This window comes from Euprymna scolopes, chromosome 12, assembly GCF_053919585.1.
Source record: "Euprymna scolopes isolate OS-2025 chromosome 12, ASM5391958v1, whole genome shotgun sequence".
Lineage (NCBI taxonomy): Eukaryota > Metazoa > Mollusca > Cephalopoda > Sepiida > Sepiolidae > Euprymna > Euprymna scolopes.
This window is the reverse complement of record NC_136493.1, coordinates 144,879,484-144,951,572: the sequence shown is the minus strand read 5'-3', so window position 1 is coordinate 144,951,572 and position 72,089 is coordinate 144,879,484.

Genomic DNA, 72,089 nt, shown 5'->3' with positions numbered 1-72,089 from the left:
TAAGATGTGATCCTCTTATGTCGGACATTTTTTTGTTCAAAATAACACTCGACATTACTTCTTTTTTTTTAACTAAATAAACTCTTTTTCAAAGCTAGGTGGAAAACGAAAGCTTAGAAAAATTAATTTAATTTTTTTTAAACCACAGTGAACAAATAAAAATATTTTAAAAAATATTATGGGATGTGCATTCTCTTTAAGGCAATATTTTCAAAAACGGTCATAAAATGTGTTTTCAATCGATATTTATTCAATAAGGGACCAGTTTTCCAACCTAGCAAAAGAGGTCGAGTTTTCCGGGTACAAGTTTTCCGGGTACGAGTTTTCTGGAGACGAGTTTTCTGGAGACGAGTTTTCTGGAGACGAGTTTTCTGGGGACGAGTTTTCTGAGGACGAGTTTTCCTAAATTCAATTTTCAGGTTACCAGTTGTTGAATTTCTATTTTTTAGCTCCTACTTTGTATTTTGTTATTTTTAGTATTTTAGTACTAAGTGTTTTTAATAGCATCTATTATTAATTTGTTAGGTGAAAGTATCCAGTAGTTGCAAATAATTATCTCCTCTTTAACTTTTGTAATGGGTTTTTAAATAATCACATGATTATTTCAGTGCGCTTCAGTAAATGCATAAGTCCAAAAAGAATATAATGAATTTCCAAAAAGGTAAAGTATGAGTATATAAACTTAAAAAATAAACGAACATTATTCATCAAATCGTGGCATATTGTACAAGCATCGCCCTCCGTTTGTTGGCGGTCAGAATGAGAAAAGAAAGTTTTATCCTAATAAATTAGTTAATGGATACTTCTACAGTTTAAATCCCGTTTTTTCATGAGTCTAGTTCGACAACGCCCGGTAAACGACAAAAACCGCCGGATTATAAAGAGTGAGCAAAAAGAAACGGCCGAAAATTGGAAGAAGAAAAAAAGAAGAAAAGGGGGTATTTTTTACGACCTAACCCAGCGTAGTATAAACACCATAAACCTCCCCATGTTAAGAACGGCTTTCGGAATAACCTCGAAGGCTGATCTTAACACGGGGAAGTTGGGGGTGTTTATTTCGAAGGCCGTTCAGAACATGGGAAGGCTGGGAGTGTTTATACTACGCTGGGTTTAGTCGTAAAAATACCTTTTTAAAGGTCATTTAAACGTATTAGGTACACAAAAAAGTAGATTATCATTTTTAGGGGTAAAACGACGCTGTGTTACGTTGTTAAAAATACCAAAATAACTTTCCATACACAAACAAACAAAAAACTATATATGTTCACTAATTCAAAAAAACAAAACTTTTATAACAAAAAAAAAACAAATAATAATTTAAAAAAAACGGGGAAAAACAGTTGTCAATAAAAAAAATAAAAACAGTAAAATTTATGAATTTATTACGGTAGGTTGTTTGTTTTATTTTCTTTGTTTTTTGTTCGTTTTTTATTGACTTCCGTTCGCTCGGTAAAATCCGTCGTTTGCCGAGCGAGACTCACGGACAAACGAGATTTATATTGTATGAGGACCAGTTAACGTGTAAAATAAGATGTGTAAAGGGGGAAAAAGCAAATATTATTCATTAAACTCTGACTGATAACATATGGGTTAACAACTACTCTAAAAAGTTTCAGCAAAAACCTAACAGCCAGCCATGGTTCTCTCCAGAATGTGCTGCTGCCATTGCGCACAGAAATCACTTTTTCCACTGCTTCAAACGTAATAGATGTATGGAAACTAAAGCCGTTTTCAGGACTGCCAGCAACCATTGTAAGAAAGTAATAAGGAACGCAAGAGAGTTGTATGCTCAATCTGTTAAGTCCAAAGTAGCTGAGCAGCGGCTTGGTTCCCACCAGTTTTGGCAAATAGCAAACAGAATCCTGAACAGAAGCGTGTGCTCCATCCCAACTATTATCAATGGACCTGAGGTAATCTCGTCAGCATCAGACAAAGCCAAACTCTTTGTCAAGAACTTTGCAGCTAATTCTACCCTTTGCGACCAAGACCGCCAACCCCCAATATTTCCTCCTGTATCAGAAAACACGCTATGTGATATACGTATATCTGTACGTGATGTTGCGAAGCTAATCAAAAACCTTGATTCGAGTAAAGCAACTGGCCCTGATGGTATTCCAATTATAGTACTCAAAAAACTTCAACCTGAATTAGCGCCCATACTTACAAAACTGTTTAAACGTTGTCTTAAGGAGAATAGTTTCCCATCTCCCTGGAAAATCTCATCAGTATGCCCTGTATTTAAGAATTCAGGTGATCGCTCATCCCCCTCTCAGTACAGGCCAATAAGTCTCCTGTGCGTCATGAGTAAGTTGCTAGAATCTGTGTTAAATACAGAAGTAATCAAACATCTCAACAAAAATAACCTTCTTAGTGACACTCAATATGGTTTCCGTTCTGCTAGATCTACAGCAGATGTCCTTACAGTTATATCGCATAGGATTAGCAAATCTCTCGACGGTGGCAATCTTTCTAGGGCAATTGCTCTTGACATATCTAAAGCCTTTGATAGGGTATGGCATAAAGGTTTACTTCATAAGATCGCTAGCTATGGTATAGCTGGAAAAGTCTTCTCAATTATTAAATCATTTCTTTCTGATAGGTTCATAAGAGTAGTAGTTGAGGGGCAAAAATCAGAAGCTCACAGTATTAATGCCGGTGTCCCTCAGGGATCCATCCTGGGCCCAACTCTTTTCCTGATCTACATTAATGATCTTCCAAATCATATCCTTACATCATTTGTAGACATTTATGCTGACGACACTACCATTTATGGTACCACATCTAAGACAGTAAACGACCAAGTTCTCTCCAATTCTCTCTCCTCTGATCTTGAGCACGTAGTACAATGGGGAAAGGAGTGGCTGGTTACTTTTAATGCATCTAAAACCAAGCTCCTCAACATTCTAATTCACATTTGTCATCAATTGAAATGAATGGCTCTCGTCTTCAGGAGGCCTCAAGTTTTGACAAGCTTCTGGGCTTGACCATTACTCCTGATCTTAAATGGAACGCGTACATCAAATCTGTTGCCAAGGCCGCTGGAAAAATGGTGGGATATTTCTATCGATCCAGTAGATATCTCACTGCTGATGCTATTCTCTACCTATATAAGAGCCAGGTACGTCCAAGGATGGAATACTGTTGCCACATCTGGGCAGGAGCTGCTAGAAAGGACTTGTCCTGCCTTGATAGAGTTCAAAATAGACTTCGTAGCCTCGTAGGAGATGTCCTTTTCTCCTTCTTGCAACCTCTATCTCACAGAAGAGATGTTGCGAGTTTGTCTCTGATGTATCGTTATTTTCATGGAAAGTGTTCAACTGAGCTTCAATCTATGGTCCCCCCTCGCCAAACTTTCACAAGAAACACTCGTCTAGCTGTAAACACTATCAATAATGTCCCCCACTCTTTATCTGTGCCTAAACCTAAACGTAGATTCCATGAACAAAGCTTCTTTCTTAGAACTGCACGCCTGTGGAATTGTCTTCCGTTTTCCTGCTTTCCGGCTGACTACAATATGGTTGTGTTCAAGTCTAAAGTAAATAAGTTCTTGATGAGCCGTTCCATATAAGTTATTAAATTTACCAAATTTTCATTACTAATGATTACTATATTGACCAATTTCTACTGTACACTCTTTAACCCTTATCCTTGAGTGGCCTCTGGGCCTTGATAATGTGGTGATGCCTTTGTAAAAAAAAAATAAAATAAAAAAAGTTGTTTACATTTGACAGTGACGAACACAAAGGAAGAAAAAAATGTAGAAGATACATTTACTACTAGATACCATACGTATGTGTGTGTATGTTTTAGTCTTAGCAGAGAAGCTAAATAGACATTAGTTACGTAAAATGGGTAGAAAATTCGTTAGCTGTTGTTATATGTTGGAAATTAAATGTCTATTAGTTGAAATTGATGCCGTGCGAATCAATATTTGTCGTAGCGACGTCATATTGTAATGTTTTGAAGTGTTCGTTTAGAATGATCTAAATCCCGAATAAGAGAATTACCCTGCAACAAATCAGAGACAGCGGACTTCCCAAGGGAGACATTATTATTTTTTTTTATTTTACTATGGGAAAGTTAATCGTATATCTGTGTATGTATGAGCTAGTACGGGCGGTGTAAGTGTAGAATCCGTGGTGCGTGTAGACTTTCTTCCGGTGTCGAATGGTGGCGGTGGTAGGACTAAATATTTAGAGGAAAAATAGGTAACCTTTCTTCTTACGATGTTGCGATTATGATTGTGTTACTCTTGGTATGTAATGTAGTATTTTATTATGAAGATTGAATGCGTCTGCAAAAGTTATCGAAAGTCACATAAGATAGCGGTTATTAACTTAGCTGCATTGAATTTGTATGTGGCATCTGTTGTTGCAAAGATATGATATATTGGTCCAGGGGAAAATTTCTGCAGTTATTTTATTATATATGGAGATAAAACTTAAATGCAATGTTCTGAAATTACATCGTATTATTGTGGATACAAGAGTTAAGTCCCTTTATTACGAAACTATCTAATGATTTCTAAATAAAAACATCGGATAGTTCTGTGATAAAGGGACGTAACTCTTGCATCCAAAATAATGGAAATTCAAAATTTAAACCAAAACACAGAGTAGACCAATCTACAATGAGGAAAATAACATTTAATCGAGCTTGGTCGGCCAAATGTAAGAGTCAATTGTCGATAGGCATATTGTGTTGTATGTAAATGAAAATGACTTATTGATGTAAAATATTAACTTTTTTGGGTTTATTCATTGTTTTGAAAACTTGAATTTTATATGGAGAAGGCTTTGAAAAACTTTGAAAAGCCTCGAAAAGTCCTTAAACATCGAAAATTTGTACGAACTCTGTAAGAGAATACATTGAAGTTAAAAGTTGGTACGAATTGCGGCATCAGTGAAAAGGTGTACTGTCAGTTATTATTTAGATAACAAAAATAAAAAAAACACTTCTTTCATAAATTCTTTCATAAATTTATTATAAATATGAAACAAAATCTTCTTTATAAAAATTAACACTTTTTCGATACAAATTCATCCGTCTTTTAAATGAAACCGTAGAGAAAGGAAAATAAAGAAGAAACCAATTTGCCTTTGTACTTATAATTTAGAAATCGATAGCAACTTGAGGAAAATGAAGTTCGTTTCTTGACGAAAAAAAGGGGGCGTTTGAACACAAAAGCTAAATAGTTGCACAAGGAATAAAACAATATCCCGAAACAATCGTTAAGTCACCATTTTGAAAAAGATCACGTCGGCGGTCTACCAGTTTGTCGGAGACAGGATGGCATGCTGTGGTGATAGACGACCCCGTCCCCATGTGTTTAATGGTGGATGGATGTATTTGATGGTAGAGGAATTGAAAAGACAAAAGGTCGCATGATGAGGACGAAAATATACCGTTATATATCAGCGAAAGAAATGCAATTTATTTACATAAATATACATGAAGGAGCGATAGAAAGATTGAGAGTTCATTGAGAGATGAGTAACGTTACTTGCGGTTGACTGGCTAGTCAGGAAGGCGGTTGTGGCTCATGGCCCCACCGGAGCGGTGTTTGTCACATATTGACTGCTTGAAAGTCCAGCGCGAAAGAGGAAGAAATATGGGGAACAGGAAGTGACGTAGCTAGGTTGCTCTTCTGAGTTAAATGGCAACAATCGAGTTAGGCTGGGAGTTTTCAACTCCCACAATACTCCCTTCCTAGTTAGCTGGAAGCTAGAGAAAAGAAAATTGGAGGAAAATAGGCATATATATGTGTGCGTGTGTGTCCACTGTATAGAGAACGAGGAAGAATTTCTTTATTTATTAAGTAGCAGGGTGAAAAGATGGTTGCGACGTTAAAGGATATCAGGAAAAAAGTGTTCAAACCTGTACAACTGTGCGATGGTCACAGGAATGACGTAATGAGTTTGAGTGCAAGTGTTGCGGTCATAGACTGTATTGCCATGGAGTCTATGAAACATGCGCAAGGGTCAGCACGGTAGGTTGAAGTTGGTTCGTGTTGGTCGCGAATGTGTCGACTACGCGCTTATGGTTACAAGTGGGCCTGCGAGGAAATTTGTCCGTCCGTAGTGACCGGTATCAACGTTGTTCAGGTGCTCGGGCGTACTCAGTGGGTCAGTACGGTCTGAACATCCAGGATGAGTGTATCAGTGTGCATGATGCAGCTTACTCATGTTAGCTGGAGAACTTCGGTGAGGTGAGGTGAGGTGAGGTGAGGTGAATCGTTGTCAAATCCAGACGTGTACAGTGTTTGATGAACATCTTTATGTTGGTTGTCGCGTTTGTTGCTAAAAAAGGTTGATGTCCTGTAAGGTGTTGCTGGAAAGGGTTGATATGCCGTGGAGAGGCTTGATGCGCGTAACATGATGCTGGTGAGGCTTGTAGTCGCTTTTTCCTTTCCATAATTGTTGAAAACTGGAGTTAAAATAGCGTGAGAGTTGCTATTTGAGTTTTGCGGTGGGCTTGTTGCCACACGTGCTCCATGATGAAAGTGAAAGCTGAAATATTTAATTAATAAAATGTCCTTTTTCAAAATCAATATTCAAATTAGTTAATTGATATCGCATATGCATAATTAGTATATATATATATATATATATATATATATATATATATATATATATATATATATATATATATATATATATATATATATATGAATTTAGAAAAACCCGTCCCCGGAAAACTCCCCTCTTTTTGCTAGGTAGGAAAACTGATCCCTTATTGAATAAATATCGATTGAAAACACATTTTATGACCGTTCTTGAAGAAGATATTGTCTTTAAAAGAGAATACACATCCCATAATATTTATTTTAATATTTTTACTTGTTTACTGTTGTTTTAAAAAATAAAATTAATTTTTCTAAGTTTTCGTTTTCTACCTAGCTTTGAAAGTTTTGGGTGTTTCAACTTATTTTAAAGAGTTTATTTAGTTTTTAAAAAAAAGTAATGTCGAGTGTTACTTTTGAACAAAAAATGTCGGACATAAGAGGATCACGTCTTAGAAATATAATTGCTCAAAAATAGAAAATTAAAGAAAATATTAAGGTAGGTATCGTTTTAAAACGAGCCCCCTCCAAAAGAAAATAAATTTGTATATTTTTAGGTAATAATCCGCATCCCATAATATTTTTAACAATATTTTTACATGTTTATTGTTTTAAAAAAATTAAATTGACTTTTCAAAGTTTTCGTTTTCTAACTAGCTTTGTAAGTTTTTGGTGTTTAAAATTATTTTAAAGAGCTTATTTGGTTAAAAAGAAATAACAAGCAATGTCGCACTTGACATTATTTAGTAAATAATTTTTAACAAAAAAAATGTCCGAAAATTAAAGAAAATACTGAGGTAAATATAGTTTTAAAACGAGCCTCCCCAACCTCCAAAAGAAAATAAATTTGTATATCTTAAGTACTGACTGCACAAGTACCCCTGAAATGACTTTTAAACGATACCCTCCCCTCTCCATGTTAAGAATGGCTTTCGAAATAATAACGTTATTATTTCAGCGCGGTACCAAAATTACATAAGACCATGTTTTCTTTTTTGTTGTTTTGTAATAACACAAGAATTATTTAAACTGAAATTAATACTTCTAAATAAAATAATTGCTTTCTTTGAATACACGTGTTTTCTTTCTTTATTTTTGTTTCGTAATGACACAAAAAGTGTTAAAACTAGAGTATTTTTTAATAAGCATTTGGTTTCGTTTTTCGTATCTTGACTCCGTGATCAATTTTTCTTTTTTAAGCAAGGGTTAAAAATATTTTTTTTAAATATTATGGGATGTGTATTCTCTTTTAAAAACAATATCTTCTTCAAGAACGGTAATAAAATGTGTTTTAAATCGATATTTATTCAATAAAGGAACAGTTTTCCTACCTAGCAAAAAGGGGGGGATTTTCTGGGTACGAGTTTTCCGGGTACGGGTTTTCCCGTGACGAGTTTTCCGGGCACCACACACACACACACACACACACACACACACACACACACACACACACACACACATATATATATATATATATATATATATATATATATATATATATTAGTGTTGTGACGATTAATCGGAATCGGGAATCGGAAGAATCGGAACTTTTAGCGGTATCGGAAACGGTATCGGAATCGGGAAAATTTTAGCCTCATTTTCGATTTCAAACCGATTATTATATTTTTTCCCTGTAAATTATAAAGAAACAAACACAGATGTTTTTTTTTATTTATTTATTTATCAGAAGAATATTTATTTATAACATGAAAGTAAGGGACACATAACGAGGATTTCTGTGTCCAATTTACATATTTTATTGGTAAATTATGCCAACCAAAGTAAATAATAAACAGTTCACTTACTTTTATTTCCTTAGGGAACCCTTTGAAATGCTCACACTTATTTTAGTACCTAGGTAATTAAAGTCGATACGTTTTCCCTCAAAGTTAAATGAAAAGGGTTAAGCCGCTCCTGAAAGCATTATTTTTAATTTTTCTGTCGCCGGACTGGTCTTGTGTTGTCTAATGAGTTAATTAAAACTGGGGATAAGATATGTAAAAGAATGAACGTTTAGTAATTTATCAATTAAAAAAAGATATTTAAAGTCACCTCCTCAATGAGATTTTACTTTTTTAGGCGATTATGTGTGAATACACCGAAAAAGAAAACATAATTATTGTAACTTTTAGGGCAGATAAGCAAATTTTTTACCACTAATCTTAAGTCTGACCGAATATGTCATAAAACCACTCGTAATCGCTTTATTTTTCGCATAACCTCCCAGACTTAGGGTTAGTACTACGAAAAAAAATCCGTATTTTGTATGACTATTCACAATGACATATTTTTACTAAATTTTGATCGGAACAGTAACATGACTAAAATTTTAAAACAAACAAAGTTGACCATATCCTTAAAACGTTGTCTGGTCCGAAAGGACGATCATTTTCCATTTACTTTATGTGCAAAACTAGCAGTGTCAAAAATCGCCATTACAAATGCGTGATAAAAACTTGAATAATTCGACCTCCTATCTTTCAAAGCTTATAGCTACTTGAAAAATGTAATTCATGCCATAATTTTTTTTCAATTAAAGGAGCAAAGGCCAAATTTAAAAAAATAACAGGTTTAATAGCAAATTATGCAATATTTGTTTTTTAAACCGGTTTTCTTTAAAAAAAAAAAAAATTTAAAGAAAATCAACGCATTTTCACTTAATTCGATAATAACATATATATATATATATATATATATATATATATATATATATATATATATTATAGGTAAGTGATTTTTGGGATGTATGTATATATATATATATATATATATATATATATATATATATATATACATCCCAAAAATCACTTACCTATAAAAAATAATAATCAATGGGTACTTCCATTCTTCATTGTTAAGAATTTATCCATATTTATATTTTATATTCCATGTCCTTTTTAAATAAAATACTTTTTAAGCAAGGATAAAAAAAAACGCGACACCATAGTTGAAATAAAGAGAGACAAATGTCTGCTTTTTTTAGTTGACATCTTCGGTAGCTTTAAGCGCCAGAATTAATGTCTCTGCTGTAAACAAAAGCTAGTAAATATGGGCCACCGTACTTGAAAAATGACCTCATTTCACTTATCAGTTTTTGCCGTTAAAAAAAAAACTCTACCGATTTTTTTATTATTTTATTCAAGAAATACATGAGTTTTTGATTTAATATATTTTATTTCTTTTTATGGACTGATTATTATTAATATCTAAAAAAAACACATTGAATGAAATAGAAAAAATTTGTAGTAATTATACGAAATCTTCTGAACACTATAACAAGATTATAAGGTTTCACTTAAAAAAAAACAAAGAAAATTCAACGGGGTTAAAAAAAAAGGTTTAAAACTTTGGACTTTACAGGTAAATTTGCAAATAACTGTTCTTTTCTTTTTATTTTAAATTAGCTCATTTTACTTATTGATCTTTTATCTTCAATTTGTGAAATATAAATTTGAGGAGAGAAAATTAATTATTTTCATTTTAATAGACATTTCAAAATGGGGGGGTTGAATTAAAAAAAAAACGTTTGTCTAAAATATTATATTCAGTTTATTGGAAAGAGCATAAAATTTCACATTGAACCTGAAAATATCTTAAAAATTAAACCAATACAAAAATTTTGATAGATTTTTAAAGTTTAAAAATTGAAAAGGTTTTTCGTAAAATTCAATTGATTTCATTACGTAATAAAAATTACTGCACGAACGCGCGCAGGCACTTTGTAAACATTTTTTTTTTAATAATATTTCTCTTATTTTTTTAAACAACTTTAATAGTTTATTTTGGAAGTATATTTCATAAAGAAAATAAACAACCCACTTTAAAAAGAGAAATTACGAGGGTTTTTTTTAAATTTTATTCGCAGTTTTGTGTTAGGGGTGTCAAAAATTCAAAAAAAATTTCTGATACACTTAAATCAAAACCGACTTTAAATTATTTAGTTTGTTTATTATGTTTTCAACCCGGTTACACCTAATCGCTTTAAAAATAAAGAATCACATTTTTATTTTCGGGTGGATTTAGCATAGGTTGCAGAATTCTAATGAAAACTTTATTTTTTTTCGCAAAAAAAAGTTATAATTGCGAACTGGTAAAAAAAGAAAACATGTCGCGATAGTTTCCAAAGTAATTACCGAAAAATAATTTCACCGTAATCGCCTGAAAAAGTTGTATCTTATTTTTTGCTGATGGTAACTAAAGATCTTAATCTACACATTTGTTGTTGTTGCTGCTGCTGTTATTATTATTATTATCATTATTATTATTATTATTATTATTATTATTATTATTATTATTATTATTATGTTGTTGTTGTTATTGTTATTGTTGCTGTTGTTGTTGGTGGTGGTGGTGGTAGTAGTAGTAGTAGTAGTAGTAGTAGCAGTTCTGCATTATGTTTTTTTCTTTTTACCGTTAAACAAATGAATCTAATAACCGATTCATTTTTTGACAGAGAGAAGTCACAGAATAGCCCCCACCACCACCCCACGAAATTCCCATGTTAAGAATGTTTTTTTAGGAAATTATTTTAATAGGGGAAGAAGGATGTTGTAAACTATTCTCTTTTTACACTGTCCTGTAATTTTGCATACAAATCGTCGACTATTTTGAATTATGAAAAAATTCAAATAACATTAAGAAAAAAAAACTTGTAAACAAACTTTGTTTTAAAACGAAATATAAATCTTTGTGTCTCGTAACTTTCAACTTTCAATCAATTACAAGGAAAACATTTGAGAAAAAATATACCCGGAAATTACCCGGTGGGTTATGTAATAATTTGAAAAGTTTTTAAAAAAATCTCTAATTAAATATTTATAAATATGAAAAGAATCGGAATCAGAATCGGGAATCGAACCGTAATTGGAAATTTAGAACATACCCGGTAATTGGATCGGGATCGGAAAATTTTTTCGAATCGTCCCATGACTACTATATATATACTTTTATGGAAGCTAATAATAACTGGGGATCAGTTACAAGACTCAGCATTGCTATCCTGTCGCAGTTAACTATCTGAAGAAGGCCGGAGGATAATTTGGTCAAAACGTGGTAAAATAACAACTATGAAGATGAGGATAACAGTCCGCAAGAAAAAATGAATAAATAAATTATGAAGACCTCGTCTCAAAGGATTCCAATAAATAAAAAACTTAAAAAATAATAGATAACTATTTTTAAGTACAGATGTCCACTGCTTGGCCCAATTCCTGAAAATGGTGCCGGGAAAACTCGACCCGGGAAAACTCGACCCGGGAAAACTCGTCTCCGGAAAACCCGTACCCGGAAAACTCATACCCAGAAAAATCCCCCCCCCCCGTTTTGCTAGGTAGGAAAACTGTTCCTTTATTGAATAAATATCAATTGAAAACACATTTTATTACCGTTCTTGAAGGAGATATTGTTTTTAAAAGAGGCTATGCACCCACATAATATTTTTTAAAATTATTTTTAACTCTTGCTTAAAAAAAATAAACTTGATCATAGAGTCAAGATACGAAAAACGAAACCAAATATTTATTTTTAAAAAATACTCTAGTTTTAACACTTTTTGTGTCATTACGAAACAACAATAAAGAAAGAAAACACGTGTATTCAAAGAAAGCAATTATTTTATTTAGAAGAATTAATTCAGTTTAAATAATTCTTGTGTTATTACAAAACAACAAAAAAGAAAACACGGTCTTATGTAATTTTGGTACCGCGCTGAAATAATAACGTTATTATTTCGAAAGCCATTCTTAACATGGGGAGGGTATCGTTTAAAAGTCATTTCAGGGGCACTTGTGCAGTACTTAAAATATACAAATTTATTTTCTTTTGGAGGTGGGGGAGGCTCGTTTAAAAACTATATCTTTCGGACATTTTTTTGTTAAAAATTATTTACTAAGTAAAGTAAGTCGAGTGCGACATTACTTGTTATTTCTTTTTAACTAGATAAACTTTTTAAAATAAGTTTAAACACCAAAAACTTACAAACCTAGGTAGAAAACGAAAACTTAGAAAAATCAATTTAATTTTTTTAAACAATAAACATGTAAAAATATTGTTAAAAATATTATGGAATGTGCATTATTACCTAAAAATATACAAATTTATTTTCTTTTGGAGACGGCTCGTTTTAAATCGATATCTACCTTAATATTTTCTTTAATTTTCTATTTTTGAGCAATTATTCTCCTAAGACGTGATCCTCTTATGTCCGACATTTTTTGTTCATAAGTAACACTCGACATTACTTTTTTTTAAAATTAATAAACTCTTTAAAATAAGTTGAAACACCCAAAACTTTCAAAGCTAGGTAGAAAACGAAAACTTAGAAAAATTAATTTAATTTTTTTAAAACAACAGTAAACAAGTAAAAATATTTTAAAAAATATTATGGGATATTTATTCTCTTTTAAAGACAATATCTTCTTGAAGAACGGTCATAAAATGTGTTTTCAATCGATATTTATTAAATAAGGGACCAGTTTTCCTAATTAGCAAAAGGGGACGAGTTTTCCGGGGTCCAGTTTTCCGGAGACGGGTTTCCCGAGCACGAGTTTTCCTAAATTCCCTGAAAATAATACATTTTGAGTTGTCAATTATCGGACATTTAGACTAATGAAGAAAATTGCGTTGCACCATTTTTATTATCTGTAATAAATTAAGCAAATATTAAACCAGAAATGTCCATACGAACAATATTTTATTTACATTTTCGTTTTTAATTTCCTAAAGTAAAAAATCTGTTCGACTAAAATTTTATGACTTTTTTCAAAAAATAAAATATTAAGCGATAAGAAATGATCTTTCATTAATTTACACATGTAAATCGGTGATTCTTTTTTGGGACGACAGGACGCCAGCTCGCCAAAAAATACGCCACGGGCCAAATTTCATTCTGTCATAAAAACAAGTTTCTATAGAAAAAAAAAAACTTATTTTTACACTTTTATCTCGCGGATAAACATGAAATTATATATTGAAAACCGTGTTTATTATTTTTAATATCCAACAACGGAGTTGAAGTCAATGATTTCGATTAAAAAAAACTAATTTTTTTTTTGATAAATCTCTGTTTGGCGTACTCATAAATTATCTTTTTCTAAAGAATAAAATTGAATAAAGTTTATTTTTACCAGAATGTTTAGACATTTACCTAGCGAATAAGCATAAAATTATATAGGAAAAACCGCGTTTATTATTTTTAAAAAATCCAAATTATACATCGGGTATGAAGTTGACTTCCTTTTTTTTTCTTAAACGAAAGTGACTTCGTTTGATAAAATTGTGTTTGGCGTACTCATGAATTATCTTTTATAAATAATAAAATTGAATAAAGTTTATTTTTACCAGAATGTTCAGACATTTACCTAGCAAATAAGAATAAAATTATATAGGAAAAACCGCGTGTATTATTTTTAAAAAATCCAAATTATACATCGAGTATGAAGTTGACTTCTTTTTTTTTCTTAAACGAAAGTGACTTTGTTTGATAAAATTGAGTTTGGCGTACTCATGAATTATATTTTCTAAAGAATAAAATTGAATAAAGTTTATTTTTACAAGAATGTTCAGACATTTACCTAGCAAATAAGCATAAAAATATATGGGAAAAACCGCGTGTATTATTTCTAAAAAATCCAAATTATACATGAGTACGCCAAACAAAATTTATCAAACAAAGTCACTTTCGTTTAAGAAAAAAAAGGAAGTCAACTTCATACACGATGTATAATATTTTCTTTCTTTTTTTTTAGATGAAGGTTAATAATTCGTATTATTTGGATTATTCAGAATATTGTTCTCATCTGGAGTGTTAGTCGCACAACGTTTCAATTGATGTAAACTCTGAGCTTCTACATGTGTATATGTTAAACTTGAAATTCTTTCTATCGAACTCGGAAATCTGCACGGAGTTTCGAAAACAACCCTTTATTTAATCCACAGGTGATCATGCTCTCGTTCTGTCAGCCACGACTGGGTATAAGATGTAAGTAATTCACAGTCGTATTTTCAGTGTCGTCTGCATTGAAGAAGAGTGTAACTACTGAATACCAAGTACTTTATCCATTACGCTATGGGTCTGCATGACTAAAGGAACGCGAGCTCGCTGCCTCCGTTGATTACATAAAGGATCCTGTTCAAAATTCCATGCAGATTCCCGAATTTGAAAAAAATTCTTGAGTTCGATAGAAAGATTCGTTATTTCATCAAGTTACACCTTAAGAAGGTGGAAGGTTATATCGGCCAAAACGTTGTGCGAATGATATTCTGGTTGAGAACAATAGTTCAAATACTGCCAATAATACCGATTATAATTGTGATATTTTTAGTGAATTTTCGAAGAACTCTTTTTTTTTACTCCATTGAAATTGGTTGTTTGTTTTAGTCAAACTCTATCAGGTATTATTATGAATTATACGTTTGCTCAAGTTCTATTTTTTTTTAATTAGACTAAACACTTTTTATATTTAAAAATGAATATTATGGTATTCGTATTAAACAAATTCAGAAACATAATATTTTTGCTATTATTGTATCATTACATATGATGTTAGTTAAGCCAAAAAGAAAAAAAGGTGCTTTTACATTGGGGAGAGGTCGAATACATGTATACAACCGTCAGAACTTCCCGACTAAATGGCGGTTCAACACAAGCATACATCCGGCTACTTTAATTCTGATTTAGGGTTAGTGGTAGGATTAGGAAAGAGATAGAATAAAATTTGAAGTAGGCAGACAGTCTATTTTCATCCGGGCAGGGTTAATGGTAAGGTTAATGGAGTCATCACACAAGATCAGTGAGTCTATTCAAGAGCGCTTCGTTTCTAAGACGATAGCTCTTGATACATCAGTCATTCGATAGGTTTTTGCATAAAGGTATGCTTCACAAACTTGTTAGCTATGGAATATCTGGAAATAGCTTCTCAACTATCAAATCCTTTCTGTTCGATAAATCTATTTGGCTAGGTGTTGACGGGCAGAAGAATGAAGCACACAGTCTCAAGGATCCATTCTGTGTCTATTATGGCTTTCGTAATAATAGGCATCTTCACTAAAAATCACGTGACCTGCTAACGTCACAGGTGAAGTCCTACGTTCACAGACACAGTACTAACTATTACGAAGGATGGTCATTTATTTGTTTCAATTCTCAAAGAAATTACTGAGAGATTCATGAAACTGTTCCAGAAATGACTGTATTTTACTTTCCGGAAGACAACCAATTATTTACACCAGCGGGGTCGCTCAGCCTTGTCTTGTCGTAAAATACGCTTAAATATATTTTAATTCATGCAAATTTCATATTTATTATTACAGAGCCAATTCTCTATTTAATATTATATTGTACCTAATATATGGTACTGATTTCAAAAGATGTTTTTAAAATGACTCAGGTGCCATCAGCTAGAATCGAAATCAAAATGTTTATCGCTCCACCTGCGTTCCCTACCATTTGAGCTATCGACATATAGATAAGAAAGATTTAAAATGAAACCAATTCAAGATAAATTGCACAAAACTAATAGTAATATGTCGCTGTGCCTAAATCAAAACGTAGATTCCATGGACATAGCTTTTTTCTGAGAAGTGTACGCCTGTGGAATTCTCTTCCGTTTGCCTGTTTCCCACCTGATTACAACTTGGACGTCTTCAAGTCCAACATAAACAAATTCCTGATTAATCGCCCCTTAAGTAAGACGCTTTATCAAAGCTCCAATACAAACTATTACTACGATATTATCCCATCGATTATTGTACACAAATAACCCTTATCCCCGAGTAGCTTACGGGCCTTGATAAGTGGTGATCCCCATGTAAAAAAAGAAATGAACATTTTGCATTTGAACTTGCCGACATATTTCTGTGCGTGTTATTCATCCATCCAAACAAAGATTTTACTTGTTATAAACCATCTTTGATGTATGATTATTATTTTAGTGTTATGTGACCAGTAGTTTGAGAGTATATCGGTTAAATATTTTCACACAGACACATGCACAGGCATACATGTACTGTTTTTTTATATAGCTTTGGACACGTGCAAATAAAAGGGGTATTTTTGCTGGGAAAATTCTGTGAAGTTTTACATTCATAGAAAATGTATTTAATTACTAATTCACATATGACTTTTATTTTAAGTTAAAAATGCACCTTTTTTTAATAATTTCGTTTTAATGAGATTTTATACTGTCTGTTTTCTTATAAAGACAGCAAACAATGTTGAATTATTTATCTTTTAACGGTATAACGATCTAAAAAAAAAAAAAGAAAGAAAGAAACCGTTTTGGTCAGAAAGCTCAAAATGTTTTTAGCTTTTAAACCTGAAATTTTTTAGCTTCTAAAATTGTATACTGGCTAGTCAAGTTAAGAAACATTAACTTCACTTATGCAGTGTCGATCCCATTTCCAAAGTCATTCGGCAAGAGGAAACAGACGTCAAGTGCCATGCTTAGTGTTGCCAGTTCCTAGATGTTCTGACTGTTGCACGCAATGGCACCAACGTCCAGGAGAAAGGCTAATTTAAGAGGTCTATAGAGTGACAGATGCACCCCTCCCTTACATTTCGGTAAAAGTTTTTCGAGGGAAGGGTCTTTGTCCTTAAGGACCTCCTTTCAGGCCTCCAGCATCTGCCAGACAGAGTTCTGACTGGAAGCCGTATAAATGTTGTCATGAAAGGTGCATCCAGAAAGTTAGCAGGATCGTCTATGTCTTTTCCCGCTATCTGACGAGATCTGAAAGGGGTTTCAAGTTTCTTCTCTGCCAACAGACAGAAGGCTTATTTTGAAGATGTCCCTCTCCATATTAAAGAGGAGAGTCTTTTCGTTTTGTTTGGTTTTTCGGTGAGAAAGAGAGGCTGATTAGTCTCTCTTCTTTCATGATTCATCAGTATTAGAACAGATTCGTGAGTGTGTGAGTGCGGGTGTCTGCTTTAATGTGTGCGGTGTAAGCGCATGTTTTTCTTTCCGTGTTGATGTGGGACTGATGTTTGCAGAGTGGGGATGGGTGTTTTGTCTGTAGCTGTTCTGCGGTATGATCGTTGCGTACGCGTGTATTTTGCCAGTGTCTGGGGTGGTACATGCTCACTGGGGGACAAGGCAATCTTTTACTCCTCCTTGTCGCGTACACTTATCTTTTGATAAAACAAGGATGGGCGAGTTTATATGAGTTTTCTCGCTGGCCAAAGAATTCTGTTTTCCCCCTGCTTGTTGGATGTGATGATATTTTGTTGTTGCTGCTGCTGTTGCTGCTGTTATTGTTGCTGTTGTCATTGAGCAGTTCTAGGGGTTATGGTTTAAAGGATTTCGTTCTTCCGTTTCCGGTCCACTACCGCACCCTGCTCCTTTCTGGCCTCTTCGTTGAAGTTTTCACAGCCTCGTGGCTGGTGTTGGTCCTGGGGTTGAAAGAGTGGCTGCAGCTTGCTTTGTTCTTGGTGCTGTGCGTAATAGTGTTTAATAGTGAAATTAAACTAATCACCCAATAAGAAAGCGGGGAAAAAACGCTCCAGAAAGGCGATACTAGCCATGTTGGCTTAAAAAGATGTCAACATGGTGGAAGGCCGTTGCTCACACTGCTGGTTCTGTCAGAAACAGGGCCACATGGTGAAAACAGTCCCAAAAGGACAGCATCACAGACTGTCCCAGCTCCAAGGACAAAGCAAGCTTCAGCCACTGTTTCAACCTCAGATGCGTTAGTGTGTGACTGCGGGTGTCTGCTTTAGTGTGTGCGATGTAAAGGCATGCTTTTCTTCTCGTGTTTATGTAGGACTGGTGTTTGCAGAATGCGGATTGGAGTGGGGATGGGTATTTTGCCAGTAGCTCTTCTGCCGTATGAGTTAGTTGCATGCGCGTGTATTTTGCTAGTGTCTGGGGTTGTGCATGCTCACTGGGGGACAAAGCTACCTTTTCTTCCCTCTTGTCCCGTAATTTTTCTTGTCTTTTATTGAAACAAGGATGGGCGAGTTTATATGAGTCTTCTCTTTGACCAAAGAATTCTCAGATTTTTGTTTTTTCCCCTGCTTGTTCAATGTGGTGATATTTTGCTGTTGTTGGTGGTGTTGTTGCTAGTTTTGTTGTTGTTGCTGTTGATGTTGTTGCTGTTGCTGCTGTTATTTATTAGGTCTAGGGGCCATGATTTAAGGGGGTTTTTTACTTTCGTTTCCGGTCCACTACCGTACTCTGCTACTCTAACCTCTTCCTTGAGGTTTTCACAACCTCGGTGCTGGTGATGGTCCTGAGGTTGAAATAGTGGCTGCAACTTGCTTTGTTATTGGAGCTGGGACAGCCTGTGGTGCTGTCCTATTGGGACTGTTTTTCGCCATGTTGCCCTGCTTCTGACAAAACCAGCAGTATGGGCGACGGTCTTCCACCATGAACGTCATGTTAGCGTCTTTGTAAGCCAACACTGTTAGTATCGCCTTTCTGGCGCGTTTTTTTCCTGTTTTCTTTTGGGTGATTAGTTTCATTTCACTATTAAACAGTATTACGCACATTTCTATTTGTACATATTTTCTATATTGTCCATAACTAAGCATTTGGAACTGCATTTAAATCTTTATCTCTATCTGTAGAATTATCTCTACCGAACTGCAGATTATTTTCTATTTCAGTTAAATGGTTTCGAATTTTTGTTATAAGATAAATTATTTTTTTTCGTTGCATTTGAGTGCATGACTATGTGTGTGGGAGTAACACAAAAAAAAACACAAAAAAACACAAAAAATAGATTTGTCGTGCTTTTTTAATAAAACAATGCATATAACACATCGAAGCCATGTTTAGTTTCAGAAAAGTTTCCGATGAGATAAAAGTCCTGGAGATGACGAATTCTCAGTGGGCAGCTGTTCTGTACAGGTTTTGTACAGGTTCTGTACAGGTTCTGTACAGGTTCCGGACTTTATAATTTTTTAGCTAAAGAGCAGAAGATCCTTCTTGCTTTGACACGAAGAAAAATTATTTTTGTGGGTTAATTAAAACAAATAAAAAATAGGAAATTTTCAGTAAATTAGAAAAGAAACTAATGAGCATAAAAGAAAAGTAAAATAAATCAACTGTAATTTATGCGCGCCTTAAAATAAGCAAAAAGTATTTGCAAAAAAATATACAAAGACAATGTTTTCAAAAAGTGATTTATTTTTTCTTTTTCTTTTTTATTTCAGTAAAAGTATTAGTTACGCATTAGTATGTTAAAGTGTTAACACAAACAAAATGGATGTAATTTAACCTCTTTCCCACGACAATTTCCAGTATATATATATATATATATATATATATATATATATATATATATATATATATATATATATATATATATATATATATATATATATATATGCGCTTGTGAAAAGTTATTTAAAGTTAAATCCCGACAAGTTTTGAGGCAAAAGGCTTTAACTTTATTTTTATCGCGGGTTTTGTGAATACATTAGCGATATTTTGTTCTGATGATATGTAATTTAAAATAATGGATTCCTTTTTCACCTCATTCTTGATGAAGTTGTATTTTATATCTATTTGCTTAGATCTTTGATAAATTACTGTGTTCTGTGCTAAGACTATGCTGGCTTGGTTATCACAATTAATTGCTATGGGGGTTGTAGTTAAAATAGTCTTCAGAATTTTTTTTTTTACTCTTGCGCAGTATGTGTGAACGCAATAAATTCTGCCTCATACGTATAGAGAGATACAATCTGTTGCTTTTTAGATTTCCATGAAATAACAGGCCGATTTTCTGATAGTCTGAAACAATATCCAGACATACTTTTTCGATCCTCATCGTTTCCCAAATCTGAATCTGAAAATACTTCTAATTTTAGGGGACTTGTTGATTTTCTAAATACTAAATGCTGTTCCTTAGTTCTTTTTAAATAACAAAGGACTGGTTTAGCTCTGTTTAAATCCTTCATTGTCGGTCTTGATAATTTTTGTAATCGTTTTGATACTGTGTAGCATATGTCGGGTCTCGTAGCAGTCATTAAATAGATCAGACTTCCTATAATTTCATGGTATAAATTATCGTCGATTATTTCAGATTTTTATAGGAGTATCTTTTGACCTTTTATCTTCATTGGAAACTCTTGTGATTGGGTCGCCCACAATTATAGCAAATAATTTTCATACTTTTCTTAGGAGCCTGGATTGATTCATTTTCTTTCTTTTTTATTGAAGAAACGCAATGAAACTCGGCCTTTCTTTTCCATTCGTGTTAAACGCTTTTCTTTCCTTCCTTTCTTTTTTTTCTTCCAGTTTTTTTTTTTTTTTTACGTCTGTTAGTTGCGTCTTTCTTTTGACTCGCTTGTTATAATCCGGCGTTTTCCGTTTTTCGCCGGACCTTGCAAAAACGGACAGTAAAGTACAGAAGTACGAACTTAATCATCGTATTTCGATAACATTTTAAATATTCAAAAAATTTAGAAGGTAATGTCGTCTTTTCTTCAGATGAGGGTTAAAAATTCATAGTATTTCCATTATTCAGACTATTGTTCTCATCTTGAGTGTTAGTTGCACAACGTTTCAATCGATGTAAACTCCGACCTTCTTCAGGTATATATGTTGGACTCTAAATACTTTCTATCGAACTCATGAATCTGCACGGAGTTTTTATAAGAACCCTTTATTTAGTCCGCAGGTTATCCTGCTTTCGTTCCGTCAGCCACGACTAGGTATAAGGCCCAAGTAATTCGCAGCTGTATTGTGAGAGTCGTCCGCATTGACGATTGAACCTTCAACCACCAGAAGAGTGTAACTACTGAACCAAGTACTTTATCCATTACGCTACTGGTCTATATGACTAAAGGAACGAGAACACGTTGTCCCCGTTGATTACATAAAAGGTCCTGTTCAAATTCCGTGCAGATTTCCGAGTTTGGAAAAAAATTCTCGGGTTCGACAGAAAATTCGTGATTTCGACAAGTTACACCTTAAGAGGGTTGAAGGTTACATCGACCAAAACGTTGTTCGAATAATATTCTAGTTGAGAACAGTAGTTTTAATGAATACGAATTATAATTAGACTATTTTTAGTGAATTTTCAAAAAACTTCTTTTTTTTTTTACTCCATTGAAATTGGTTGTTTGTTTTAGTCAAACTCTATCAGGTATTATGAATTATACGTTTGCTTGAGTTTTATTTTTTTATGAGACTTGAAACATTTTATATTTAAAGATAAACTTTCTGGTATTCGTATTAAACAGAAATTCAGAACCATATTTTCGCTATTATTGTATCAATACACTTGATGTTCGTTAAGGTAAAAAGAAAAATGCATAACGGTATGCTTCACAAACTTGTTAGCTATGGGATATCTGGAAATAGCCTCACAAACGACCAAATCCTTTCTATCCGATAAATCGTTGTTAGATGTTACTTGTAGATGTAGAATGAATCCCACTGTATGAATACAGACGTTCTTCAAGGGTCTATTCTGTGTCCTATTGTGGTTTTCATAATAATAGGCATCTCCACTAAAATCACGTGACCTGCTAACGTCACAGGTGAAGTCCTACGTTCACGGACACAGTACTGATTATTACGAAAGATAGTAATTTTTTGTTTCGATTCTCAAAGAAATTACTGAGGGATTCATGAAACTGTTCCAAAAATGACTATTTTATTTTCCGAAAGATAAACAATTGTTTTACACCAGCGGGGTCGCCTATTTTTTTATATAATGGGAATGTCCTTTTGGTTCATGTTTAATTCTGTTAAAATTAGATACGTGCAAAATGAATGCTCAAAATGTATAAATATTTTGACTCCTCCATTTACTTAAAAGTTCACGAAAAATCAGGAAATTAACCAATTTTAATGAAATTTTCAGTATCTATCAAATAATGATGATGGAATATTATGAACCCATTATTTTTATTTGAATTTTAGTGAAAACGTATTATTTTGTTTAAACAAAAAATACCTTTACTAAAGTTATGGTTTTCAGTAGTAAATAAAAAACGCAAGAGTTTATTTTTGCTTTTTTATGTAAATAAAGCATCGTAATTTGTAGCAATAAAAAAAATAAAATAATTATTACAGGAAAATTACGAGAAAACCCACCTAAAGTCCGTAATAACTAAATCGATATAACTCGAAGAAAAATTAATTTCTCGAAATACCAATATTATCATTGAATTAAGCATTGTTTATTTAATATTTTTACAAAAGAATTATAATTGCAAAAATTATTTCTACTTTTTTTACGCTTACATTTTTAACGTAATCTTTACATGTAAGATTCTAATATTTCCATTGCATGCATGAACGTATAATCATCAACGTAAGATAATGTTCATGTAATCTTGGAAAATAAAGTAAAAAAAATTAAATTGAAAAATAGGAACATAGAAAAATAATTTGATTAAAAAATGGTAAAAATTATACGAACGTTCTATGTCGGTAAGTACGGATGCACACACTTGAAAAGAAAACCAGTTTGTTTTGTCCACCCTCCTCCTCTCTTCAACTACCCGCCTGTTTGCGTTTATCAACTTTAAATTTCACGTAAAGATTCTGATAAATTTGAACCTAGGTTTGTATTTTTTAGTGTGTAATTTTTTCAATAATCATAAACTGTTTTCTTAACCAATTGTAATTCTGTATTAATATTAATAAATAATAGTGCTACCTTTTTTCAATGAATAAATTGTCAGTAGTATAATTAATGAATTTTATTAACTTTTATGCATTTTTGAATGAAGGAAGGGGGTCTGTGACTCAAAAAAAATGTCGCCCGGTATACCGGAATAATGTCAAATAAAGAAATAAATTATTTCTAATTTGTCCTTCCATACATATTTGAATTTTTCTGCCAGAGATTTTTTTTTTTTGATACGATAAACAAGTCTCGTTCCTACCAGTGTCACATTTTTGGATAATTATTACTTTTTTTATCAAAAGTTAAGTACATTTATTGTATTAATTCATTATCTTAAGATTTTACCTTAATACTTGGAAATAATTCCAGAAAACATATTTTTCTTGCCAGAAAAATGTAAACACGATCTTTGTCACAATTAATTTTTACGTGAAATGTTTCAGATTTGAGATAAAATTATTCCATGTATTTTTTATTTCACACACTTTTTTTCTTGGCGAAATTAACTTTAAACTGTAATCATTCAAATACAATGAAAAGTAATCGAAAATTAAAAAAATTATTATGATTAGCTGGCGTTAAAAGCCATGCCCCCTAACTAGCAGACATTAAATTGCTCGTACCTAGATAAAATAAATATATATTTTTATATTCAATTATACATAATAAAAACAGATATCATTTGGATCTTAAAATTTGAGTATGCAAAAATAAGCCATTTTTAATTTGTTCAAACGTCAAAAAATATAAGTGTGTAGAAAAGAGAAATAAAATAAATGCATTTTTTATTTTTACATTAAAAGAGTTAGGGTTAGGGTTAGGGAAAAAGAAAGCCATTTCTTAATTTTGATCATGCAGTCTTATCCCAACAATACATACATATGTACGCATAAATGAATTTACATTCAAGAGAATTTTTTTATGTTAATTAAAACAAAGCAAAAATTAGGGAATTTTCAGAAAATTAGACAAAAGGTAATGTGCATAAAATAAAATTAAAAGGAGTCAATTGTAAATTATGGGTGCCTTAAAGTAAGCATGCAGGTGGCAGGTGCTCATCTGAACTCCAATCTCTCGTCCCCCCTCGCCAATCTTTCACGAAAAACAACCGTCTAGCTGAATCCACTGTGAAAAATTTCCCCCACTCTATATATGTGCCTAAATCAAAACGTGGATTCCATGAACAAAGCTTCTTTCTTAGAACTGCACGCCTGTGGAACTCTGTTTCGTCTGCCTGCTTCCCACCGGACTACAACTTGGATGTTTTCAAGTCCAACGTTAACAAATTCCTAATGAACCGCCCCCTTAAGTAAACACTTCATCAAATCTCCACACTATCGTAATGTACTTGCAATAACCCTTATCCCTGAGTGGCTTCCAGGCCTTGATAAGTGGTGATCACTGTGTAAAAAAAAGCATGCAAAATGTATTTGTAAAAAAAAACTATACAAAGACAATGTTTTCAAAAAATTATTTGGTTTTTTTTTGTTTGTTTCTTTCTTTTTATTTCAGTAAACGTATTAGTTACACATTAGTATGGTAAAGTGGATGCAGTTTAACGTCTTGCCCACGTGAGTTTTCAATATATATATATATATTTATATATATATATATATATATATATATATATATATATATATACATGTACTCATACATAGGCTTGTGAAAAGTTATTTAAACTTAAATCCCGACAAGTTTTGAGGCAAAACGCATTAACTTTTGTGAATACATTAGCGATATTTTGTTCTGATGATATGTAATTTAAAATAATGGATTCCTTTTTCACCTCATTCTTGATGAAGTTGTATTTTATATCTATTTGCTTAGATCTTTGATAAATTACTGTGTTCTGTGCTAAGACTATGCTGGCTTGGTTATCACAATTAATTACAACGGGTTTTTAGTTAATTCTGGTTCTAAAACAGTCTTGAGAATATTTTTAAGGTAAAATGTTTCTTGCGCAGTATGTGTTATCGTAATAAATTCTGTAAAGAGAGATACAATCTGTTGCTTTTAAGATTTCCATGAAATAACATTTTCTGATAGTCTGAAACAATATCCAGATATACTTTTTCGGTTTTCATCGCATTCTCAATTTGATTCTGAAAATTATTTTAATTTTAGAGGACTTGTTGATTTTCTAAATACTAAATTATGTTCCTTATTTCCTTTTAAATAACGAAGGACTTGTTTTATTGAAAGTCATTATTGAGATGAGTATCGTTTTATAAATAAAACGAAGGACTTGTTTAGCTCTGTTTAAATCCTGCGTTGTTGGTCTTGATAATTTTTGTGATAGTTTTGTTACTGTGTAACATATGTCGGGTCTCGTAGCAGTCATTGAATAGGTAAGACTTCCTATAATTTCACGGTATAATTTATCGTCGATTATTTCAGATTCGGTCTCTATATTTTTATTAATATCATTTTCGACCGGTGTAGGGCGTTTCTTGCACTCTCCAATTTCAAATTTTTATTCTCTTCCCTGCAACCTCTCTCCCACAGGAGAGACTTTGCGAGCCTGTCTTTGTTTAATCGTTACTTCCATGGCAAGTGCTCGTCTGAGCTCCAATCTCTGGTCCCCCCCTCGCCAATCTTTCACGATAAACACCCTTCTAGCTGAAACCGCTGTCAAAAATTTTCCCCAATCTTTATCTGTGCCAAAACCAAAACGTAGATTCCATGAACAAAGCTTCTTTCTTAGAAGTGCACACCTGTGGAACTCTGTCCCGTTTGCCTATTTCCCACCTGACTACAACCTGGATGTCTTCAAGTCCAACATAAACAAATTCCTGATGGACCGCCCACTTAAGTGTACACGTAATAACCCTTATCCCCGAGTGGCCTCCGGGCCTTGATAAGTGGTGACTACCTTGTAAAAATAAAAATTCTATAGAATTCTGTCAATGTACGTCAAATGATTTATTCCAATAAACTTATTATCATCAATGAATTGTAAACCCAAAAACCGTGATATTTTGATAAGATTGATTATTTTAATTTTTTTATTTCATCTGTTTTCGATCAACATTATGTCACAATTTGATGCGATTAAAATGTTATCGACCCATAAAACTAAAATTAGTAGTTTATTGTATTTGTTCTGGGTCTACAAACAAGGGTCCACTAAGCATTGTTTGAATTGCTGTTCAAACATATAATCATGAAATACTCTATTCCAGCACCGACCGCTTTGCTTTAGACCGTACAACGATTTGTCAAGTCTCCACACGCAATTTTTATTTTTCATTATAAATCCCTCTGGAGGAGAAATATAAATTTCACAGTCTATTGGGGCATTAAAATAAGCATTTTTTACGTCCATTTAATGGATGTTAAGGTTATATCGCGATGCGATTTGCAATAAAATTCTGATTGTCGTTAGGTTTGTGGTCGGTGAAAACGTAGCAATATATTCCATACCGTAAATCTGAGAGTATCCTTTAGCAACAAATCTAGCTTTGTACTGTTCTACGCCTGATGCTGTAGTCTTTTTTGTAAAGACCCATCTTGTAGAAATAACATGTTTATCCTTTGGAAGAGGTACTACCGAATATGCATTGATTTCTGTTAGAGCATTTATTTTGTTTTTCGTTGTTATTTGCCATTGCTCAAAATATTCCGAATTAATTAATTCGTTAAAGTTTTTTGGCGTATTATAGTCGATTGGATAATCTTTCGAATTGTGGACCACAGAGAAATCGGACCGTCTTCTACTTCTTTTGAGATAACGTTCGACTTTAACATCATCATCAACAGCAGCATCGCTGTCATCATTATGATTACTATTGTCGCCGACAGCAGCGACTTCATTTCGTCATTGGTTTTATCAATTTGAGAAAATATTATTTCATCTTCTTCATATGATGGATTATCGTCTTTGAAATCAAACGTGTCTGTGAATTTTACACATCAGATTCTTTTTATTTTCATTTTTCTCTGGAAAAAAATACTAAATAGGATGGGCTGTTTTTATCGTACCCACGGAAATATACCGCTACCGGTTTTAATATTTAATTTGGTCTTTTTATCTATAAATGCGAAGCAAGTTTAACCAAATACATGCATTCTGCTTAAGTTTAATTATCTAATGCAGAAAGCTTCATATGTCTTTTGTTAAAGCACCGGTTGCGTGTATATGCAGCAAACATAAGTGCGTACGTTCAGAGGTTTTGGGGGAGTTTTATTCAAATGAAGACATCTTGCCATTTCAAAAAGTGTCCGCCATGATCTTTCCGTAGTTCCGTTTCTGTGTGGTGAATTAGGGGACGATTTTTCATGTTTGATACGATGGTTAATAATTAAAAGTTCAACGTCTGTATTAGTGAATTCTGTGCCATTGTCAGAGCAAAAATATTTTTTAGTTGTTCTTTAAGAAATAAACCATTATTAAACCGGAATTATCGTCTACAAAATTTAATGTATACCTGCAATTTTCTGTCCATCGGTTCCACGTGACCGTTCAAGTCACAATGTAACCGTGATATGATTTTCGTGGCCTTCTTGTCTTGTTTTGATATTTTGTCATTTTTCCCTGTGTACAAACGTGGCAGTTTAAGTATTTTGATGTTTTTATTTTCATTCAGGCAACCACATTTGGCAACTTTTTGATATCTGGAATATTGCAGTGCCCAAGAATTTTATACAATGTCTGTAATATGACAGACGGTTTCTGATAGGACTACGCTATTTAAATTATATAGTCTTCCATTTTCTTTTAATGTCATTCGGGTACACAAGTTTTGATTTATTGAGACTACCGTTTATATTTGCACATTATTTAATGGCGGCTTGTACAGAAAATATATTTTTGCTTAAATATCAGGATTAGAAGAGCTTTTTCCAGAATACAGAAACAAAGTTCACCTTTATTGTTCCCTAGCGAGATTTTAGCATTGCCTCTCTTCAAACGATATCGTTTACTCGACTGCCGCTGGCCAGCTCTATAAAGTGACTCTAAGGGTTGAAGTTGAGATAAAAATTGATAAAATCAGATTCCTTCGTAATTACATGTGCCGTTGCTACACAATCGACAAGAAAATTGTTACTGTTCGTTGAAGCATCAAACGTGTATGAAAATAAAAATGTATGTTCGCTAATGGAGCTCTCCATATTTTTAATGGAGTTTGAAAGATGCAAAAATTACAAGACTTTTCAAAAACAAAGGTTCAAGAGAGGATTGCAACAATTACCGTGGCATCTCACTTCTCAGTGTGACTGGGAAAGTGATGACCCGTCTGCTTCTCTCACGTCTACAGAAAATTGCCGAAACTGTGCATCCTGAATCGCAATGTCGTTTTAGGGCTGGTCGGTCAACTACGGACATTATTTTCTTTGTGAGACAGCTCCAGGAGAAGGTACAAGAACAGCGACAACCACTACATATGACTTTCATAGACCTGACAAAAGCATTTGACCTGGTCGGCAGAGGAACGCTATTCTTTGTCTTTGAGAAAGCAGGCTGTCTCCCTACCCTGCTATTAATCATCAAAGCACTTCACAAGAACATACATGGGCGAGTTCAGTATGGGGGAGACTTGTTTGATCAGTTTCTGATCAATCGCAGAGTCAAAGAGGGATGCATGCTCGTCCCAACCCTGCTCAAGATGTACTTCTCGTTTGTTTTCAAACAAGCATATCAGAATGTCGATAAATCTTTTATTATTATTATTATTATTATTATTATTATTATTATTATTATTATTATTATTATTATTATTATTATTATTATTAAATTTTCACCCAAAACAAGGCACATTGCCACTGTGGTGTAGGGGGCTACTATCAGGGGCAGCAGCTACTGGGGCACTATGTTGGGATTTGGGCAGCAAGATGTCGGTTCACGTTACACTTGAACTTCTGCATGTCAGTACAGTTGGGGAAGCAGGGGCCTGGAATGGAATTCCAGAGTCTAGCTGTTCTAGGGAAGAAACTACTGGAGTAGAAAGATCTTCTACATCTAGGGATCTCTACAGTGTGGGGGTGGGATTTAGCTGCCTGTCGGGTTTGTCGAGGGTGTTTACGTCGTGGGGGCACAAGTGGTTGCAGTTCGTCAGAGCATTCACCATTAAAATACTTGTAGAACAGGCAGAGGGATGCAACATTTCGTCGATGTGACAGAGGCTGAAGCTTAGATGCCAGTTCAGGACCTATCAGATTGGCGACTCTTTTGAACCTTGTCTAGAAACGAGAAATCTGTGGGGGTTTCAATCCTCATCCGTGACGATTGGAATTTATTTACCCTCTCACGATACAAAGCCAAGTCGAGAGTTCAGGAACTAGCTGTCTACGAACTTTCCTATGCTGATGATGCTGCTTTTTGCACATCTTCCGCTGAGGATCTTCAACAACTTCTAGATTCTTTCTCAAACTCATGTAAACATTTCGGACTAACAATCAGTCTTAAGAAAACCGTCATGCTCTTCCAATCATCAGAGAGTGTTAATTTTACAATAGATAATAAAACCCTAGAGAATGTGGATAAAATCAGTTTTCGTGGGGGCCTATATCCTTTTCGACTGACAAAACTACTTATCTATTATTAGTGGGGAGGGAGGGTCTTTTACTAACAAACTTTTTTCACATTGTATAAATTCATTCGTTTTTGTATATTTTTTCCCCAACTCACTACATCATATATTTCTGTCATTTCGGGTTTTAGTTAGGAGTTTAGTAGGAGCATGGAGTGAGTCTGGTATTTTGGCGAAAGAGTCTTGTTAAGTTAATAACATGTTAGATAAGACAACATTAACCCCTAGCCTTGCCTTGCGCTACATCTTGTATATTGTTTTTTTTATACAAATAAATATTTACCCTATTATGACTCCTTCGTGATAGGATAAGTCTCCCAGCAGCTTCGGTGACTTGGAGATTGGGTAGAAAATACTCGTCAAGAATCCATTCTTGACACTCAGCCCAGTAAGTTCAGGGCCAGGAACTGGCTCAGTATCTGTCGGACTGAGGTACACCGCCTGGGTATCACCCAGGGGGTTCACCCTCCCAGGCCTTGCCACCCGGCTTTCAAGTGGGGCAACTTTATTGCTTGTGGCTTGAGGCGCCCCGACCGGAGAATGCCGATGGGAATGCTGAGGCAATTTTTGGCGAGGCTTTAGGGAGTTTGCCTACTCCCCACTTTCCGACCTTGTGTCACACTTTGTTGTTGTGGGCAGCAAACAAATATCTTCCCATTATGACTCAAAAATATTGCAACATGAGCCTACCCAATAAAACAACTTTTAGGCAAAATTCGACTTTATTCATCGATACAGTCTTTTTTCTGGGCTGATACACAGATTCCAAAACTTCTCTAACGATTGGATGATTCTTTTGTAGAACGATTTGTGTTTGACTTTAAAATCTTGATATCTTCTTCATTTGAGGCAAAATATCTTTCTGCCTGCAAACAGCCAACAGTTGCTAATGGGTGCAGATTTAAAGAATGTAAAAGTGCAGACTCGATTCGAATTGCAATTCATGTCCTTTTATTTTCGTCACGTTCGACTTTTGCCACTTTGCATTGTCTTGGGAGGAAAACCTCAATCAAATAGACAAGAAAAATTTTAGCTTGAAAGCTAAAATTTTTCTTGTCCATTCGTGGTCATTTCATTCTTAAAACACTATTAATGCTATTGTGACAGAGTATGGACGCGCATATGTAAATGCATGCGAAATGATGTCACCGGTTAAGAAAGACTACAAAAAGAAAAAAAAGCACATTCAAGATGATCACAGAGGCGTGGATAACGTTTGAGAGCACGGTCGAGAATACGATCACATGAGGGACATAACAGCGTAAACGAGAGAATGGAGAAATAAATGTCTTCGTACAACAAAAAATGCGAGTTAAAGTTCTTTCCTGTTCTTTGTCTGCTTTGCGACTGAGACTACAACGTGTTGGTTCCCGGACAACACTATGAAACATTCGCCATTGATGGTTATTCTTTTTACAATCAGATCAATGAAAACAAATACCGTTCTCATTGAAAATACAGAGTATAAAAACTAGCTGGCTGATATTTGCGTCTTTTGGTTGTTTGTGATGGTTTTACCCGGCCGCTGTCCACTCAGCTAATCATCGATTTGACTCTCAAGTATAGTGGTGTTCGTCCACTAATTGGTTATTCAAATTGAAATCCAAACCCTTGACGATTTTTGTGTCCTAGTGACAGGCCTAACCGACCCAGTACGTTTTCACTGTTTTAATTACGTATCGCTTTTTTTAGTAAAGAAAATAGAGTAAATAAAAGAAAAGTATATTAAATCATAAATTGATGCGCGAGACGAACAAGCACAGGAATTTACCGAGCTGATATAAGCTACGTTTTATTTTTGTTCGTTCTTTATACAAAATTATACCAGGAGCGACGCCACAAACGAAAGGAAAGGCTGGGTAAGAAGAGAACTAAGAAAGAATGACGGGTAATACTTTTCACATGCCAGTTGGTATTCACGGGTTCAATACATAATCGTTGTCGGCCATTTAATGAAGTGCAAAAGTGAAAAGATTTTATTTTCTGGGGAAAAAATAGCACTAGGTTAATCGATTCAGATTCATATTTGTTAAAAGGATGAATGGAAATCGTTTTCATGGCAATTAGCTCACGTGAGCTTAGGTCAAGTGATTTTATGTAAGCATTGGTCAGAAGAGAAACGGAATAGATGATATATTCCTGCAGTCCGCGAGAAATCCTTTTCTTTTACTGAAAAGAAATAGAACAGAAAAAAAACATTATTGATACGTTCAACGACAATCGATTACACACAGCGATCTCGCCCATCCCCCCTCTCTGTCTCTGTCTCTGTCTCTGTCTCTCTCTCTCTCTCTCTCTCTCTCTCTCTCTCTCTCTCTCTCTCTCTCTGAGTCTATTGTACGTGTAGTCTCATAGCCATTTCGCTTCTTATCTAGAATTCAACCTAATTAAAAAAAAAACAAGAAAAATCTTTTGAAATACGTACTCGCCACGGAACAAAAATGTCATATTCCAAAAATCACAAAAATTAATCAAATAGATTTATTATCAAACGATTTTAAGCGATTGGTGTTAAATTATTAGCAATACAATTAGCAAGGCTGATCTCGCAAGTTTGTATTATTGTGGAGTTATCTACACTTTTCTTTAAGATGGGCATGCTAAAATGTTCACTTTTTTTAGCATGCACATAAAAATTGATTTTCTTAGTAAAAAATAAAATTATTTGATCAATTTGCATGGTATTTGGAATATGACGTCTTCGTTCCGCGGCGGGTAACATACGCCATAGAGTTTTCTATGGTTTTTAATTAGGTTGAATTCTGGACTTGCATCAATTTTTTTTTTATCTCTTAGAAATTCTAAAGGAAACAAAATAACACATGAAAACCAAGAGATCAAAGAATAGAAGGAAAGAGATTAGTTAAAATGTAATTATAATATTTTTATTAAATTAGTTAAAATGTAATTATAATATTTTTATTAAATTAGTTAAAATGTAATTATAATATTTTTATTAAATTAGGAACATGAAGGAGTAAATCTATTATAATAAATCCGTATTCGTGTTTGCTTGTTTGTGTGTTCACAATGGCGTCATAGCATATATTATATATGTTATGACGTCGTGTACGACGTCATGGCAGATTACGTCACACATGACATCATAGCAGATGCCGTGTATGGTCGTGTATGACGTAACGCATGACGCCATGTAGGCGAGGGCAAACGCCGGGCAGTCTGTTAGTATGAAATAAAATTTCAGAAGAAAAGGAAAATCGGTTTTGTTGCAAAATATAGATACGCAAGGCAACATGCTCGTAGAAATAAGGACACAAACATATTATTAAAGCTGAACCAAGATATTTCGGTCGATTTATTTGACCATATGCGTTTACTTGAACCAATCGACCGAAATATCTTTTCATTTTAACGCCGGACCTTATAATAAAATTATAGTAATAGGTGCCTCGCTTTGCACGGATTGTAAGGCAAACTCCTATAAAATTTTGTAACAGCATGGTTATCAAAGGATAGAAAAATAAAATGAAAATGCATTTATTTATGTTATGTAAACCATTTGGTATAGGTTGGTGAAAATTAATGCAGTGTCAGAGTGAAGAAAGAAATGTAGTGGCTGCCATTTTTCTTTGAGGAAATATATATCTTCAATGAAGATAGTTTTGCTCAGTTGTTCAAAGCAAAGAGACGTCATTGTTTGGTCATGCAAGGAAACTCTCTGGCTGCTAGCTACAATTCCCAAAGGGGCTGGAAGTAGTTCTTCAAGGGTCGGTTGAAATTAGTACGTCCTGGAAGCTGATTTTTCGCCGTGAGACCAAACCACCTTGCAGGAGCTGCTCTCCGAGAGATAAAATAAATGCTAGTTTATGACTGCTACAGATACTACTTTAGGCCTTATTTGGGCTAAAATGCGTGAACTTGTATGAGCCTATCTTAACATGGACAATGAAAAACTCCCATAATATGTTACTGAAATGGCGTTAAACGAACAGAAACAAAGTTTTAATAGACAACAAAAAAAACGGCCAATTTAACATAATGGTAAAGGTGTTTGCTAATGAGCCGAGAGACCAGCATTCAAAATTCGGTCAAATAATTTTCCAGACATTTTTATCGATAGCTAACACGTGAAACTCAAGTCCCTTTCGAGGTAATCTCCTCCGGCTGCAACGCACTTATAGCGTTCCAACAATCTTTGGAAGACCCCATGGAAGTCCTCTTGCGTGAGCGTGTCAATGACTCTCATCGCAGCCTCTTTCATCTCATGAATTATCTCATAACGACAGCCTCTGTTTTCCTTGATCTTAGGGAATAGCCAAAAGTCGCAGAACGCTAGGTCTGAACTATAGGGAGGGTGAGGAACTGTCTTGATGCCTATCTTGGTCAAATAATGTGTAGCGAGGATAGAGTTGTCAACTGACCCGATTTGCAAGGCACTGGTCTCTTCCGATGGAATCTCTTAATGAACTCCCTTAAAACCTCAACATAATATTTCTTGTTGACTATCCATCCAGTGAAAAATAAGTACATGTAGATCCAAAAAAAGGGATGTAGATAAAAAAAGAGATCCTCATAAGCTTCTAAGTGGATTTAATCTGTCTGGCCTTCTTGGGTCTGAGAGATGCTTCCACTGGGAACTCTGTCTCTTGGTCTCTCTGTAATAGTAGTAGATTCAGTTTTCATCGCAGGTCACCAGAGCATCAAGAACTGTGGAATCTGAATTGATCAGCTCGACCGTCTCCCTTCTGTCATGACAACGTTTTTCTTTCTTATCTTCCCATAGCAACTTTTGGGACAAATTTCACGCAAATCTTCCGGATCTTCCGTTCCTCATGAATAATTGTGTGTACAGTTCCCACACTGACATCAAACTGTGCACTTATTGGCTCTATAGATGCATGACAGTCCTTATCCATGAAATTCTTTATTTGGCCAATCAACTCTTGTGTTCTGACTTCCTTAATCCTCTCACACCTCTCATCATCCCTCAAAGACCTCCTGCCTTCCTTGACTCTCTTATGCCACAAAAACTGATACTCGATTCATGCAAGATAGTCCAAAAAGCAGTCTGAAGCATTCCATACGTTTCTGTGGTAGTTTTTCCAAGTTTAAAACAGAATTTTATTACATATCCTTATTCTAAAGTGTCCTCATGTCCAGGTTGCATTTTTGAAATTTAGCAAGTGTGATAATCAGGCTTTAGTAGGGTGTATTCCAATTCCTGTTGTAGCTGTTCATTTGAACCTGAAATCATAAAAATTGGTCATCTCATAATATGTATAACAATAGCATACTGAATTTTCGATAATTTTAAATGGCTATACGAAAAAAGTCTGAAAACTTATTGAAGGCACCTTGTATTCCAAAGACTTAAACAACCAGCATTATGATATCAAGGGTAAGTGGAGTAATCATGGGAATGCTACACCTCATCGTAGTAGCTAATGAAAAGTGGCCTTTGGGTCGCTATCGACTATAGTCGGTCACTTTTTAATAAAATAACAACGAAATATATTTATGTTAACAACACCCCTGAGTGTATGTTGCTGAATATTAAGGCACTGTCACGCCGAAGAAAGGAATTGAGTAAGAAAGTTTTTAGATGGCAAAATGTCTACGAGCAGTTTATCCTTAATTAAATATACCCGGTTCTCTGGGATTCAGTAGACAAAGAGGCAGGAGATGGTGGACGTCTTTCTCGGCGGTGCCAGGAAACTCTTGTGCTGCTGTCTGCAGTAGTTCTTCAAGGGTAGGTTGAAGTTGGTACGCCCTGGGAGCTTATCGGTTCTCGTGTGACCAAACCATCTCATAGAGATGGCTTTCCGCAAAAGAAAAGAAATGTTAATATTTATGGCTTCTGCGTAGTAGGATCAAAAACAAATTAATTAATTCGGTCATGTATTTTTTTTAAGTGAAATGTGTTTTGATATTATTCCAGAACACACCGAACCGAGTTGAGACGAGATTTTTATTCACAACATGTTAACAAACATTGGTATTTCATTTGAGTATCATCTCTCTTTCAGATCCATTGTAAATAAGCAGCGAATGTGACACGACTACCTGGTGCACTTTTCACAAACAAAGTAGATGATACCAAAGAAGTAAAACGACGTATTGCAATGGCAAAGACAGCAATGATTGCGCTTACAAATATCCGGAAATACAGATCCATTTCACAACACACAAAGAAACGATTCCTGCAAGATTTCGTATTCTCATTAGCAACATATGGAGCAGAATGTTGAGTCTTGAAGGAAGTTGACAAGAGGAAAATTGCTGCTTTTGAATTGTGGTGCTTCCATAGACTTCTTTTTCTGAACAAACGTACAAACGAATGGGTTCTAGAGAAAATTAAACCATTCCGAAGACTGCTAGGCAATATCAATAATAGGAAATTGCGATTTTTGGGACATGTGGCCAGAATAGACGGCCTAACAAAAGATCTACTATTTGGTACTACCCCTGGCAAAAGAGGATGTGGAAGACCAAAAACAAGAATGTCAAACAACGTGATAAACATCGCGGATATTAGCATGGTTGAGTTGCTGACAATGGCACAGAACTGGAGTTAATCGCGACGATTCGTGGAGTATATCACGGCTTATTAATAAGGACCATTTCGTCAAAGATAGAGAAAGTGACACAGTATATGCTACTGATAGGATTATTTGGGCTAGATAGAATATGCGATCGATAAAATTAGTTGTGTATTTTAATGTAAAAAACACAAACTAAAAATCTGCATAAATGACTGGCCAGTCAAAATCAAGTATCGATTTCTCAGATGAAATGTTTCAAGAATCTGGCCGACATTTTTTATATATTAAATAAATATACTCTTTCTACAAAATTGGATGGGAGTTTTTCTTTCTTCATCTGAGTACGTAGCATGAGATGGAATTATTATGAAAGAAATTCTCGTCTGTGGGACATATTGCCACGAGACTGCTTCGTGCAGCTTATACCAATGTTGTCTTGAAATAAAGTTACAACGAATACTTGTCATAAACTATAAATAGTCAAACTTTGTTCATTCCATTACTCATCTGCAGTACTCTCATCTTTGGACCATTCCATTTCATTAACTCGAATGAGTTTTAATATGTGTGACTTGTTGGTAAAACATTTATATCCCAATTTCCACTGCAATAACAGTTATAATCTTCTGTAGAACACTTCGCTTACGTCACCCCAGAAATAGAAACGAGGATGTATTCTCTTTTATTAGTTCAGACGTGTAAGAACACAACTAGTAAAAGCATAAACGCCACCACAAAAATATTTTAATTCATGACTTTCATCTTGTATCAGTATATTATAACTGCTGATATGTTATGTGATTGGATTAGTTTTCAAGTATGGGGAAAAATTATTGGTTACGAGGAAAGTAAAAATGAGGAAAGAAAGGTTAAAGGGAATTATTTTGTATCATTCAGCACTTATGCCTCCATAAAATTTGGCAAAATCCATTTTTAATGTGGACACAATAATAAATGATTGTTCAAATTATAGTCAGTTATTCAGGCCAACATATTCAAATTATAGTCAGTTATTCAGGCGTTAATTCCATCGAACAGTCTCTTATCTACGATGATTCAAAAATAGAAAAATATCTATACTTTTGAGAAAGAAACGTTTTTTACGTCGAAAGCCAAGTATTTTTATTTTATTAAATACATAATTTTTTAATCCACATTTTTTATTTGGCTTTCCAAACTTTCTGAAATTTTATTCAAATACTAAGCAATCTTTTAAAGTGTGAATAGTTTCATTATCGCAAAACACGTGACCACAACATTCAACTGTAGCGGAATTGGCAATAACCGAAATGGGGGAAAATAAAGAGCTTACCTCGGATACGTCTGTTGTTATGTTGCGGGCCGAGCGGAAGAGAGTTCCAAGATGGCGTCCATGAGTTTTTATTGGTGTTGACCCCATGCAATTCTCGCAGAATCGCGTATGCTCTCGCGCGATTATGCAAATATCTAATTCCCGGTCGCTATAAAGGCAGAGCGCTAGGAAGCAGTCAGGGAGTGTTTTTCAGATAGTGCGTAGGTGGTTCTGGCGGTTGGATTATTCTTGATGACGAACCACGAATCTGCGAGAAGCGATTTTTCTTCTGCTTTTTTTTTCTGTCTCCTTCTTTCTCTATAGTTATTACAGCCAAGAAATCCCTATCTTCTAGGGGTGGGCGATGCAGGACGAAACTGACTATTTCCTATCTTTGTTCCTGATGTTTGCCTACTACATTTTGTCTTACGCGTCTAGTTTAGTCATGTAAATATTGGCAACGTCAAAAGCCACCTATGGTTTATAAAATTGGACCATTTATTGCACTGACTTTGAGATTTGTTGTGGTGGCCACATTACGGATAACAATGAACTCTTCCACTTTCTATAAAGACTGAAAGTTTCTCTGTGTTAGCACCCAAGTTATGCATCATGCATACTTGGCAGTCGGACAGACGTATAATCACACTATTTTCCGTATAACCACTCTCTTTATGTGTTGTATTTGCTTTTCTCTTTAATATATTTTGTTTCCACTAAATTCCAAGTTGTGTCTTTCTTCCGAGCACAACAGTAATAATAATTTATTTTGAAATAAATTCACATAGTTTATTTGGTGGTCAAAAGTGTTTAAAATGTTATTCTAGTAAACTATATTGCATGATTGGAAATGAAGCGTACACTTATCTGTATAAAGGAGGGCATGGTCGCATGTTTAACAATAAGGTGATAGAAATTAAACTGCAGAGTTTGCAGAAGAAAGACGTTTTCCGGAAATGATGCTGAATATTGAGAAAGGGTTTGCAGAGAAGTATATCTCCATGCATTCCGGTTCCGCATGAACCGTAAAATACAGCCTCTCCATAGTGAATTTAGTTCGTTTATATTGAAGATGTAGATGTGTCAGGAAGTTTATCTGTTAATATAGATGGGCATAGATAAAACATGGCGGATCTAGAGGGACAAATCTTGAACAAAAGTGGGGTATTATATCTTGTAGGTATTCTTGTAGTCGATCCATGTTACGATTTTCTGTTTTTCTCTGTGCAAATTCTTTTATCTACGTATGCCAGAGCACCTGTTCCTTGTTGGTTTCTAGTATCCTTCCGGTTACTCGGGAAGTAGTCGATGGTTACTAAGAGATTCGTAGATTTGTTTTCTCAATCGTGCCAAAAACTCGCTCCATTCTTTTACGGGTAGTCGTACTTCCTGTTGCGACCATCAACAAACGGATCCTTAAAAAAAAAATGGCAACGAAAAGATACACTGCTCCAATGAACGGAGGACCGTAAAAGTGAACTGGTTTTGGAGACCCACACATTTATTCAACTCTGAAGATGCTTTCAGTATAATCTGTTAAACATGCGATGACACAAGAAATCTATCGACCTGTAGTTCCAAGACTGTGATACCTTGCAGTTAAATGGGTTGGTAAACAGCAAAACAAAATAAAATAAATACAATAAGCAAAAGTTCAGCTAGAATTCGTCACTAACAATTTTCTCTCTCAACTTCCAGCATGTGTTCTCGCATCACCTCTGCCAACGGGCGTTTTATTAGAAAACTGACCCCCATCCATTTGCATACGTGTCCAGTGGAAAATGAGATCTCGTGAGATTCCACGAGACTACACCTTATAAATCCATGGCTGCCATCTTTAATTTCTCTCTCTCTCTCTCTCTCTCTCTCTCTCTCTCTCTCTCTCTCAAATCCCATCCAAAAGTAAGTTGTATAACCGCACAATACACACACACGTGGGCGCTTTCTTCTTTGATTATTACATTCAACTCTACATAGCTGAAATCTTGTTTTCAAGTATGTTGCGAAGCTATCGAGAGTATGCACTTAACCGAACTTAATTTACTTAAGTGGCGCAAATTAAGATTAGCGAATGTTACTGAACAATGAGTAGTAGCGAACAGGAAATCATTTTCCGGAAGTGACATAGAATAGTGGGACGTAGCAAAACAAACACCTAGTCAATATTTGGTTCGATCGGCGGGACATGTTTTAGTGCTTGCTGAGATAGAGGCGACACATTGATTTCTTTAACTATGTCATTTCAAGCAAAAACGATATAACTTACTTAATTGCCGTGTCGAAAATAGTAATATATCCAAAGATTACGAAAATTCATCGAGTAGAATAAGTGCTATTGTGTTTTTATTAAAAGAAAGTATATCGCTATAGTGAACACTTCGACGCCATTACATCGTAATCTAAAATATGCGTTCCGAGTTATGCTTTCTAGGTGTGAAGTCTAAACCGTCTACTTCAAAACATTGACGAAAAAATGCAATTTTCCCCAAATTTCTGGAAAAATTACTTTTAATTATAAATAACTTTCTACTTGATTAATTTTCGTAATTCAGATGACATATTTAAAGAAATTGATCTTCGCATCTCTCTCAACAAGAACCTATGTTTTTAAACGATTTCCTTCTTTTCCTTGTGGAAGGCATGGGCTGTGGAAAGGCTCGTAATATACCAGTTTCAAGAATTCTTTATCTATATATCTATAAAAGTGAAATTGTGTGTGTCTGTGTACATTTCCCTACCAAAATTCCTCTGTCAAATTTCAGTCTACAGACTCGAGATTTGTACATAAGGGGTATTAAGATTTGGGAAAATCTTTTTAATCGTTTTCCATCAGAAATTTGGCTGTCAAGAGGTCAAAGTTCAACGATTTGACCTTTGAAAACAATACCAAACTTCTCCGCCAATTTTGGGTTTAAACACTTGAAATTTTAGATGTAGATTACTTGGACATGGATCAAACTTTTAACTTGATGTGAGCCCAAAACAATACATTTTAAGGAGTCAAAATTGGGAGCAAATGTTTTACAAAATTGAGCTCTCAGCCAAATTTTGGTCTAAACATTTGAAATTTTACATAAAGTGTATTTAGACATAGGGCAAGCTTTTTAATCGAGTTTTGGCCGAAAATTTGGCTGCCAAGATGTCAAAGTTGAAAGAGTTGACCTTTACTGACTCTACCAAACTCCTCCGCCAATTTTGGGTCAAAACACTTGAAATTTTAGATGTAGGTTACCTGGACATGAGTCGAACTTTTAAATCTATATATCTATAAAAGTGAAAGTGTCTGTCTGTGTGTGTGTCTGTCTGTGTACATTTCCCTACACAATAACTCTGTCAATTTTCAGTCTACAGGTTCGAAATTTGATATACAGGGTAGTGAGATTCGGGAAAATCTTTGTGATCGGTTTTCGGACAGAAATTTAGCTGTTAAGGGGTCAAAGTTCAATGATTTGACCTTTGAGAACTTTACCAAACAACTCCGCCAATTGTGGGTCTAAACACTTGAAATTTTAGATATAGGTTCCTTGGACATGAATCTAACTTAATAACTTGATTTGAGCCCAAAACAATAAATGTTAAGGGGTCATAATAGAAGTCAAAGTAAAAAAAAATTAACCTCTGTTGTCTCTACCAAATTACTTAGACAATTTCTGGTCTAAACATTTGAAATTTGAGCAAAGCTAGCCTGAACTGCTAGTAGAAAAATAAACTGTAAACAAAAAAAAAACGAAATTAAATGAGTGGTTTTTATGCAGCCTGATACATACTTCTGATGTCTGAAGATAGAGTTGCTATTCTACAACTCATACTGCGATCAACGCCCAACGTTACAACATTTAGACAATTTCGCTGCTAATGCTGATAGAGGACGAGAGAAAACACGTGATGACCATATTTGGTTTGTGTGCCGAAAATTGATCCGCCATGTTACAGGCGACTATTTGGGGTCGTGATCTTTCTTAAGTTAAGGGCTAACGTTACACGTAAGCTTCTCTTCTTAAAATTATCCCTCCCAAGGTAAGGTAAAGCCTCCTTAAATTTTGACAAACTATATAGACCAACCAAGGAGTGCCTGCGCATGAAAGAATTGTGGCAATAGGTGCAGTCTCCATTCACACCTCTCCTGTGTTGACACTGTTAAATATTTGTGGCAAGTGGAATATATATATATATATATATATATATATATATATATATATATATATATATATATATATATATATAATATATATATATATATATATATATATATATAGTCTTATTTGCAGTATTCCGAATTAAACTTGGTTTATATAATTCAGTAAGCCAAAAAGAGATGACTTAAACTGTAAGCTACAAAATTATCATATTTCATAATTGAGCATTCATATATTGTTTTAACAAAAACCAAGACTCCAAAGAATGAGTTGATAGCAATAAATAGTGTATTTCATCGTTAGTTTCAATTGTTTCAAACTATTCGAACAAATCCAAATATTATATCGTTTGAAAATTTTCACAAGAACAGCCTTACTTCAGACTTAAAAACATTAACAATAAAACATTATGGAAACCATTTCCCTTATGATGAAAAGAAAACAAGCAAAATATTTTACCTATATCGCATCCTTGCAAAGTATATATATATATATATATATATATATATATATATATATATATATATATCATCCCAAGGAAAGAACACACAAAACATGTGGTGTCACCAGGATCGGCTGATACCACACAGAATGATTGAGAAGGTTCATAGTGAATTGAAAAATCGGGGAAGGAGAGGACCAATCAGACTTTCACTAGAAGAGCACGTAAAGTACTAGGACTTTGGACAGGCTGAAAACTTAAGGCGATAGAAAGTTAAATTCCACTAATAAGATAAGAGTGGTCCATCCCGGGCGGCACTACTAAAAGGCTGTCAATTTTCATCTTGTGATAATTATCAATCTAAAAATATAATAACAGGAAATGTGTGATAACTTGAGAAATTCTTGTGGGTCTCTTTATCAAAAATCAACGATGATCGTATTAATTCCACGGGGTGGGGAGTAAAAGCTCTCTCTCTCTCTCTCTCTCTCTCTCTCTCTCTCTCTCTCTCTTTCTCTCTCTCTTGCTAATAACGCAAAACACACGCACGTGCAAAAGTTATTCTCCCACGAGGTCTTCATGTTAAAATACCTGGACCAAGATCAAATGAAAACAATATGAAAGAAATAGAGGATAGATGAGGGTCACCTTTTTCCTTCTTTTCGCTTCGAGGATTACAAAGAATACCGCTTTAATATTCGTTTCTAACAAACATGTGGAGGTGATGTGATGTCGACCACTTCTGCCTTCACACGAATTCTTATGCAATCATTAGGTGAAGAAAAGCTTTGTTTTTTTTTTGTTTTTTTTTTTGTAGCTTTGAATATATTTGCCGTTTGTCTGTTTATGAAAACATGTTCTATTTGTTATTTCTTTAGATATCTTCCTTTAAGATTTCTTTTGTCTTTCGCTTTTCATCTCAAAGTGAACTTTTAAATGACATCAATCTTTTCCTTTATCCCCAATACAAAAATAGACGCTTTATTCAATGGCAACAAAACTGAAGAATTAACTACCTTTTATAACCAGCAGTAAAACATGTGTTGACAATGAATTTCGAAACACAATCGCAGAAAAAAAGAACGCAAATTATATGGATACCTTTAGCTGTTTTGAATATGCTACAATATGGTTAACTTGATCAAATTTTCCGCCTATCAAAAATAAATCTCATGTCTAATGTTGCTCCCGTCGGACGGGGGAAGGGGGGGTGAAGTAAAAAAAAAAACAGCTTATAAAATAGTGTAATTAATATTTTTCAAATAAATAATAATATTTCAAAATTATAAAATAAAATATTTAAAAAAAACGTCTTTTATTGTCTAGTGAACGTTATTTCACCGTTGTGCATTATAATTGGATATCAAAAGAATGCATTTTGAATTTTAAAAAAAACACTCTTACATAATTACGTGTAATATAAAAATTAGGAAAAATTCAAAAAAGTTACAAAAAATGATTGAGTACAAGATATGATAGAACTATTTTTTAAGAAACATCGCTATTATTGTACATTCTCGCCATTTTGTATCTTTTTAATTTCTTATTTTCGACATGACATGTAATTACGTAATAATGATTTTACTTAAATTTTTTTTAATATCCAATTATAATGCACAAGCACACTTATTTAATCAGAAAAATATCACAAATACTTTTCTTTTTTCTTTTTTTTTTTTGCAAAAATATCAACTTTTGATTGGATAAGAATGCCAATAAAATGTTATTTCAGCCAATGGAAAATCTAGAAAATTGTGACTCAACCACTTCTGGTGGTCGAATTTTACATTAATAACGGTTATAATAGACTGGAGTGAGAGTTTTTATTATGTGAACAATCCCGGGCAATTTTCGATTGCCTTCCTGGCTCCATTTGTTTGGAAAGATTCAGCGGATTTGGGATTGATATATTGATACTAACATTATCTTGCCAATAAAACAATGTATTTCGAGAGAATGGTAGTGAACGTTGTTTATGCTACAACCGAGGTCATCCCGAGGTCATCGCAAGGTCATCCCTGGGGTCATCTTCCCAAGAACTTCTCGGAATGAGAAACACCTCGATGGAAAATTACCTCGATGAGCGATTATGTACGGGTGGACCAATCAGACAGTCTTGGACTCATGGAGATAAATTACGTCATTTGTAGGCTTCCGAGAAGGAGAATGAAGAAACCTGAAGCGACCAACCACCTCTGTTCCCGTGTAGACGATCAAGGCCAAGCTATCATGTTGAGACAGTTGTTCTGGGTGACCAGAATATCTGTTGAACCTTCTTGTGCGTTCTGTGATCGGAAATGCCTAAAACGAACTCATATAGTTGGTGCAGTGACCAGGATTTGACCTTTGGGAACTCCATAACTGCTGTCACTATGTTATATTTAGTTGTCGGTTAGACCACAATTCGACTCCAGCGACTCTTTAAGTGGGGATTGACTTTTTTTTGTATGATTTTTACTTTTGCTGTTGGCATTGGGTGATGGAGGCGAGTAAAATTTGAACAAAAAGAAACATAGTGGAATAATATTTATGAAAGAGAGAGCGTGAAAAATAATTAGCGCTTTTTTAAGCTGTCAATTGGCACAAGTCATATTTTAAAAAAAGAAAAAAAATGTAATTACGACTTTTAATCTTGGGTCATATTTTAAAGAAAAAAGACGTTGGATTTGAAGTGTAATTTCTGTTGCTAATTAGTGATTGAATAATTTTAAGAATGAGTACTCCCTAGGATACTGAAACAGATGTTGTCGATAGTGAAACAGATAATGGAAAATGCGAGCGAGCGGTGAGCCCCACAAAATGGCTAGATATAATACAGGAACTGATAGATGTGATGAAAGCCTTTCAAACCCTCCTCGGAAATTTAAAAATACCTCGGTTCAAGGGTAACCCAAGAGAGTTAAACAAATTCGAGATGTGTAGATATTTTTGTTGGCATATGAGGCTGCGGATGGACTGGTGTCAAGGTTCATCAAGTGGAAACTTGAGAACCTCTGATGGTCTTGGAACAGCTGCGCTCATCACTAGTAAAAGAGCTATTCAGGCAACGGGCTGAGGGGGAGATAACCGAACTGGCGGGGAGAATTTCGGGTTTGGCAGTGATAGCCTTTCTTGACAATTCGGTGAGAGATAATGGGATCATACCCCATTGAAAGGATCCGATGTTTAGAGGACTGAGCGAGTGAGGCGAAGAGGCCTGCTAAAAGGAAGGAAAGGATAACACACAAGGAGATAATGTCGCCTCCTCAATATTAATGGAAGGTGATAGGGTTGCTTAAAGGGAATTGTGATATTATTGCGACCAGTGGTAGGGAGCTGGGGTGTACCAACATTGTAACTATGAAACTAAATACGGGAGACCACCCTCCCATAAGATTGAAATCCTACAGGACTCCAGTCCATAAGTGGAAGATTCTGGAGGAGACAGTAGCGGATATGTTGGAGGCAGGTATCAGAACAGTCTCCCTCTCCATGGAGTTTTCCGGTAGTGATCGTGAGGAAGAAAGATGGAGGTCACATATTCTGTGTGGACTTCCGAAAGCTAAACGCTATCATCAAGGCTTTGACGGCGCCATTACCCCTTATTGACGACATATTGGCCTTGTTGGGTAAAACCGTGACCATCGTCATAGATGGCCTGTCAGCTGAAAAATGATGTCATCACCATAGGTCCTAGCAAGCAAGATAAGTGGAACACAGACTGTTGATAATGAGCAGACGTTTTTTACAGAAAGCGTTAGAAAACTTCAAAATTGGATTAAAAAAGATAAACATGATACTTTGTACTGAAACTCATCCAATACTAATAATAAAAATATTAATGATAAAAAACGAATTAAAAGGGGAAAAGTTGTTAAAAAGTTTTAAAAGAAAAGGAATACGATTTGATTTGTATGAAACTGAAGTTTATTCAATAAAAATAAATAAAAATGAACAATAAATATTTTTAAATAAAAAAAACAATATTTTAAAAATTTAAACTGAAAAACAAACGATAAATTACTTTAACTGAAATACGAAAAATAAATTAGTTTAACTGAAAAACGAACAATAAATTAGTTTAACTGAAAAACGAACAATAAATTAGTTTAACTGAAAAACGAACAATAAATTGGTTTAACTGAATAACTAACAATAAATTAGTTTAACTGAAAAACGAACAATAAATTGGTTTAACTGAATAACTAACAATAAATTAGTTTAACTGAAAAACCAACAATAGATTAGTTTAACTGACAAACGAACAATAAAGTGGTTTAACTGAATAACGAACAATAAATTAGTTTAACTGAATAACGAACAATTAGTTTAACTGAATAACAAACAATAAGTTAAAAATTAAATTCAAACAAATATTAGTATAAACAAAGTTACTAAGGCAGAAATGTTTCAAACATTTAATATTAAAACTTTTCAAAAATCTGTTGTAGAATTTAATTAAAAAATTTAATTTTTTTTTTCTGATATTTTTTTTTTTTACTAATATTGTCATTCTCTTTGGGACAGAAATTGTTTATAAGGGAATTCGATGAACTCCATATCAGCATTTTTTCAATTTGCTGAATAGTGTGACCCTCATCACAAGAGTCAATATAAAATAATCGATTTTGATCAGCCAAAATATTTAAAGTTATATACATGGCTAATTTTAACTTGGACGTCTTCAAGTCCAACATAAACAAACTCCTGACAAACCGCCTCCTTAAGTACGACACTCTATCAAAAACCCCAATACTAATGATTACTACAATACTATCTCATTAATTACTGTACACGCAATAATCCTTATTCCTGAGTGGCCTTCGGGCCTTGATAAGTGGTGACCCCCATGTAAAAAAAAAGGATCGAATGTAAAAAAGAATCGCATTTTGTAAGTTTGTTTATAACTATATAATTATATAAGATAAAATTATTAGTTATATAATTTGGGTATAGCAGAAAACCTCTGTTAATATCCTGAAAGTAGCTGTTTCATTCAGCTATTTCTTCAACAGCCTCTCTCCCGAATATTAGATTTTTGCAGCTAGTGCATTTCAGTTTTTTGAAAACTGCATGACAGCAATAACCTGCTAAGTATAATATAACAAGAAGTACTTCCTTGCATTGATTAACATCAGCTTCTGTTTCATCTATGTTAAATTTATAAACATGTAACTCTTGCTCCCTTGTCATTTCATCTAAGTTAGTTTCTTTTATTTTTTTCAATTCAATAGTTCGATTATTAATTGGTAAGCTCAATTTTAAAACTGACAACATTCTGAGGGTTTTTTTTCACATTCATACACCTGACGTATCGATATATTATACTGATCTCCACTAAGTTGTCGATACTGGCCAAACCTTTCCTCAAGGTTATCTGTCTGAAACTTTCCTGGTAATATATATACCATGTTCAGTACATTTATACAATATTTAGTCAATTCTAAAATTGCATAAGTAGTATGGTGCAAAGCAGTATATGTTTCCTTTGTTAACTTACCAGTTCTTCCAGGAATGCTATTCCAAGTTTCTAACCAGTCACAGAACACATTTAGGAAACTATAATTATCACTATTTAATGTAAGTGGATTAGCATATTTATTACGAAGTCGATAACTTTATATGGTGTTTTCACATTCAGTATTGTCCACTAAATATAAAATATTTGACTGTATTCTGCAATTTCTGCATAATTTGGCAAGCATTCCTGTTTTCCTAAGGTTAGCAAACCTTGAATAATATATTCGTTGAAAATTTGCAAAACCAAATTAACATTTTGCCTTTCAAAAGTCGGAGAAAGAACTTTTGAAGTCAACTTATAGCAATATTTCACAAGTGATTGAGATTCTAAGGCATAAAGTTTATGTAAATCGCATTGAAATTTTGCAGAAATAATTAGTTATCGAGATATAAAAAGTTGTTTTATGCATTGTATTCTTTGGCGGCTATCTTTATGGCGCGCGTAAAAAAGATGTCCGCCAAAGAATACAATGCATAAAACAACTTTTTATATCTCGATGACTACTTATTTCTGCAAAATTTCAATGCGATTTCCGTATTCAGGATAGTCGAAAACCTATAAAGTAGTCATTTAAAAGAAAATTGTGGAGGTGGATCTAATCTAAAAATTTACCTAGTTTTCTTTCATTAACTATTAATAGTTTATGTACTTGTTTGGCCATTAAATTATGAATTAATCAAAATTGTTATAAAGCTTTAATTTAATGGCAACCATCTTACAGCTGGAAACTTCAATATAACAATATAATTTGGTGAATAAATAAATCGCTATTTATGCAGTTTACATAACTAATAAGAGGTATTAGTGCAGTTTAACATCTACAAACAAATTGTTTTCATTTTAGGAGAGTTCCGTCCGCGCAACGTAAAAGTTAACTAAGCCTTACCTCTTCCATGTGCCGAAAGTGGCTTTTTTAAATTTGCTTGCGAATGTTAAACTGCAGAGTGCCTAATAAAGTTATTTAGAAACCTATTCTTAATTTAAGGAGAGGGTGACTTACTTTATTCTCATGTAACAATTTAATAAGCAAAAAATAACATAAAATATTGGGAAATTTCTGTAAATTTACAAAAGTAAAAAAAAAAAGAGGAGAAAAATACAAAAAAAAAGATATTTTTTTACGACCTGGCCCAGCGTAGTATAAACACCCCCAACCTCTCCATATTAAGAACGGCTTTCGGAATAAACACCCACTGAACCTTTCGATGTTAAGAACGGCTTTCGAGGTTCGTGGTGTTTATTCCGAAAGCCGTTCTTAACATGGGGAGGTTAGAGTGCTTATAATACGCTGGGGCATGTCGTAAAAATTTACGATTTAAAAAATAGCACAGATCACTCTGCATTAGCACCGACACACACACACACACACACACACATATATATATATATATATATATATATATATATATATATATATATACTTAAAGCCTGAAGAATCCTATAAATATTACACAGTAAAATAGTTGAACTAAAAAGATAAATGATTTTTCTTATTTAGAATTCCGTTTTTACGATATCGCTTTTATTAATTGTTAGGTGAAAGTACATAATATTTTCATCGTACACCCCATTTTAAATAAGTTTCTAAATAATAATTTATTATTTTAGCACATAACTTAAATTACATGTAAAATTCATTTTTTATATACATACTTTCATTTTTATTTTAAACTACGTTCTAAAAAATAAATAAATAAAAATAAAAAGGCGCGTTTTTTTTTAAATATCTAAAATATTTTAACACTTACTCTGCTATATTTAGATGGAGTAAAATCCTTTCTTTTTCTTGCATTAATCCACTGGTAAATTATTTCCTTTTTTGTGGGGGGGGGATGAAAACACGGTAACTTTTGGTCCATTTTCGTAGTTACCTCGGCATTTTGGAACTATACATCTCGACGGCATGTTTACATTTATTTAACCCTCCAAAACTTTAAACCAACTTCCGGTTTAGTCATGAAACACGTTACCAAATTTCAACAGACCGATGTTCATGACGTCACCAGACTAAATTATAGTCTTCGCTAGGCCATCATATTAGGGTAGCCACGGTAAAACACAATGCTTTACCACCTTGGATTTAAAGTCAAGTTACTGGCATGTAGTATAGGAAGGATCAGGAAAAGGCGGCCTTTTCATGTCATGTAGAGCTGTTTAACTTTAAGGTCATGCCCTTTGACCTCTGTAATGTGCTATGGACCTTCTCTCAATCAATGTCAATAGTCTTGAAGGGACTAGAGGGGTTTGCAGTGGCGTATCTGGATAACATCTTGATCTTCTTGCAGACGCCTGAAAAGCACTTCAAACACCTGACGGAAGTGTTTGAGAGATTGCACAGACATAATCTGAAGCTGAAACTGCCTAATTGCCAGTTTGTCAAAGACGAGATTAAGTACTTAGGATTTGTAATAAATATAGCAGGGATAAAGTCTGATATGAATAAGGTCAAGGTTATCAGGTCCTTGCCTGAACCCAAAACGGTATGAGAGGTTCAAGGTTTCATTGGCATGATAGGGTACTACCGAAGATGCATACTAGGTTTCGGTCGTTTGGCCAATCCCATAATAGCTTTGATAAATAAATATGCCCGCTACCAGTGGACACCAGAAGGCCAAAAAGCCTTTGAGGCCTTGAAGGAGCAGCTGACTGATATACTGCTACGAGCATATCCTGATCAAACCAAGCCGATGGTCCTGTATACAGATGCTAGTGACACGTGAAAGATGATCCAGTGTCAGGCATACAGGAGAAAACTCCTATATATTTCCTGTCGTATAGGCTGTTTGAAACCCAGCAGAGGTGGCCCATCATTGAAACGATGCATTTGTAATCGTTTATGCGTTCCAAAAGCTAAACTACTATTTGGATGAGTTTTAAAATACTTATTGGACGAATAGAAAGATCCAGCAGTTGACCTTCAAATTACCCGGTTATCAGTGTCAGATAGAATACTTGTGCAAACATTTTGTCTAGGATTCCAGAGTGGGGAGTCAAAAGTTATCCGTCTAGAGCCGGGTGTTGATAACAGAGCCTTCAGGTAGGAATAATCAATTCTCACACTCAAGGAACGGATAGTGATAGTCAAAGCTTATAATCGACCCGGATTGGGTTGAATTAAGAAGGGCCAGGCGGACCGAGAACTGATCGAAATAAAGGCCCAGGTTGAGAAGGATCAGACCCCGAAATACACTCTTTATCAAGACATCCTGCACTATATTTCAGGCAGGGATGGAGAGATAAAACTGAAGATGGTGGTGTCTACGAATCTGAAATGAGAAATCTTGAAATAATCCAACGAAAGGGCACGGTATCTGGGGATTGAAAAAAACCTATGAGTTTGTGTTTAGACACTATTATTGGTTGAGGTTGGTCAAAGAGGTTGTGGATTGGATGAACCACTTTGTGCCATATCAGGCCCAGAACCTGAGTCAGCCCCATGCCTCCTTGAAGGAAACGGATGTTCCCAGTATCTACTTCAAAAACTGAGTCTGGACATTTCTGGTCCTTAACCAGTAATGGAACAAGGCAACCAATACATAGTGAACATTGTAGATTGGCTCACTAACTGGCCGGAAGTATATGCAGTGCCGGACAAGAGGGCACAGATGGTAGCAGATTTGATTCTGGAGGAGAGCTACCTTAAGTATGGGACTCCAGAACAGCTGATCACCAATAATGGCACCAAAAATGTCAATAAAATAATGAGTGACGCCTTGGGAAGTTTGGGGGTGCAGCATGTGTTGACCTCCCTATACCACCTCCAAAGTAACTCCAAGGTGGAGCGATTGCAAAAGACGTGTGCAGATATCTTGGGTAACTTGGTTGCTGACAAATGGGCCAAGTGGGACTTGTTCCTTACACAGGTCCTGACCACAGTGAGGTTCACAATCAATGAGACCTGGGTTTTCACGATTCGAGCTAGTGTTTGGGAGGGACGTCGGAGGTAGCTGGGAGGGGTGGGTTGTTGTTGGAATAACAACATAAAATATTTGAGCAACCCTAACCCTAACCCTAACCCTAACCCTAACCCAGGAGGCGCATTCAGAGAATGCAGAAAAGAAGAAATGCTCAAGTGAACAGGGATAGAAAGGACATGAAGTTCAAGGTTGATAACTCCTTTTACTATAAGGCGTAAGTCTGAGAAGGGAAGTTAGATAAAGGTTGGACCCACTATTATTGGATAGTGGAAAAAACAGGACCGGTTCCTATGTGATCTGGGATCAGATTGCTGGGAAGGTCAAAAGAGTCCATGCCAATGACCTCAAATAAGCAGAGTTGAAGAACAAGGTGAGCCAATTCCATGAAAGAAGGGAAGGAAACCAAAATAGGCAACCTTGGTTGCACCTTCGGAAATGGAAACCTCTAAAGAGGAAGAAAAGTCTATCCAGGTTGACCTGGATGTCATAAGGTCTCTAAGGAGTGGAAATGCGAAAGGATCGATCCCCGGACACCAAAACACTCCTGACTAAGGATAACCTCTTGTTGGAGAACGCCTCTGATGGGGATCAGGATATCACTGCCGAGGTTAGAGATGACCCTGAGAGGGGTTCGGAGGAAGATGATGAAAATCGAAACAATTCTGATAGTTCTTGAAGATGAAATCCCATTATCTTTACTGAGAGAAAGACTGAGAGCTGAAGTAGAAGGAGACCATGATTCGCCTAGAACTGAGGCTGAACAGAAGGAAATGTCTTCGGAGGAAATGATGGAACAAACAGGAGTTGATAGTCAGCCTAAGCCCGACTACAAACTAAAACAAGACAGAGAGGAAACAGCAGAATGGAAGGGGAAACTGATGAATAGAACTATGTTTCTCAAACTTTGAACTAGATGGATAGATCACCACATGCTAGCGAAGAGACATACAATTGAAACAGTGGCTGATGGTGGGGGTGTCCCATGCTTGTCGATCGTGAAGGTGTGGTTGAGCAACGGCTCTGTTTGGTCATGCTGCTGGCGGTGGTGGGGGCGTGTTGGCATCTGAATGTTTCCCCTATCGATCATTCTATTACTTAGAGTCTCTCTAGTTGGTTTGTGTTCGATAGGCAATTAAGGCAATTAGGAATAAGTATTTCCTGGAATAAAAGAAAACACTAGAGAGTGAAATAAATTATCAGATTTCGATGTCATTTGGAACCCTTTAAACTGGCTAGTCCCAAGTAATTCTGGAAATTAAATGCAAAAGTTTTAGGAAGAAGCTATGGAATTGGCGGAAGAATCTTTCTATATCTTTACAGACATGAACCTGGTTAGGCTAATGTACCTTATAGAGTTGGTTTGATTATAGGAACCCTGAGAATGGGAAGAGGAGCTAGTTTTAAGAAAACCAGCAAAGTGATAATCACACGGTCAAATTATTTGGCAACTCTAGTAAGTGACTTGGATCCTGGTGAGAATTTGATCCAAAAGTATCGAGATGGAATCAATAAGTTCGATAAGGCTAGGCAGCAATTGACTAGCACTTATAAAGATGTAGAGAAATATGTCCGAATATTAACCCCCTTAGAGAATGAATTGTAGTTGTTACGACATTGGTGGGTTGAACAATGCAATTATCTAAGAAGGTTGAAATGGTTGGAGACCAGACAGAAGAGAGCGGCGATACTTATAATAGGCAACCCTGGAAGCTCTGTTTGATGTGGTCGCCGAAGAAGATATTGAATTAATTAGACAATGAGTAAATGAGTTAGAAAAGTGGCAAAAAAACCTTGGTTCAGGTAAATAAGGCGCGCCTTCAGTATTAGATATTACGAGGGTGGAAGTGGCAAAAAATCGAGAAAGTATGAATACTATAATTGCCCAATTCATGCAGGAAGAAATGTGGAACGTTTACAATAAGATGGAGACGGAACTCTGGAGAGGCGAAATATTCTTACAAAAATACTTCCAAGTGTTACATATGTTAAGCCGGTTAAGGCAGACTGAACAGTCCTTAATTATGTGGACTGAATATATGGATGCCCTGGGTTTGGAACACTTGGCTCTCAGTGCAATGGGCCCAAACAATTACAGGAAGTGCTAGAGATAGGCGGAAACTGTTTTCCCATTTCAAACTGCCTACGAGCCTAGAAGAAGATAATTGTATGAAAAAAAAAAAACAACATTTTCTTTTGTTTCTGTTTCAGAAAAAAAAGAACTTTTGACTAATTTTATTGGACTAAGCTTTTAACCCCAAACCAGACCATGGTCCAAAGGGAGATAATTTTGAAAAAAAAAAACTAAGTAGAAAGGTGAGTGGTCGCCCTTGATTAGAACTGAACTTTTGCTTTTAATAATGAACTAGACAATGGTACAAATATAATCCTTTCTTGCATGATTAGTGCATGTTACATGCATTCTAATTCTTTTGATATGAATTGATAGCCGAAAAAATACCCTGTAGAAACTTGTTTACATTGCTAAATGGCAGAGTATTGATGACTGGGGAGCGACCAATTTGATCACAGTGAGTCAGTGATATCGGAGGCGTATTGATCGGGTTAGACTCAATTATTTCCTTTGGAAGTTGAGTGAACTATGGGGCGCGAATGGTTATAATATAGCTAAGTTGGAGATTTTATTATCTGAACAATCCTGGCCAATTCTCGATTGCCTTACTGGCTCCATTTGTTTGGTCGATGACACAACCCAAAACAAGGTAAAATATCTTCACCTAGTGGATTTAGGATTGATAATAATATTTTAATACTAATATTGTCTTGCCAATAAAATATGTATTTCAAGAGAATGATAGTGAATGTTAATTATGCTATGACCGAGAGCAATACCTGATCCTCAGATCATCTTCACAATGACTTCTCAGTGTGAGAAACACCTCCATGGAAAATTACCTCGATTAGCGATTATGTACGATTGGTAATGTATCAATCAGGACAGAAGAGGATATGCTGCAGCGAACACTGATTGGATAGAATGGACCTGAGGGTCCGGTTCCCAACTCGTCACCTCCTTATATAAGCTTATGCACGAGCGATTTTGAACAAATCAGAGTTGAATTTGAGTTTTACAGAAGAGATTTCAAACATTAGACAAGTCTCAACCGAAGGGAGCTAGAATGAGCCTCCGACCACTGAGCCATATTTTGACGTTGAGTATCGGCATCATCCCCTCTCCCTCTAGCGAGCCCGAAGACCCCTGGTTGAGTACGGCTGTCATATTATGGTTCTTACACAAAATATTTTGTTGCTCGCTAAAACTTCTAAAAAAAATTCACAGCATTTACGATATCACTGACCGAAACCCTCCCCCTACCCTGTAGAAGTGGGCTGATGGTGACAACATTAAAAAAAGAAAAAAGCGTATTTCTTTAACCGGACTAATAGTGTCACGATTTCAAACACCTATACATATATTCACACCTTTTGTATCATTGTATTATGATAGACTTTGTAATTAGATTGTTAACTTGTTAATATATCCGGTAGTTGTAGAAACTTATCAACGTTTTCATTTGGTATTTTTCTTAATTGCTGTACATATTAAGTTGCCTTCAGTTGCAGTAGATAACCCTAAGTCCGAGTGACGTGCATGGAAATTAACTTAATCACAACGTGAGGCATGTAACGTTGTTTTCGACTCAAAACGATCAATTACGTCACTCATGGACTCCTGAGAAGGAAAGTAAAGAAACCTGAAGTGACCAACCACCTCTATCTTCGTGTAGACAATCAAGGCCAAGTGATGGAAAAGTTGTTCTGGGTGACTAGAATAACTGTTGAACTTTTTGGGGCGTGATCAGAAACGCCTAAAACAAACTCATATACTGGCGAACCTCCCCACTGTGGGGGCTGTCGTTGGTTATAAAATATGCACTTTCTAAAAATTAGACGTTTGGATTAGCCTAATCGATCCTTGACCTAAGTCTTAAAAATATTCGACACAATTTGTTCGAGATATTCCATTGCGCTAATTTGTTCGCTTTACTAAATGTGTGGTTTGATGTGATTTGCATATTAATGAGGCTTATACTATCCCCAGAATGCGTTTGTTTAGAAATATACGACCCTTAAACAGTTAGCATTAAACGTGTACTAGCAATCAAAACTCTGAATACAGGAAATCCCATAAGCAGGTTTATTGAAGGTAGATACGATAAAAAAAACTGAAAGAAAAAAAAACATTGTTCAGAATACAAAGAGAAAAAGTCCAGGAACGAAAAGTTATAAAAGGGCTGAATGGGAAGTCGTATGCGTAAGGAAATGAACAACACAGCGAGGAATTAGTAGGTCGAACATGTGGATAAAGAAAATAAACAAAGTTCGTAGTTGAAATGAAATAATATAAAAAATAGCATTAAGGTATTAAAAAGTGTCTTTAAGGGGGGGGGATAATACAATGTTTCTTACCGGAGATGACTTAAAACGGCAAAGGATAATAGGAGATAAAAAAACCGAGCCATGCGGCTAGAAAGGCAGCTAGAATTAGGGCACAAAAACATCGGTCAACCTGGTGGCGAGTCAGGGGAAACTCTATAAGAAAAATGTCTGGCCAAGGGAGATAACTGTTTAAGGGACAAAACTGAGAGACATAATAAGGTTAGACACTGGAATGAAGGAATATAATGCCGACAGTCAAGATGCTGCCAAGAATCCAGTCCAGGTTTTTTTTTATTAGAAAAGGTAAGACATTTAAACTACCTGTTACTGTTAATCCCTCCTAATGCTTAAGAAGTCACTACCCATATAAAGACATTTTTTTATTATTTCAAGTTTCCCAATAAAATTTTATTTAATTTTGTATGGATGAACTTTTTATCTTTCTTTTTACAACTTCTCTTTATAACAATAAAAAATGGCAATAAACATTTTATGACAATAGAAATGAACATGTGTTATGTTCTGCTTATCGAGCATTCATTTGCAAGAGTGAAAAGGCTCGGAGTTGTCGATTTCTGTATTGTAAATAAATTGCATGCGTGGACACTGGCACGTTTTAAGATACGGCGTAGCCATGAATGTTCGAGATATGAAACGTTTTGATTGTTGAGGTATTATTACTCCAATGTTGTCTCTACAATATTTCTTTCTCAAAGTGCCAAGACCTTATTGTGCATAAAAGGATTTCTTAGTCTCTTACATATTTCAAAAACTAAAACTAACATGCATCTATATTTTTATCATCTTCATTATATTCGCTTTAACGTCTGTTTTACATGCTCGCACGTGTTGGACAGCTTTTTGTTATGTAATAACCTAAGTCTTCATTTAATCCTTGTTTTGTTTTTGTTTTTTAATTGTTTTTGTTTTTTTTAATTGTTTTTTTAATTTTTTTAATTTTTTTTTTTTTCAAATACATCTTTATCACTTCGTTCCATGTTTTTGTTGGCTTTCTCTTGTCAGCTGGCCCATTACCTCAACTGTTCTACATCTGTGTTGTGGGGGACCCACCCTCTGAATGAACCCAACCACCGTCCATATATACTAGAACTCTGAACGATCCCAGGTAGGGCTCTAGTTCCAGAGTTAATCTCGCTTGCTCGGTGAAATGCAAAAAACTCTGTTCAGTCTGTAACCTTTTGTTTGTCTTTTATTAATATACGTCTTGACTTACACCGTTGTTTTTATTGTAGCTAATTCCAAGCCATAACACTGGCAACAAATGGATTAGAGAAACACACTCACGCCGAAACCCTAATGTCTTAACTGTCCAACAGCAATAAACCAAGGTTCTTATAACATTGTCAATAGAGATTCGAAAACTCACGAAAGGAAAATAAATTTAATAAATCATAACACTAGCAAAACGAGGATTCAAGGAAGAATTTTTTTCTCACAGTAACCCCAAAGGAAAAAAATAACAACTGCGTTAATTGATTGAAATAAATTAACAGGGTAATACCCAATTCCCCGGAAAAAAATTTTCAAAACCGGATAAGCACCGAACCCTTGTTTCAGATGTGGTGGTAAACGCTGGATCAAGGATTGCCCATAATGAGAAAATGTCTTATATGTAATAAAATGGGACATAAAAGTTCTCATTGCAGGAAAAATCAGAACAAAATCCGAGTGCGGCAAACCCTAACCAGAGACGCTTTAGAGGAAAACCTACGTAAATACATACTGGTCCAAATTCTCGACATGGATATTAAATTTCAGTTGGGTCTTACAATACTAAACTTCAAAACGTGGAAGGTGTGATAGTCATCAAAGCAAGCGCCCACGTGTTTGTGCCTTGTGTGGATGTACATAAAAACGACAACAATAACGAATCTTCCATTCAAGTGGGATCTGAAAGAGACGCCATGAAGATTGACTGAGCTTTTATACTAAACCCGAGTTACATGTTTACAGGTCATGTGATGGGAGAGAATGGATAAAAACGGTGTGAGAGGTGGGAGAGGGGGAGAAGGAAGGTAATTAAGTCAACAGGCATTTTGTTTAACCACTACCAGGAAGCAACTGTGAGAAGAACGAAATTTTTTTTTTTTTAAGGAAAAACCGGCAACTGAAGTTTCTGTTGAAATACAAAAGAAATTATGAAAACCTATGATAAGAACCCATAGAACGACAAAAGCCGTCAACGGCGCTAAAATTAATTTTGAGGGTGAATTAATCACCAACGCCATCTTGCTGAGAAAAACTACAAAGATCAAAATATATTAAAACTAGTGAAAACCTGTTCGGCCGTAATTAAATGGATGAGTTTACCCTGTGAAACTTCTATCTCCACATTTTGCAATTAGAAAAATTAGAAGCCTACCTATCGGAAACCAAGAAGCTAATAACTAGCTTTAAGGAGGATTCCCAGATATATTCACTCCTGGCTTTCGGAGGTGTACAAAAATGGCTGTGGATTTTTAAGATGAATAAGATTAATCAGGAACTGGACAGATGGGAAAACACCGGTATACTGACTAAAATTGAATACAATGAGTGGGTTGCGCTGGCAGTTTACATAAAAAAAGGTCCGGGGAAATCGTTGTTTGCGCCAACTTCTCGGGCGGACTCAACGAGTCGTTAGAAGACCTCAACTATCCATTACCCAGCCCAGGTGGAGTGTTCACAAAATTAAATAGTGGCAAGTTTTTTATAAGATCAACCTGAGCGATACTTATTTACAAATTCCTGTAAACGACAAAAGCGCTATATTAATACCCATTGGGGTTTGTACAAATACGAAAGACTTGCTGTTGGGGATCAAGGTAACACCTGTTATATTGCAGAAGATCATAGGTACCATGACTTTGACACTGCCATCGCATATTTAAATGACATAATTATAGCGAACAAAAGCAAAGAGGAACATACAAACAATATCAAAGCAGTATTCAGTCGAATACGAAATTATGGGTTTATGGTCAAAGAAGACAAGTGTGAATTCTTCTCACAAAAAATCAAGTACCTAGGACATATCATTGATAAAGATGGCAGACTCTCAGATCGGTTGAAATGAATGGCTCTCGTCTTGGAAAGGCTGTGTGTTTTTACAAGCTTCTGGGCTTGACCTTTACTCCTGATCTGAAATGGAACACGTATATCAAATCCATTGCCAAGGTCGCTGGAAAAATGGTGGGCTCGTTCTACCGCTCTAGTAGATATCTCACTCCTGATGCAATTCTCTACCTATATAAAAGCCAGGTACAGACAACAATGGAGTACTGTTGCCACATATGGGCAGGAGCTGCTAGAAGCAGCTTATCCTGCCTTGACAGAGTTCAAAATAGACTTTGTAGCTTAGTGAGGGATGCCCTTTTCTCTTTTCTGCAACCTCTTTCTCACAGAAGAAATGTTGCGAGCCTGTCTCTGCTTTATCGTTATTTTCATGGCAAGTGCTCGTCTGAGCTTTAATCTATGGTCCCCCCTCGCCAGATTTCATGATAAACACTTGTCTATCTGAAATCACTATCAATAATTTCCCGCACTCTTTATCTGTAGATTCCATGAACAAAGCTAAATGTAGATTCCATGAACAAAGCTTAATTCTTAGAACTGCACGCCTGTTGAACTCTCTTCCGATTGCCTGCTTTCCAGCTGACTACAATCTCATTGTCTTCAAGTCCAACATAAACAAGTTCTTGATGAACTGTCCCCCTAAGTAATCCAGTTTACAAAATTCCCACTTCTTATGTTTACTACGCTATAATTACATTGACTAATGTATACCCACTAACCCTTATCCTCGAGTGGCCTCCGGGCCTTGATAAGTGGTGATTCCTATGTAAAAAAAAATCTCTCCTCAAAACAACTTGCACACGCAGACGGTTTGTTGAAACTAATTCCTGCCCAAATGGAACCCTCCAAGACTTAGTAATCGCAGTGCTATGTATAAATAGTGAACTGAAAACCATGATTAATACCCGTAACACTCCAAGAAATTAAGGCAGAGGCCATGAATGACAATTTCATTCAAACCACTAAACAGAAATTTATACTGGGGGATACCGTTTCAGACATTTTTTGTTTGCGACGAAATGCTGCTGTACAGTGAAAGGGTTTTCATCCCTAAAACGTTGCAAAAAAGGATACTCAAGGATGTTCACATTAGTCATCCAGGAACAAACCAGATGAAAAGCCTTGAGAAGTTTCGTTTATTGGCCATCATGGTGGAAATGTGCAAAGGCACCTCCTATAATGTATAAACCCTAGCCTAAAGCTGAACAACCGTGGTCGAAGATCCAAATTGACTATGCGAGACCAGTAGAGGACTTCTACTACTTGATAGTAGTAGACAGCTTTCTGGTCAGTGACAATGCTACCCAGTTCACCTCGGTAGAGATCATGGAATTCTGTGAAGCACGAAGTCAAGCATATCACGACCCCTCAGTACCATCCCAGTGGCAATAGACAGGCCGAACACTTGTTAAAAAGGGTGTTAAAGAAGGTGTACAGCACACCAAGGAAAAAGGCTCTCCAACAATTTCTCCACGTTTATAGAATCACGAAAAATCATAACATGCCAGATGCCGGACCTACAGCTGAAATCATATTTAGGCAAAAAATCAAATCAGTGATTTGATAAACTGCTGCCCAAACACGCAGTACAACACAGAACCTCTACCATGCCAACAAAACGATTTAACCTCGGCGATAAAATCTATTTTAAGCATTTCAAGAACAACGTTTCCTTTTGGGAACGGGGCATTATCTCACAAAGAATCGGCAATGTCACATACATCATTCAGGGCCTAAAATTCGAACATAAAAGACGCCTGAACCAAATAAGGAAATGCACCTCCGAGGATCAAGCAGTACTACCACAGGAAGGCATAGAGGCAAATGGCGTTTTTGACATAAAACTGCCACAAATCATGGCAGAACCAAGATGCTCCATCAGAAAGAGAAAGTACACCGACCCCTTCCTGGTCTGCTCCAAAAAGAAAAATACTGATTTCACACCTGAAGAAATCAGCTTGGGAGGGGGTGACCACCCTCTGAATGGAATTAACCACCGTCCATATGGACGGTGGCTAATTCCGGAACTCTTAACGATTCCATGAAGAGCTCTAGTTCCGGAGTTAACATGGCTTGCTCTTTGTCTGCCTTTTATTAATAAACGTCTTGACTTACACCGTTGTTCTGTTTTTATTGTAGCTAATTCCGAGTCATAACAATCTGTTAACCCAAGAACTCTCATCCATTCTTTGAATGTGATTAAACGAAAGAAGTCTCATTTTCTTCTCACGCCTAACTATACTGTTCAGATTTAATCTTCCTGTGAGATCATCAGACACAAGCCTATCTTTAAGGCTCGTATTACATATCCATAGACACATTTCTACACTCAAGATACACAAATACAGCATACAAAAAGCACAAAGAATCCAAGAACAGTCATATCAATCTTAAGTTATGTCTAGAAAATGCCAATTATTTGCAACAAAACACTTTGACATAATCTATCGTTCCATCTTTTCCCTCCTTCATATAAATATGTGTGTTAAGATTTACATGTTGTTTTGGGTTCATTTTCATCCGCCACCATCAAAACTACATTATATCCCCTTTTTGAAACTAGACATCTAATTAGACGAAAAGAGAGAAAAGGTCTGGCCCAAATTAATTTTAAAAAATAGACGTCATAATGAAATTTTATAAAATTACATGAAACATTAATTTGGTAAACGCAGGTTTTTATTGAAGTAATTTTATAAAGGAAATACTTCCTAAACAGTTATGCTACATGAAACTTGGTGTGACAGTTTTCTGCAACGAAAAACATGCTCTCTTCAAATTACATCTCAAATTAAGTTTTTCGTTGATTTTTTTAACGAAATAAATATTCTCCGCCAGTGTTCGCATATATATATATATATATATATATATATATATATATATATATATATATGATTATTTTAGATACAGACGCTAGTGTTTCATGCTTACGCAATCATTAATGCATATATATATATATATATATATATATATAATAAATGACAAAAGTCTGTGTTCCAAATATATAGTCGTCCACATATAGTACTGTTTCGCAGCTCATCAGTGCAGCTAGACAGGAAACTACCTCGAGCCAGGAGTGAAACCCGACCGTCTGTACGATAGTCAAGGCTCCTAACCACTACTCTATCGGCGGCTGCTGTATGAGTCATGAGTTTAACGATTTTTTGACATCGTCCGAACTACCTAAGCTCGAATATATATATTATGAGGAAGTTATAATAAGCTGTCAGTCTTAGCGTAATGCAATGATGTGCTAGCGTTTGTAGTTGGACTTTATTTGACTAGTTTTCTATATCTGTCCGGATTGCAGAATCAAAGATTTCAATCCTTTGTCCGGGAGTTTATCATTTCATGATGTTGACCATCTTACAATTTATTTCTTTAATTCAGTTGGCATTTACAATTCTTGACAGGATCTGTTTCGTAGCACAAAATAATTCACTTAATTATAATACCAATCAATGAATCATTTATACCCTTATGTAAATGTCAACTGAATTAAAGGAATAAGTTATAAGATTGTTAACATCATGAAATTTGGAATATAGACTTTTGTCGTAAATAAAGAATATTTCCACAGAAATACATATATATAGTCTAAAGAAGCTTTGAATTAAAAAAAATAAAAATAAAGAATGCAGTTTAAATTCCCGGAAGAAAAAAAAATTAACTTTAACCTATCGCAGACTTAGCACCTACATAATCCGACTTCGAAAAAGTTTAGAATAACAAAAGAGAATTCATTTATGTAAGGATGAAAAGATAAAACCTTAACTAAAATTTTGTAAGTCGAAAACGGGGATCATCAGCTGCTTACCATATAGCTGTTTCGGACATTTAAAAGCAGGACAGCTGTTAATTACATGGCTCTCCAGCGGATAATAATCACTTCCCCCAATAAAAAAAATGTAAAACAATACGGTTACTATTTTTACTAATATATAAAAAAAAAATAGATAAATAAAATAAAAAAAATAAAAAGATAAACTATTAATAAGTAAGTTTAGGATTACAAGATCCATTCTGCGACATGTTAACTAGCATATAAATGCTATGAGAATAAAAATGCATAAAATCTTAAGTACCTTAGGTACCAGAAAGGCATATATATATATATATATATATATATATATATATATATATATATATATATATATATATATATATATATATATATATATATATATATATATATATATATATATATATATAATCCACACGCACGTGTTTTTTTTCTTCTTTCTTTTTCGACCAGAACCTTTTGTATTTTCTTCTTCGTCGTCTTCTTTATTCCTTTTCGATTTTATTGATTTTATTTTTCGATTTTAAGTGATTATTCCACATATTTAGACATGACGGGGAGGGTGGGGAAGCTCTACGATAAAAAATGTTCACACAAGTTTATAAATATTTTTTAAGTTAGTCTTGTTTAATGTCCTTGTGCTGGCTATAGACACTTAATTTGTAAAGAGTTCATGATCACGTTTAGTTGCGCGAAAGTATTTTGCATTGTTCGGATTGCGTGTGCAGGAAAGGCTCGAGTGGTTCTCACAGTGCATTCGCTGTTGATGAGAAATAATTCATGTGTTGTTTTGAATAAATATTCGCTCTTCTTTTGAATAACTCATAGAAAGCGATGTGTGCTAAATCGGGCTTCATTTGAATATTCTTATTTAAATTCTTATATAAATACGTGACATTGAAAACCGAACACATGTATGATTCTTCTTTTGATTGACACGTCATCAACATCTTACATAAGCAGAACAGATACTTAGGCAGTATAAGGTATGAACGTACTAGACTTGTTAGTACCTTAAAAACGGACAAAAGTTATATCCCGTTGATTTAAGATGGGTGCTTTATGCCAAATTGACGTTTAAAAATATGTTTAAATTTGTGCTCATTTTTGCATTAAATACTAATCCGTATTAACTCCTATTAATCCGTATTAACCCGTATTAATCCCTACTAATCCGTATTAGTCGCTATTAATCTGTATTAATCCCTATTAATCACTATTAATTCCTATTAATCTCTATTAATCCCTATGAATCCCTAACTGCGCATTGAAAGGATAACATAATACTTAGTTTGCTGAATCCTATCGTAAGGTCCATACAAAATTTCAGCTAGATCGGTTCAATAATTTCCGAGGAAATGTGGAACTTAAATACTAATCCCTATTAATCCCTATTAATTTCTATTAATCCTATTAATCCCTATTAATTTCCATTCATACTCATGGACTCCTTCTACTGCTAACCTTCTTTTTCTGTTCCATACGCTTATTCATGAAGATAATTAATAAAGGTGTTTTAAATGGTACAATGAGGTTTTGTCTGTTTACATTCTACAAAAGAAAAGAAAAATGTCGAATCCATAAGAATAATGAAAACGATTAGTGCCATTCGTAAAATAAGAAAATTACGCTTCTTTTTTTCTTTTCTTTTTTTTAATCATTTCGATATTCTTTCTTGAATGAACGTAGAAACTTATCAGCGAAAATAGTCGAACATTTTTGTTTTATCGTAAGTCAACATTTTACGAAGAAAAATGTTCAAAAAGTGTCAGTATAAAAGCTGAACCAACTAAATAACGAAAACTATCGCATTAAAGAGAAAAAAACGCCTTTTTTAACAACGAAAAGATTTGCAGGGTGGAACGATAAGAAAGCAACTCTAAAGTTTTATTTTAAAACTTTTATTGAAAAGATCAAGAGGCCAGCGAGAAAAGAGTACAAAGTCGTCGCACTCCTTTTGAAGTCAAGCCTGGGTCTCTTTGGACTTGTGGGTCGGCACCGAGTCCTGCTGCCATACCCAGGGTTTGCCAGCGGTTACTTAATTGCACGAGGAGATCAACACACTCTTCAGCACATCCAGGTACACTTTGGTGTTGACTTTCAAGCCGAATTCGAAGATGTGAGGTGGCATGATATGGCCCTCACTATAAACCACACCAAAGACCATAACCGTGGCCGGAAACTTTGTTTTCATCACCTTGCGCACGTCCTTGTTATTTGTGGCAATACAGTGATGCATTTTGAGGGTGTTGGCAATGGTCCTGCTGTCATAACTTTGATCGCTAGAGAGCATAAGTTGTACAGCGGCGCATCTCCGATCTCGCTCGTTGAACATTGTGTCTCTTTCAGAGATCAAAGAAGAATCATATCGCTCTTGGGATTTTTACACAACTAGCCATCTACTAGATGGTCTGCAAGAAAAAAAAGAAACCCGGTTTTCATCAAACAGAAATGGAATCATGTCATCTTTTCTAGGGCGACAATTTTATCGTTCAATCTTGTATTCAATTATCTACACCGTTCTGGTTTATAGGTGTAAGAATGTTCGATAGTTTTCGAGTGAGAAAAAAAGAAAAATTAGAAAGTTTTTTTGGATATCGAAAGTCTGTCAGCAGTTACCTTCAGTCGAAGATATTCGATGCTTGAGTATCAAGCGAACAGGAGCAGTAGAGAAAGAAAGGGTGCGTCTTTCTTAGTTTCAGGGATCTCTGTTGATCGACCGTGATCCTCAGATAAGTTGGAATAGATCTTCAGATGACCGATGAAATCAACGCGGCCTGCAAGTTGATTGCTCAGTGTGTAACCAAATCACCCGGCAGAGTCATTTCTCCAAGAAAGAAAATAAGTCATTATGACTTCTACATGAGCCGCATTTCTTTACACCGTGAAAAATATTACAATAATGGCGGTGTCGAAAAAGTATTTACTTCGGTTTCGAGTTTCTAAATGGACTTGCATCAGTCATAAATACTGACATACATTTTCTTTCTCGAAGGACAGTTGTATTTATTTGCTTCCCCACTGATCAAATTAAGCACAAGGCCGTTTTTTAATGTGGAGAGAGAGAGAAGGAGGGGAAGGGAAAGGGGGACCAGCTCCCGATGAGTGGGAAATGAGAGCTGGATAGTGACAATTGGTATGAAGGGTTGCCCCTACATTGATCAAGGTCTGATATGTGGGGTTACCCCCATATATGGTCTTTGCTTGCAGTATCTACCGGAACAGATACTACACTTTGATCTTGTCGCCCGGGCCAGTTGTGGAACAATCAGTTTCCAGTTTCCAGGACGTATAGAAATGGAGGCGAAATCTATTTTCTAATATTTATAACAAACTTTATTGGATCGTCTTCGTTGACATGTACATAAAAGAGGAATGAAATTGAAAGATGTTAGACATTAATACGTCCGAGAGTTAAAGTTAGAATTAGAGTTAGAGAGTATGGCCGAAAACAAAAAAGGCTAGAAAGTCCACGTGTCATTAATTAAATATCCCTTTAGTGCAGATAAGAAAGGAGTTCATACATGTAGAGAGGGTGAATGTCTTGTTTGTAAGGAAAGAAAAAATAGTTGATATATGAAAATGGTTGTAACGTACTGTTCAGGCCGTGTGTGTGTGTGTGTGTGTGTGTGTGTGTGTGTTACATTATTTCGTCCAAGTATGTCGACAGTCGCTCTGATGAATCCTTGTGTCTTTTTGTCAAAGTCAAACCAGATGCAGAGGCCGGGGTGGGTCCTGTTAGGCTCCAAGAAAAAAATCTGGGAATTGGTTCGAGCAACGTGGATGATGTTGTTGTGACTCTTGTGGGAAAGAAAGGGGAAGCAAATAGTGTCTTGGCCCTTTTATAATCTTCCACCACATGTTCAACTCGCATGAGAGATGGTCCCTGATTAGGAAAGCCAGAAAGAAACTTAAATGCTTGCACCAATCAGCGTCGAGCTTAGAAATAAAACACAAATTAAAAATCGTAATGGCGACTGTCGCTGTTGCTGCTTGTAGCATGGCTGCTACAAGCGCACTTTTTTCTCACTTCCATTCCTAACAAGGCATATCGCCACTTGTGCGTAAGGGGTTACTATTTGGGGCCATGGCTCGAAAAGATAAGCAAGATGTTGGTTTACGCTATATTTAAACTTCTGCATATCAGTACAGCCAGGTAAGCAGGTAGCATGAAGGGAATTCCAAAGTTTAGCTGTTCGAGGGAAGAAAGCATTCTGGCATTTAGGGACCTCAACAGTAAAGGGGTGAGATTTTGTTGCTAAGGGGATTTGTCAGAGATATGTTCATCAGAACACATTCCTTTAAAATATTTATAAAACAGGCACAGAAATCCAACACTGTCGCGATGGGACAGGGGTTGGAGTTTAGTTGACAAAGTCGAACCTACTTGATTGAAAACTCTTTTTTGGATTCTATCCAAGAGAAAGAGGCTAGTGATAGATGCACCAGTTCAGATGTGGCAACAATACTCCATGCATGGACGAATTGTGGCCTTGTAGAGGTGCAGATGTGAGTAGTCTTCTAGCTCGATAGAGGGAACCCACCTTCTTTGCAGCAGCCTTCGCAATGTCCTCAATGAATGTGTTCCAGTTCATATTGCCCGTGAATATTAAGCCGAGAAGTTTGAAGGAAGAATTCTCACGTAGGGTGTTATTTGTCATTGATATCGGTGGTTGGAGAGGTGTCTTGTAATTGTTAAAGGAGAGCAGCTTAATCTTACTAGCATTAAATGTTACCATTCATTTGCGGCCCCATTCAACCACAGTCTGGAGGGCATTTTCTAATGGTTCAGCCATTGACTTAGATTTATGTACATCTGTTCTTACCTTGTGCATGTTATAGAACATTGTATCATCAGCAAATATGCCCCTCTCGGACACAATATTATCTGGGAGGTAGTTTATGAATATCAGGAATAATAGTGGTCCAAGGATCGACTCCTGAGGCAATCCCGCATTAATGTTATACTGCTTGGATGTACGTCCATCAATGACAACCTGGATGGCCATATTGCTTAAGAAGGATCTAATTATACTTAGTATATGTCCAGTTATACCGTACAATTTAATTTTCATTGGCAGCCATTCATGCCAGACTTTGCAAACGCCTTGGATATATCAAGGGGTATAGCCGTGGCTTTGCCTGCCTTATCCAGTGCATGGTATAAGTGTTCAGATATGACTGTAAAAATATCTGTTGTATAATGACATTGCCTAAATCTATATATTTGTCAGAAAGAAGATTAGCTTTTGCAAGGTGATTGAATAGTGCTTGGTTTATTAAGGTCTCAAAGATTTTAGCGACGAGGGGGAAAAGACTGATAGGGTGATAATTGACAGGGGCAGTTCTTTCACCAGAATTCTTGTACATTGGTAGCACAGAGGCCATCTTCCAGCTATTAGCGAAGCAAGATCCAGCAAGGCATTTATTCTAGAGCTTGGAAAGTATGTGGGCTAGCTCAGCTGAGCATTTCTTAATTAGTATAGCAGCCTTGGAGGTATCCAAGTTGTTTTATGATATCGTGGACATGAGAAAAGGTGATTTTCACATCATCTAGCGTGGCTTCCGTCCACATATGGGAAATTTGGGAGAGAGTTGTTTTTTGGTTCTAAAGTGGAGTTAGAGGCGAATCGCCAGGCAAGCAGTTCCACCTTCTTCGTTGCCGTGCAAGCAGACCTTTTGGTTGTTGGATAGTGGGGAAATGATTTCCCTTTATTAGCTACTATTATAGATTTTCCAGAAATGACGAGTTCCTATCTTTTGCGATTCTATGCGTTCCCTGATTATTTCAGCATGCTTTCTTTTGGTTGTCGCTTTCTCTCTTACAATGATTTCTAGCATCTATGAATGTTTACTTATTTGTATTTGACTTATGACATATGAGCCGGCAGAATGCATGCTGTCTTTGTGCAATGGCAGCTGCACAATCTGTAGTGAACCATGAGGGTAAGTGGGGCTTGCTATAATACTTCCGTATGGGAACATGTGTTTCAATGCCTGCTTAGCACCATTCAGTGATCTCATTGGCACAGTGTCAAAAAAATAGAGAGAAGATATCGGTCCATAGAGTATCTGATGTTTTCTCTGGTGGCTTCCCAGCCAGCCCTTTCGTAGTACCTGGTTGTTTTAAGCAATGGCTCCTCACCTTGGGGTTGGGATTTTAAGTGTGATGTCAACTGATACCACTAGATGGTCTGCATTTTCAAGTGAACTGTGAACATTAATCACACAATCATAGGGTACTTTGGTAAGGAATAGGTCTATAAGTGAAGCCTGCTGGTATTCATGATCTGGAAGGGGAGTTGGAAACATTATTGTCTGTGTGAGGGAATGGGCTTTAGAGAAGCTATAAGTAGAGCGTCCAGCTGCATCTGTGCAACCTGAGAAACGAAGCCAATTTTTATGGTGGACATTAAAGTCACCAAACGCATGTCCTGACTTGAGAGAGAACGGGAAAGAAAATATAAGTAACTAACGCAGTGATGAAAGGCTAGTCGAAAGCACATAAAAGCCTGTTCATCCGATTCAAGACATTGCTCTCTAGTTACAGGGAGGGTGCAACGAATATAAACTCCAAGCTCATGCATATGTCTATCCGGCAGAGAGGGATGTATCCTGTCATGTTAAAGTAGTTAGAGGGGACTGAGGAGTGTAAGTTTCGTTCATTTAATGCTAAGATATCCTGGGAGTTTACTAAGAGGTAAGACTCTACATCTTCATTTGTTTGGGTTGTCATTTCATTACGTTTTTGCTTAACTTCAGGTTAGGAGAAGAGTGTTGAACAAAGTCAGCCAGTTTTGGCACCATGTATACACACAAAATGGTCCATTAGCCAAGCCCTGCCAAGAAAGTTGTGGTCTCGTGAAAGCACACCAGAGATAGCAGCAGGGCCCCTTTCCATGCACGACATGGCACTACAACTATCCCCATAGTATACAACTGATGATGTAGCAGCTGCTCTAAGCGCTACGAAAGAGTTAGGGCTTCTGTATTGTCAGTCAGAAACAGCAGCCAAATAAACTATCAATCAGGTACCCTCAACTTCTCAGACAAGACTGGCCCAAACCAGCGGAGTGAATACAAGTGCATGCAATAAAATCCAATTTACTCAGTTTGTGAGAGAAAGAAAGAAATTGGGAATACGGAATAGGGGAACGGCGTTCAATGTCCTAGTCAGGAAACAAGGTCAAGCACAGGGTGGCTCTGGTGAATCCCTGAAATAAAGACGATGTGTGAAAGTCGGTGATAGTCAGAGCCTGTCTACTCTTTAAGCAATTTAGGTTTGGAAACCGGAAAATTTGATCGAGTCACCAGCTCTAGAAAAATTGTTGACTATGACTGAGGAGTTCTCCTCCCTAGTTTTAATATCAGAGTTTTCCTTCTCCTAGATAGATAACCTGACAAAATCTATGGGTCCATCGCACCGAAAGTGGTAACCATGCGCCTGGTTTCTACACCAGATATTTCTGCACCCCCGCATGGATGAAAATATTTAGTATCTTACTTTAAAGGTTTGCTCTATTCTAAATAAATAAGCGTAGGATTAGAGATAGATCCCCCCCTCTAATGTTAAGAAGAAATCGTATATTTATTAAGTATTGTCAGAGAACCAATATGTTTTAGTAATTAATTTGTTTTGAAATAAATGAATATGATATTCATAATAAGAACTTGGATATGTAAGAAAATATAAAGAAAAGAAACGAAAGAAACGGTGGGGCCAGATCCACACATAGAGGCTACACATAACACGGATAGATGGATGCACCCAACCCGGTGTCCTTCAAGCGACCCATGTTAGTCCAGCTAAAAGAGCAATTTCTCCACGTGGAATGAACTTGGGCTGCCAAGATTACCATCCATTTGAGAAAAGTAAGTGGGAGGAAGGGTCTGCCTTAAGAACCAAATGTGTGCTTTGAACAATTGTCCGGTAGTTTTTATACTTACCTTCTTGTATTTAATTTGAACGGAATAATTTTTGATTTTTGTATTTATATTTTAAAACATACAAACTCATTTTCCAAAGGTGATGAACGCTAGAAAATAGATGCGTATTTCCAATTTCTCTATTCTATCTATACATATATTGCTAACTTAAACAAGATGACACGTGAAACAGATATCTGAAACAATTGAGTTTCAAGCGAGTAGATAAGCACGGAATATGGAAAAAAAATTAAATAAATAATAAACATAATTTTTTTTATTAATATTAATTTCAAGACGGATTTAGACATGATTGAAAATTGTTACTAGATTTGAAGAAAAGGAAACAATGTTCAAGTAAGATTCAAAATGATATTAGCATTTAATATTTAGTTCTAATGCAGGGACTCTGTATACTTGAGTTCACAAAAGAGACGAATATAAGGAATACTTAGTAATAGAGTTTTAGGTAATTAAATTAAGTACCTTCTATATTTGTGTAACATCAAATAAAACACAAAATATGAATATTTATATCTGATGAGTAAATACTATTACAGATAGAAACATGTAAACAGCCGATCCAAGCAGATACAGAATTCAGATATTAAGTATCATACTAAAAGTTCTGTCACGTTCTGAAAGTCCTCCTTACAATAAAACACGATAATGTAATTTTGTATCAACATAGGGGAGTGGACTCGCCATTTTGTATTAATTTGGATAAGAAAAATAGTTTGAAACTGGGGTTAAAAAACAAAAAACGTATTAATGCATTATTAAAATACTTAGTATAAGTTCAAATAAGCCTTTTTTTTAGGGAAAAAATATTGATAGGTTCCCCTCTCACAACAGGTCTAATGAAGGTGAAAAGGCACAAGATAAATAACAGATTACCTTATATATATATATATATATATATATATATATATATATATATATATATGTATGTGTGTGTGTTTCTGTATGTGTGTGTGTTTCTGTATGCTTGTGTAAGTATTAGGTATATATATACATATATATATATATATATATATATATATATATATATATATATATACACCTACACGTATTTGTATATACATATATATACATATATATATGCAACATTGTTAGGAGTACATATATATACATATAAGCACACACATATATATACATATTAACATGTATATATATATATATATATATATATATATATACATATTAACATGTATATATATATATATATATATATATATATATATATATATATATATATAAACACACACAAAAACGTAACTTTACATCGAAATCTGACCCCCAAGATCGCTACGGGCATGGAATATGTGCCTACATTAAAGATGGCTTCCCATGTGGCAGGGATATCTCCAGAAAAGACCCTAATCTACCTTATATGGGCTTCCGGGTTACACTTGCTTACGCCACCGCA